The 72089-nt window shown below is 39.1% G+C and overlaps 3 protein-coding genes across 6 annotated transcripts in view; all 3 read left to right on the plus strand.

Annotated features, from left to right (window-relative positions):
• The first annotated feature begins 19425 nt into the window (after positions 1–19425).
• LOC128609295 (zinc finger protein 345-like) lies at positions 19426–31813 on the plus strand. Of its 2 annotated transcripts, none has more exons than XM_053627819.1 (7): positions 19426–19594; positions 20077–20155; positions 20297–20465; positions 20691–20962; positions 23408–23475; positions 23652–23842; positions 28995–31813. In XM_053627819.1, exons 2-7 carry the CDS (start codon positions 20087–20089, stop codon positions 30584–30586), a joined length of 2361 nt encoding a protein of 786 aa, XP_053483794.1. In that variant the 5' UTR covers positions 19426–19594; positions 20077–20086; the 3' UTR covers positions 30587–31813. The 2 variants fall into 2 exon arrangements, with proteins under 2 accessions (XP_053483794.1, XP_053483793.1); XM_053627818.1 differs by having other exon boundaries at positions 20079–20155; positions 20288–20465.
• Positions 31814–43135: 11322 nt separating this feature from the next.
• On the plus strand, positions 43136–56434 carry LOC128609297 (zinc finger protein 883-like). Of its 2 annotated transcripts, none has more exons than XM_053627822.1 (7): positions 43136–43394; positions 43864–43942; positions 44075–44252; positions 44478–44749; positions 52339–52406; positions 52519–52706; positions 54690–56434. In XM_053627822.1, the coding sequence occupies exons 2-7, from the start codon at positions 43874–43876 to the stop codon at positions 56126–56128; spliced, it is 2214 nt and encodes a 737-aa protein (XP_053483797.1). In that variant the 5' UTR covers positions 43136–43394; positions 43864–43873; the 3' UTR covers positions 56129–56434. The 2 variants fall into 2 exon arrangements, with proteins under 2 accessions (XP_053483797.1, XP_053483798.1); XM_053627823.1 differs by having other exon boundaries at positions 44084–44252.
• A 10988-nt stretch (positions 56435–67422) lies between these two features.
• Positions 67423–72089, plus strand: part of LOC128609300 (histone-lysine N-methyltransferase PRDM9-like) — a 23552-nt gene continuing 18885 nt past the window's right edge. The window contains exons 1-5 of one of the 2 annotated variants that reach the window (XM_053627826.1): positions 67423–67673; positions 68138–68216; positions 68423–68528; positions 69396–69515; positions 69725–70011. In XM_053627826.1, the coding sequence (XP_053483801.1) occupies positions 68148–68216; positions 68423–68528; positions 69396–69515; positions 69725–70011 (582 nt within the window). In that variant the 5' untranslated portion in view covers positions 67423–67673; positions 68138–68147. The remainder of the gene's footprint in view (positions 67674–68137; positions 68217–68422; positions 68529–69395; positions 69516–69724; positions 70012–72089) is intronic. The other variant, XM_053627828.1, reaches the window with a different exon arrangement.

Genomic DNA, 72089 nt, shown 5'->3' on the forward strand with positions numbered 1-72089 from the left:
TGCACACACACTAACCCAGTAAAACTCAGTACCACTGCACACACACAAACCCAGTAAAACTCAGTACCACTGCACACACACTAACCCAGTAAAACTCAGTACCACTGCACACACACTAACCCAGTAAAACTCAGTACCACTGCACACACACTAACCCAGTAAGACTCAGTACCACTGCACACACTAACCCAGTAAAACTCAGTACCACTGCACACACACTAACCCAGTAAAACTCAGTACCACTGCACACACACTAACCCAGTAAAACTCAGTACCACTACACACACACTAACCCAGTAAGACTCAGTACCACCGGCACACACACTAACCCAGTAAAACTCAGTACCACTACACACACACACTAACCCAGTAAGACTCAGTACCACTGCACACACTAACCCAGTAAAACTCAGTACCACTGCACACACTAACCCAGTAAGACTCAGTACCACTGCACACACTAACCCAGTAAAACTCAGTACCACTGCACATACACTAACCCAGTAAAACTCAGTACCACTGCACACACTAACCCAGTAAAACTCAGTACCACTGCACATACACTAACCCAGTAAGACTCAGTACCACTGCACACACACTAACCCAGTAAGACTCAGTACCACTGCACACACACTAACCCAGTAAAACTCAACTGCACACACACTAACCCAGTAAGACTCAGTACCACTGCACACACACTAACCCAGTAAAACTCAGTACCACTGCACACACACAAACCCAGTAAGACTCAGTACCACTGCACACACACTAACCCAGTAAGACTCAGTACCACTGCACACACTAACCCAGTAAAACTCAGTACCACTGCACATACACTAACCCAGTAAGACTCAGTACCACTGCACACACACTAACCCAGTAAGACTCAGTACCACTGCACACACACTAACCCAGTAAAACTCAGTACCACTGCACACACTAACCCAGTAAAACTCAGTACCACTGCACATACACTAACCCAGTAAGACTCAGTACCACTGCACACACACTAACCCAGTAAGACTCAGTACCACTGCACACACTAACCCAGTAAAACTCAGTACCACTGCACACACTAACCCAGTAAGACTCAACTGCACACACACTAACCCAGTAAGACTCAGTACCACTGCACACACACAAACCCAGTAAGACTCAACCGCACACACACTAACCCAGTAAAACTCAGTACCACTGCACATACACTAACCCAGTAAGACTCAGTACCACTGCACACACACTAACCCAGTAAGACTCAGTACCACTGCACACACACTAACCCAGTAAAACTCAGTACCACTGCACACACACTAACCCAGTAAAACTCAGTACCACTGCACATACACTAACCCAGTAAGACTCAGTACCACTGCACACACTAACCCAGTAAGACTCAGTACCACTGCACACACACTAACCCAGTAAGACTCAGTACCACTGCACACACACTAACCCAGTAAAACTCAGTACCACTGCACACACACTAACCCAGTAAGACTTAGTACCACTGCACACACACAAACCCAGTAAGACTCAGTACCACTGCACACACACTAACCCAGTAAAACTCAGTACCACTACACACACACTAACCCAGTAAGACTCAGTACCACTGCACACACACTAACCCAGTAAAACTCAGTACCACTGCACACACTAACCCAGTAAAACTCAGTACCACTGCACACACACTAACCCAGTAAAACTCAGTACCACTACACACACACTAACCCAGTAAGACTCAGTACCACTGCACACACACTAACCCAGTAAGACTCAGTACCACTACACACACACTAACCCAGTAAGACTCAGTACCACTGCACACACACTAACCCAGTAAGACTCAGTACCACTGCACACACTAACACAGTAAGACTCAGTACCACTGCATCAGTCACTTTATACTATGGAACTTGTTTTTGCTGTCAGTATTGTGCTACATTACACAATAGCTTATAGTTTACAGCCCATGTTCTGTGTATTTATTGTTTTGTGCTCATCTCATACTGTTGTGTATTTGCACTTTATGTAGTCTTGTGTACTGTTCTGTATTCAGAAATGTGACCCTGATCCTCAGCAGACCAGAGAGAGTATCCTGGCACTGGGGAAACTGGCTTTCCAACAGCTGGAGAAAGGAAACCTGATCTTTTATGAGGAAGACCTGAGGGAGTGTGGCATTGATGTGAGAGAAGCGTCAGTGTACTCAGGAGTGTGTACCCAAATCTTCAGAGAGGAGTTTGGGCTTCACCTGGAGAAGGTGTTCAGCTTTGTACATCTGAGTGTTCAGGAGTTTCTGGCTGCTTTATACACATTTCTCTCCTTCATCAGCAGAAATGTAACAGAACAACAAACCACTGATCTGTCTGATCTTTTCAACAAATCAAACATGTCTGATCTCCTCAGGAGTGCAGTGGACAAGGCCTTACAGAGTGAGAACGGACACCTGGACCTGTTCCTCTGCTTCCTTCTGGGTCTCTCACTGGAGTCCAATCAGACTCTCTTACGAGACCTGCTACCCCAGACAGGAAGCAGCTCTCACAGCAAACAGGAAACAGTCGAGTACATCAAGGAGAAGATCAGGGAGAATCCATCTCCAGAGAAATCCATCAATCTGTTCCACTGTCTGAATGAACTGAATGATCATTCTCTAGTGCAGGAAGTCCATCATTACCTGAAAAGAGGAGATGACCATTGCCTCTATGGAGCCTGACTCTCTCCTGCTTGGCGGTCAGCTCTGGTGTTTGTGTTACTGAACTCACAAGAGGAGCTGGAGGAGTTTGATTTGAGTAAATATGATCCATCAGATGAATGTCTTACAAGGCTGCTGCCAGTGGTCAAAGCCTCCAGAAAAGCAGTGTACGTACTTTCATCTGTATATGTAGTACTAAATGTAGTAAATGTTTGCTATTTGATGGTAGTATACACTGCATATAAAAAGTTTGCACACCCCTGTTAAAATTGCTGGATTTTGTGATGTAAAAAATGTTTCAAATAATATTTTTCTTTTTTCTCCCTAAAACATTTCTATGTGTTTTTAACTTGAATGTTGTTGATTGCTCTTTCACATTAACGGTGGGGAAAGATCTGACATTTATCTTGGTTTCATTTTTTACGTGACAAAATTTTTTTATTTTAACAGGGGTGTGTAAACTTTTTATATCTACTGTAAGTGTTTAGAAAGCTACTGTACATTATACTGTACATTTTTTAGTCATGCAGAACCGATATCGTAAAAGACAGGAAAATTAGTATTTCCAACGACGGAGGTTTAAGGAGAGTACAGGAGGATGTAATAATATTGCTGTGCAGTCAGGTTCTGCTTCATAGGAATAAACAAAGGGAATAATAGTAATTAAATCTGCATACATTACACTTCATGTTGTATTCTGATTTATCATCATTACTCTACCAAACACTCGGTGTGTGTGTGTGAGAGAGAGAGTGTGTGTGAGTGTGTGTGTGAGAGTGTGTGTGTGGGTGTGTGAGAGTATGGGTGTGAGTGTGGGTGTGAGTGTGTGTGTGAGAGTGTGTGAGTGTGTGTGAGTGTGTTTGTGTGTGAGTGTGTGCATAAGAGTGTGTGTGTGTGTGCATAAGAGTGTGTGTGTGTCGTCCACTAATCGTAGGGTTGGCGGTTCGATTCCCGGCCCGCGTGACTCCACATGCCGAAGTGTCCTTGGTCAAGACACTGAACCCCAAGTTGCTCCCGATGGCAAGTTAGCGCCTTGCATGGCAGCTCTGCTACCACTGGTGTGTGTGTGTGAATGGGTGAATGAGACACAGTGTAAAGCGCTTTGGAACCGGTAAGGTTAAAAAATCATTATATATGTGCAGACCATTTACCATTTAAAGATTGTATTGTTATTCGAGGTACCAACAAATAGCCTGCACATTTTGATCGAAGCAGGGATGACAGATCATAAAAGACTAAAAGTTCACTCAGGTACTGCAGCATGAGTCCACTCAGTGCTTTATAGGCCAATAGTAGTATTTTATAATCAATGCAAAATTTTTCTAGGCCAATGTAGGAGACAGCCAATGCAGTGTGTATTGCAGTGTGGTGATGTGGTCATATCTTCTGGTTCTCTGGCTGCTGCATTCTGGACTAACTGGAGCTTGTTTATCCACCTTCTGGAACATCCAGACAGTAAGGCATTACAGTAATCCAACTATCAGGTAATTCAATTCAATTCAATTCAATTTTATTTGTATAGCGCTTTTTACAATAGACATTGTCTCAAAGCAGCTTTACAGAAATATCAACACGATATTCTCCTCTGACACTTAAGTGTCAGCACTTAACTTAACTTAACATTGCCATGTGTGGGTTTTGTTGCTGTCCTCTCTCCGCCCCTGTACTGTTAATGGTTGTTTCCCTCACGTCGTGCTTGTTCTCACCTGTTCATAGTTTCCCCCTTGATTAGTTTGTGTATTTAAACCTTGTCTTTGTTCCCTGCACAGTATTGTTAGTTTTTCTCTACAGAGCCTTTTGTTTCGCCGTTCTCTACGGTGGTTCTTGATCTCGTTATGTTACCTGGTTTATGCTTTTGGATTATCCTTTATGTTATCCGTGTACATTGCCTGACCCTTGCCTGTTTTTAAATTACGTTTTGAACACTGTTTTTGGATTTGTCTGCCTGCATCTCTTTGATAAAAGCTTTTACCTCATTTGTATGCGTCTGCATTCACCTTACATGATGCCAACCTAGAGGTGACGAAAGCATGAACTAGTTTTTCTGCATCGTGTAGTGACTTTATCTTTCTTATCTTAGAAATATTTCTGAGATGAAAGAAGACTATCCTAGTAATATTATCTACATGAGCATCAAATGATAGACTGGAGTCAATAATCACACCAAGGTCTTTTACTGCTGTACATGATGAAACGGAAAGTCCATCCAGAGTTACTGAGGTTATGTAATCCTAGGCTATCCTCCTATTGGTGGATTTTGGACGAGTTTCATTGCAGCAGTCACACTCTGAGATTTTATTCACAATTTTCTGACAATGCCAGAACTTTTTCTTCAGTTGTCTTTGGTTGCAATTGTACTAAATCATCTACTAGTGAACAAGTCACAGTATGTGTGAGATGACTGATCTCAACTCCTGACCAGAGATTTTACTTTAAAGTATGAGACTGAGCCTGTGACAGCAAAATCAGACTGTAAATCATACAGTGTAAAGTCAGCTTTAGAAATATATCCAGGGGTAACACTCTCCCCAGAAATGAGGAATCAGAGGCAGGCTTGGAAAAACTCAAAAGGCGCTTTTCAACCCATAAAGTACATTTTATTTTACAGAATTCAAGTAGAAAGCTGGAGGTGGTGCAGATAATAACAATATAGTTCAACTTTGTTATATAGTTTCTATAGTTTCTCCTTATCAGATCTTTGGAAAATAGGTGAAGGGAGGCACATAAAGTCTGAAAATATGTAGATGGGTTTTGGCTTGATTGAGACTTCATGCATACAGATGTTATCACTTTAGACTCCCACTCTCCACCCACCTGTAACTGTATAAACTCTCCTTGTATTAAACTGTACCTGGCTGACCAAGTTCACATATAGTCTAAAAGAGATAACTTCCCTAGCAACACATAGCATTCATTTCTCAACATAGCACCCAAAATAAGTCGACTCACAGGGGCCCTTCAAGATATAAACCAAAGACTTACAGTATTTTTTTAAATGAAGTTTTAAATGAAAATGAAAAACCCTAATGTCATTTATACACTTTTACTACGATTACGCACAATCAGTTATTTAAATATGACAACACAGAGCTTAATGATGCTGTTATGAAGTATATGAAGAGTTGATTGAATATTATTTTGAGTGTAACATATATAAAGTATGTGTGTGTGTGTGTGTGTGTGTGTGTGTGTGTGTGTTTGTGTTTGTGTGCATGTGTGTGTGTGTGTGACTTCCATTATATGATGAATATTAAATTTAAAAAGAAAACAGACACTATTTGCACACTAGCTAGTACATGTCAGAAGTATACAATTTGAGTCATAGCTAAAGTATTATCTTAGTCTGATCTATACAATATATGCTATTTATCATTTTGTAGAATTATGTTTATGATGTTATTTGGCCTTTTGAAACACCACTCCATCTGGTTGTTTTCGCCATTTTATTGAGATGATCTCTGCCATCCCATGAGCCTTTAGTTTCTGACTGATCTGTAGAACATAAAGAACTTTCATTACTATATATCATGTGATAAGGATCCTAATCAGTTGTGAGGTTCATGTCAATCATACAAAAACTGAATAAAAAATTAATTATCTTCAATTCAAAATTCTGTCATATTATGATTATAATATAGTGTGTGCTGTGTCACAGCTTCAAGAAGACTCAGGTTCTGGGTATAGTAAAGAGAAACAGACTGTACATTAAAAGTGTGGAGGATGAGACCTACCATCTCCAAGGTGGCTGACTTAATTTCAGGATCATTCACATCCTGAGTAGACTGGACCTTCACGCTAATGATTTGCTTTTTGCCAGTTATCACTGGAGACAGAAGAACATATTAATATAGAAACATTAAAAGACAGAAAACACAGACACAAAAGTTCCATTACCTTTTAAGGAGTTATTTAAAGTAGTCCAACACTGCGCTCAGCTTAACATGGACGTGAGAATTGCATCACCTTTAACCTATGTGTGTTCAAGCCACAAAGTGGGAAAAAACATGGACAACTCCATCTTTGGCTTTTGTTAGCAGCAATTTAGCCATTAAACTGATGATGAGTGATATAGAGTCAGGTCCATGAACAGTGACACAATTTTGGTAAATTGTGAGTCTCTCAATTTTCACAGGTTCAAAAGTAATTGGAAAATTGACAGATAAGCAGTTTCATGGCCAGGTGTGGCCATCTTGCTTCATTTCCAATCCGTTGGGGTAGTGTTCTGAGGCAAAGTTACAAAAATTGTGTCACTGTCCAAATACTTATGGATCTGACTGTATATATATATATATATTTACCTCCGTAGTAAACTGTATAATAAGTGTTATAGATTTAACACCCTAATACAACTATGTTGATTGATATAAAGCAAATACTAGCATATACAGGGTAACTCCTAACTCATTTGAAAGTGCTACTTTGTTAATAATAATAATAGTAACTTTACTTTGTCTAGCACCTCAAAGCACTTTAAAATGGACTTTTAGTCAAATACAGAATATATTCAAGAGTAAATAAAACTTTATCTCACCTGAGTAACAGAAGAAAGGCATAACATCTGCACACTGTGAATCAGCAACCTGACCATTATTTATAGAAGCACAGTTTTCATTCTTCAGGGCATTATCAGGTTGTCCAGACATCCAGCTAATAGTTGAGACGTTGGTATGGTCTGACCACTTCCAGGTGTCTCTGAACAAGCCAAACCATGCAGGCACAGTGATCTTTCCCTGTATAATTGAGTTATCTGTTGCATCCCTTGCAGTGGCCAGGTCTGTGTGATACTGTCTGCAGTAGCTCTGAGCTTCATACCAAGTCTTAGAAATAGCCACATAAATGTACCTGGCAGTGCCAGTGTTCCTGGCTGTTAGAATTTAAAAAAATATTAGTAACACTTCCTGATGTAAATATTCAAATTGCATGCTTATACAATAAAGTGAAATTGCAGGTTCAAGAGGTTTCTCAGTAAAGTTTTATGTTAGAGATAATACAAGAAAAATAATCTGGTGGTCTGTGAATAAACAGAAATGTGATCACTTAGGACTTGGTTTAAATTTTTGTAAATCTGCCGAAAATCAGCATTACTGGTAGAACATGTGGAGACACTGCTGAACATGTTTGGCACTATAGAGCACACAGTTCAGAGATTATTCATAAGACAACCTTTTCTAATGAAATATGTTAAGTGCTGTTCCTCACCATCAAAGCACACAAAGCTGTATCGTGATGTACAACCTGCATCAAACCAAATGAGTGGGGTTGTCGCACCACACGATTCACGTCCAGCGTGGTTGTTGGGTTCTCCTGGTTGCCAGTCTGTTATACTTCCTAATGGCTCATTTCCAAGAGACCAGCGCCAACTGTGGACGTCATCGTACAGTCCAATCCAAGCGCTGGAACTGAAATGTTGTCTATTTGCTTCATTCTGAAGTCGGACCATGTCATCATTAGTTTCGATAGTACCCAGGTCATCGTGTGTGGCTCGGCAGTAAACCTGAGCATCATTCCAATTTCCCCCCTGCTGTATCAGATAGAACTTACGAAGGACAGACAGGACAAAGGGGACTCCTGTGAATGAAATATGAAATTGTAGGTATGTGTCAGCAACTCCACAACTCCATTTTTTGCTTTTCAGTGTAAAAGGATTTCTCCTTTTTTGGTTCCCTGTAATTCCCTCAGGAGGAATTTTTGCTTGGAACTGATTTTGGATAAAAGCATTTGCTAAATGAATAAATGTAAATGTAAATGTGCTATTGTGGCTAAGCCATCATTTCTTGTATGGAGAGCCTCTAACAACACACTTTAAATATTCTATAGAGTATCTATTATCATCTTTGATGCACAAGTGAGACTGAATAAATTTGATAAGTATTACAGTTGTATTACTAATGTACTTGTAAGCACTGTATATTAGAAATATAAAGGGGGAGAGCTAGTATGGAGAGCACAGAGAATTTGAGCACTTTAATGGAAAGTTGGATATATCACACAGGAGCGTTTTAAAACACATAGAAATAATGTTTTTTGAACATCTACACAAAAATGAAAAGAACAATGAATGTTCAGCAAGCCTTGGAGCTTTCATTCCAGCTTGAAGATGATGAGCTTGGCAATTTATAGTCAGATCCAGAAAGTGAGCTGTTGGACTATAATGAAGATCTATGTTTTGTAGATGACATAATGTAACAAAAAAAATTGTATGGTATTGTTTTGATGCACATGCAAATGAAAAGAGAGAGAGGGAGGGGTCGTCAAACCTAGTCAAGATCTCAGTCCAACCAGCACAGCCAAACCACAGCTGTAAACCATGGGATCAGAAATTGAGACTGACCCTGCCCCACCCCGCAGAACACCAGAGGCCTGATTAATAAAATAAAAAAAGTGTGTATGCTTAATAATATATTTTATTAGTAGTAGTAGTAGTAGTAGTAGTAGAACTAGAAGTAGTAGTTGTATTATTATTATTATTATTATTATCATTAATAATAATAATAATAATAATAATCTAATAAATACATAATAATAAGTATATTTAGAATAAATAGACTAGATTTGATGTATTATCTATAGCCAAATTTTCACCGATATTACCCGGTGCAATTAGTCAGTTAGTCCCAGGAACTTTTATCAAGGGACCATTTGGTTCCTCCAGACCTTTGTTGTCTGCGTTTCCATCATGGTCTAAAGTACTGTGAAGATTAGGCAAATTAGTCTTGTTGGTCTGCCGGTCAGAACCACGCCTATTATTGTGATCCTTAATTATCTTGTAGTCCTGTTTTAATTTCCTGAGCTTATCTTTGCACTGTTTTCCTGTGGGAACAATGCCCAGCTTGCATAACCGACTTGACATTTTTGGCACAATTGCGTTTAGTTAAAAGACCATGTCAGCTAAACAGTAAGGCGTGAACATGTTTTTAGATACCACAAACATTTCCTTGCTGTGATGACTGGCTAATGATTTAAATTAGCAAGAGTCGTTCACCAAGGCCAACATCAAAGTACAATTTGCAACAGATCCCATGCAATGTTCGGTTTTCTACTAGTTGGTGAACCTGGTTGTCAAAATGATGAAGTACCACTCCTTGTGTGTGTGTGTACATACATCAAGAACTGATACAATATTTTGATGGAAAAGGTTGTATTTTTTTTTACACACACACATCGGAGCTTCAATACCAAGGGTACAGTATCACTACACATCACTGTTTTGGAATTGTTGTAATTGATTCATTAAACCTGCAGCAGAGCCTAAACCTTCTCCCGAGTCCCTCTCCTTATGAATATACAGTAGAATATATGTTAATTACATACTCATCATTTATCTTTATAATAATACTGTATTAGCTCATTTTTACAGTACAAAATAAAACTATACAGGTCACTAGGATTAAATGATAATAAGGTTCATCGAGATTATACATTAGCTTATCAACATTATCAGAAAGTTTCGTGAAATTATGACTTATTACTACATTAAAGTTGGCTTCAGATTAGATATTCACAACAGCATTTAAATAGAGCCAGAGAAAAAGTTTTCATTCACACATACCCTGAAAAGGACATACATTATTATTGAGCCTTCATAGTGTAATATACTTATTATTATTATTGTTATTGTTATTATTATTATTATTATTATTATTATTATTAGGTGTTTGTTTGTTTTTTACATATTTCACCACCCTTCAAAAGCATTATTGTGGAAACTGTATTAAGCATGTGTTTTACTTTACTTTTATGGAAAACACGAGAATAAAACACAAACTGAAACCTAATGTGCATACATATTGTTGAGTCTCCTAATTTCCATGACATGGTTTCAGCAATTATTCTTTATAAATCACCGGTAACACGGCCATTAACTACATATGCTATTTATCCATGTTGAAATTTTTTAAATCTTTTGTCTAAGCAGCTTTTTCCTGTAGGCGACTCTAATTTTTCATAAAATATAGGCAACTGTGTTTGGTTGCATACATCAAAAGAAAGGTCAGGTGCGACATCATTATACTGTATATACCTGTATAGCATAATGGTAATGGTATAATTTTTTCACATTTGACTATTTCAACTTACCATCCTTCCTATATATTATCACTCTGATAGTTATAATGAATCAAAACCTATTAGTATATTGTATTATAATTTTATTATTTTATTGAAATTCCCAGTAGACCAGGTCAAAATGAATACATTATATTGATTATATGAATTTGATTTCTTTCCTGATTTGAAAGATAATCATTTCGTTCATCAACAGAAAGCTACTCTATGAGTACACTCACCACTTAGACACAGGAGACAGAAAAATATTGGCTTCATGACTGATGAGAACCTGTGAAGTATAAAAAAAAAGTTTAACTAAATTCGAATTTGTATTCATACATTGACAAAAACAGCGAAAGTTAATCTCATTATCTCTCATCTCATCTCATTATCAGAATCTCATTATTACACGAATTGTACTGGGAAGAACTTTGTCAAACTTTTTGCTATGATTATTGTATGATCTTCGCCAGAATAGCAAAACATATCACAACTTATCACACCTTCACCATAGATAGTGCTGTTAAACATCTCATATACAGTTGCTCTATAATTAAGACAATAGATATTCATTCACATTTATTCATTAATTCCAGGGCAGTTTTTTTTTTCATGCACCAAACCTGCTGTTGTTACATAAATTTACACAAAAGTGAATTTAATAAAGCCTTAAGATGTTGTTGATAGCAACAGCGCTTGGTAGATAATAATATGAGCTGAATAAACAGAATTCTTACAACATTGTTATCCATTCAAAATAATTCATAAATATGTACACAACTACACAACAATAAGTTTAAAACACAAGTTTAAAAAATCAGTTTTAAGGGTGAGAAAGAGCTGTTAAACCGTAACCAAACAAGCACTGTGTATAATAATAAAAAGCATGACAGAGTGTACCTGTAGTCTGAAGGGTTGCAATGTCTTTGTCTGGTTAGATTTTGACTGTTTAGAAGCTTTAATGCCTACAGAGTCCTCAGTATGCAAAACATTTTATGCTAAACAGTTTCATTTTCATTTTTCAAAACATTTTATGCAAAATCACTTTGTATTTACGTATATCACGAAGAGTGCTTTCCAACTTCATTTTCTTCAAGACGTGCTTTTGCATCACCAAAATCTTGTTTTGCAAGGAAAAGTAAGAAAACCAGCACAGTCCAGCATACTTATTTTATTATTAGGTAGTGCCAACTTGTGGGGCATTTTGCAGCTCAATCCATATTATCCACTGTACTAAAACATATTATGGCTAAAAGAGAGTGCTCTCTGTATAAGATGCTGTTAGAATCTGATTTTATCCTAGTGTTGTTTTGAAGTAGGATATTGAATAGCCAGGATGTTATCTGTCTGTGTAACCTGTCTCTAATGACTGGTGTAGTATTGCAAATAAACCATATCATATCCATATGTAATTTAATGGAAAGTTCTGGGGAATCACCACAGCAAGAAATCTGTGATCTAACAGATGCTCACCAAGTCAAATATGTCTGCTCATAAGTATGTGAATAGTCTGCACTTATATAACACCTTTTACCCTTAGTGGTTCTACAAAGGTTCTACACTGTTTCTCATTCAGCAATTCACACACACTAAGGTACTAGCCTTAGGTTCAGTGTCTCACCCAAGGACACTTCAGCATGTGGAGGCATGTGGGCCTGGGCTCGAACCACCCACCCTGCGATTAGTGGACAACCTGCTCTACCACCTGAGCCACAGCCGCCCTGTAAATATGTGATACAGGTGAAAGGGTATGACAGATTTACTGTGTGCTAATTGTTCAACACAATATCACCGTTATCAGGTGTCAGGAATGGATGCAATTGCAGGGTAAGGAAGCTTTATTGATAAAGCTAGAACTCAGATCCAAATCGACAGACAAAATCATAATCAGGAAACAGGCAATAGTCAGGACATGCCTGTCTGCCTCTCAATTTTATTTATTTACCTTTATTTTACCAGGAAGTCCCATTCTCTTTTACAAGAAATACCTGGCCAAGGTAGTAGCCATGCAAACTCACAATAAAAGACACAACATGCACAACACGAATTTAAACACCGAAACATTTTACCAAAAACAATTACACATCTCCTTCACCACATTCTTTATCCATCCATCCATCTTCTATACCGCTTTATCCTTTTCAGGGTCACGGGGAAACTTGGAGCTTATCCCAGGGAGCATAGGGCACAAGGCAGGGTACACCCTGGACAGGGTGCCCATCACAGGGGACACTCACATACCCATTCATACACTACGGACACTTTGGACATGCCAGTCAGCCTACCATGCATGTGTTTGGACTGGGGGAGAGTACCCGGAGGAAACCCCCGCAGCACGGGGAGAACATGCAAACTCCACACACACGGCCCCAGTGGGAATCGAACCCCCGACCCTGGAGGTGTGAGGCGAACGTGCTAAACACTAAGCCACATTAAAAAGTAAACACTTGGAGGAAGGCAACTGATAAATAACCGAGGTAAGACAAAGAAGGTTAAACAGGTAGGACCCACTAAATCATAAAGAGTGCAATGATGAGTAAGAGAATTTACATTTGTAATAAAACGCAGAGATGCATGGTACACTGAATCAAGGCTCTGTAAAATAGAGGTGGCTGCATGCATGTACAAAATATCACCGTATTCAATCACAGGCAAAAAAGTAGCTTCCACAAGTTTTTTTCCTGACATTTAAACTTTATTTTGAGCTTCCTAACTAAATTAGCAATATGTAATTAAATGAAAGCTTTTCATCTATCCATATTCCCAAGTACTTGAATGAGGACACACTTTCAATGGATTTACCATCAGACATGAAAATATTAGCATCATTAAGCTTGTGAGTGAGCTTTTGGAAAAAAAAAAAACAAAAAAACCCAGAAACTTTGTTTTCTGTGCATTCAAAATCAATTTTAAACTCGACGGAACAGTTTGCAATGAATTAAATGCAATCTGAAGCTTTTGCACTGCCTGTACTATGGAGGAAGCATATGCATAAATATCAGAGACTTCTGCATACAGGTGTAATTGTAGCTGGATGTCTTTTCCAACATCATTTATTTAAAAAAAAATAGAAAATAAAATGGGCCCCAGAATGGAACCCTGGGGAACACCTGAAATTATCTCAAGAAAATCTGATTTATGGCCATCAACATAGACACACTGAGTTCAATCTGCAAAATTTACAGCCTTAGAACTGAGACCAGCTAAGCTTGTCCAACAACAATTTGTGGTCCACTGAATCAAACGCCTTAGAGATAGAGCCACAAATAAGGTCCAATGCACTAATAAGGTCATTGTCACAACCCTTGCAGCAGTGATGGTACTGTGACCAGTTCTAAAATCAGACTGAAAATCACTTAAAATATTATAATCATGTAAAAACTGTTTTAACTGTAAATTTACCTGAGACACAAGAATCTTAGCCGGTATTGAAAGTTTGGAAGTCGGACGATAATTGTTCAACTCAGAAGTTGCTCCAGTTTTTAATTAGGGAAGAAGATAAGTAGCTTTCCAAATTTTCGGTCCAAAGTTAGACATAAGACTCAAATTAAAAATATAAGTAATGGGCTAAGCAATAATGTCTGCTGCTAGCTTTAGGAGAGAAGGATCCAAATTGTCTGGACCTACAGACTTTTTGAGGTCAATATTTTCCAGAGCTTTATAAACTTTAGCAACTGAAATAGGTTTAAAATCATACAAATCCAGATTTCCATCACTTCCTGTAGGTACAGAACATGGTACAGATATAACTACATTTGAGCTATCAAACACAGACCCAGCACAGATCAAATGTTTGTTAAACTGATCGATCAGTAAAGCCTTTTACTGCATTTGCATCTGTCTGCAGTGTATTTGACAATCTAATAAACTTTACATAGCCAAATGTACAGCAGGTATTTAAAAAAAATTGCTAGAAAAGTGAAGATGCCTTCAAAAATAATGAAATTAAAAGTTTTCTACATAAAATCTGCTATAAAGTGCAGTTAAAAGTAATAAAATAAAGAAAGTCAATATGTGGCATGACAAGCCTTTGTTTTTAAATATACATCAGTAGTAATATTTACTGAGCATCTTGGAGAATTTGCCGTTCTTCTGCACTCTGAATGTCGTACTTTCTTCTGCTTCTCCATCAGTGTTGTATGCGTACTTGAGAAGGCAACCATGGAAGCGCTTTCACAACATCAGTGATGGCATTATTTGTTAAGAAAAAGTATGCAAATAGTCATGAATATCGTGTGCCATTAAAGGGGTCTTTAGATATGCAACAGTTTGTTATTAATTACATTACGTATTGATGTAATGATCTGATCTTTGTCTCCTTTTCTCTCTTCATAATTCATGCACTTCAAAAAATTGTCTCTGAGGAAGTGGAGATGGAAATCAGTCCATGTGACTATCAAGACGGACTATTTTGCATAAGACGTCCAGCAGATAAAGTGTTTGACGTGTACAATCTTACCTTGCTGAAACCTTGGTCCAGCCACACATATCACATCTTAACAGAGTTTCCAACAGCTATTGGCAGGAGAAAAAGCAACAGCACACTTTTATTTTGACTCATTTAAGTTATCAGTCATTGTTTTCGTAGGTGGATTTACATGTCCAGCATTTTTTTGTTTTGTTTTCAGAGAGACAATAACTAGTTAATGGTTAATAATTAATGAAATAAGCCTACTTCAAGAGCTACCAGATTCCCCCACTGACATCCACACCCCCCTCTAACTGAGCAAACTTCCATTTATTAATTGCTGTCACCTGTAGCTACACAGTGCTCAATTAATGCTAATGTAATTATCAAATTTATTGACTAAGAAGGGAAGTCTTTATGTTTCATTGTCTGGAGGGCTCCACAATCACATTTTTGTGTCTATATTGGCACCAATGGAAATTCAATTCAATTCAATTCACTTTTATTTGCATAGCACTTTAACAACGGACATTGTTGTTTTACAGAAACTTTAGCTTTACAGAAACATATAAACACAGGATAGAGATTTTAAGTGTGTGAATTTATCCCTATTGAGCGAGCCGGTGGTGATGGTGGTGAGGAAAACTCCCTAAGATGATATGAGGAAACCTTGAGAGGAACCAGACTCAGAAGGGAACCCGTCCTCATCTGGGTAACAGCAGATAGTGTGAAAGTAAAATAAAATTCATTATGGTTTTTATATGAAGTCTGTTTTTTGAACTAGTTCACTGTTCACTAAAGGAGACCTGAATGTAAAACTGTATGTGGTAATTCCAGTCCTAAAGCCATCGCAGCAACCATAGACCCAGCAACCACAGTGAGAATGTCCATGTGAAATTGAGGTCCAATTCCATTTCCATGGTACTTTAAGTGGCACCATCCTTAGCAATCTCCAGGCTGCACCGCTTGGAGTCATACTCGGTGGCAGAATGTAGCCTCCAGTTGATGAGAGCACAGCCCCTGATTGGTGTGAAAACAATTCAGTAGCACCCAATGTCCATGGGTGAGATCGAAGCCAGGCATTCAGATTGCAGGGTTCTCCACAGTTGCTGAACGCTAGTATTCCCCATTGCAGGGTCATGTCAAATATTTGTGGGTATTGGCAACCATTGGAGTTTACACCGCACCTGATATTATACAGATTGTTTAATTCTATTTTGCTTTAAGTGAGTGTGACTGAAAATATTATTGGGCCTCCTCACTATGGTGTGCCTTTGGCTTAGAAAAAGAAAACATAGTAACCCTACGCCAAACTGAAATTATCCATTTGTTATCTTTAATTGATTGATTTGCCCTGTGACCACACAGAAATCTATCAAGTAGCTAAACATTTTGCTATACATTAAAGAATGCTTTCAGATTTAAGAAGAATATCAGGTTAAACAAAAAGCCTTATTTGAACCACACATTCATTAGTTTATTAATTTTCAGTAACCACTTTATCCTGGTCTGGACATGGAGGATCCAGAACCTTTGCAAGGAACCATGAATACAAATTAGGGCAAACACCTTGGAGGAGTCTGTCTTAAACCATACAGTTTTACCAATTAAATACCTCATTATAAATTGTCTTTACACATCATAGTAAGGAATAGCTTATTTTGTATACATTTTTGCTTACATCAAGGCTTTATTTTTGGGCTGAATTTTTCCATGTATACTTCCTTTGGGTACAGTTGTTCTAAAATACCATTGTTTTGCAGACAATACACAGCCAGGTATGATCAAAAACCTTTTTGACTATGTCAAAATTTAGTAATTTCTTGTGGTCTCATCTGAACAAAATGATGCCACTAGACCCCTTATGGTCAACACGTAGTGAAACAGGGTCTCACATCATGGTGTATCATGGTGCATGTTGGCAACTTTCTAAAATGTGTAACACCATTTTTCAAAGCAGACAAGAACACTTCCAAACAAGAACACTTAAAAATACAATCTCAACAGAAGAGTCTGGTTTAACTCTCTCTGACTTAACTTTTTGCATACTAGCAAATTGAGCCCCACAACAAAGTGTATCCATTATAGACTTCAGCAATTACTGCTTGTACAATTGTTAAGATGATAGGTGAAGCCAATAAACAGTGTGTACTCACAGTGTGTCCCTCCTACAACCACATCTCAATGTTGTTTTGGGCGGGGGGGCGGGGGGGGGGGGTGACTCAGCATGCTCAGTTGCCCCAGAGTTCACAAGTTTGCTTGCATAGTGAAGGCACGTGTGACCGCAAAATTACCTGATCTCAACAGACCACCATCCACTCATCAGGGGAGCAGTCACAGTATGTTACTCTTAACAGCACTGCAGGAGCCTGAGAAGTCTGACCCAGAAAATGTAGGAGATTAGGCAGTGTCCTGGTTGACCCAGAGGCTGTGTGGTACAAGGCCACTACAAACCGCCATTAAAAAAACATCAATCTGGACGTGATCCTTGGCAAGATAACATAATGACATCTTGCTCCACTCACACCATCTTGTCACTCGTTTCCAACAAGTACAAACCCTGAACCATCCATATCCTTCTTTCGCATCACATAACTCACATAAGTAGGAGTTTCTCTAGAGGTTATGAGGTGGTCACAAGTAGTAAAATACTATTCAAATACTTGATTCTAAAACAAAACGAGGCTGATGACTTTTGTCAAAAGTGCTAGCCACTAAGCCACCATGTCCCTGGCACTTGTACTCATGACCTTATTCTTTCTGTAACTACCCACAGCTTGTAACCATAGGATAGGTTAGGGACATAAATTGACTGCTAAACAGAGAGTGTGTTAGCAGGGCTGAGGTTGAACACAAAAAATACGGCTGCCACCAGAGTCTGCAGGGTTCTACAGAGTGTCACCATTGACCCGATTCATAAATCTCAACCTCTCTTTTTTCATCACTTGTGAATAAGATACATTACTTAAGTTTCTTCACCAGGGGCAAGGTCTCTCCTCTCACCTCACATTGGAGGTGAGCACTTCATATGTGCCAAGTAAACAACTTCATCTGCACATAACATAATAAGGATGTTAGATTTAGACCCACAGCATTCTGTCTTTGTGTCACAGTAAAAAATGCAGCTTCAAATGAGAGACATATTGTTTGTTGACAATTTGAGACTATGGGTGGAGCTACAAGTAACCTGTTCTCCAAAGCTGGTGATGGACTCTGATCATCTCTTCACAGCTGCTAACATCATATAATTAAAAAAAAATAAAAAATCTGAATGTCCCACTCCTCCATCAGAACTGTCTTTACTTCAGCTAAGTTCTCAAGAGTATGAGTCTCTGGGAATTTTATCACTCATAACACAGCTGGAAGCTCATCCTTTTCATTTATAAAAGTGTGAGACTCCTTTAGCTTTCTTCACCTCTTCTTTTGCCTTCTCTTTTTCTTCTTTGCATTTAGCTTCCATCATCCCTTTTAACACTTTTCTGGATGAGAGAAAACCCAGTGAACTCTTAAAATGAATATTGAAAAATTGAAAATATTGAAATATACAGTATTGGGTTGAAAACCACACATCTGTATTTATTTATTTTGAATTAACCTTATGGAAGTTTTTTCAGTGTTCAGAGATTCACATTTTCAAAAAAAAAAAAAAATTATATATATATATATATATATATATATATATATATATATATATATATATATATATATTGGTCTCCACAAATTCAGATTGCACGATTTAGTTTTCAAATATTTAAAAACCTATGTTCATTATAGCATGTCACACCTGATACCTGAGAAACCAGAGTTCCCAGATGCTGCTTTGTGTGCACTAAATGATTATCCCATTTGCAAGCTCCTATCTGTGTGAAGCAGGATTCAGCACTCTTTCCTGCATTAAAACCAAATATAGTTAGAAGCTGTATGAGATATTGGAAATGAGACATCCTTTCAAACACCTCCTGAATATCTGTGTCAAGAAATACAAGCACATCCTTCTGACTAGTCTGGCAAATCATTGGACAGGACATATATTTATATTTATATTTAGTTTTCACTTATTTTCACATGTTGTTGACATATGATCAAATGTTCAAATGTTACACTAGTCACAAATTATAAATCTGGAATCAGAATGTAGCGAGGTCGAGGCCTAGAGTCATTATGTCTATTTGGGGTTGACATTTTTAGAGAAATCCTACACTCCTCCAGTCCAGGTGATGGCGGTAAAGCGCACAATCGCAGCTTCTCCAACCGCTTGGAAATGCCGAAGAAGAGAAAACCCCTACGGTTTTCTCGCCTGAACATTTTTATCCGAGCTAATCATCACATTAAAATATTTCTGACAGAGTTTTGTATTTACCGATAGATGTGATGTAGTTAAAAATAAAAGCACGTTATTGTGTCTATTTCTGAGGATTTAAAACCTCATTCTGCTTTAAAACCCTGAGGTAAGTTAAACTGAGGCTGTGTGGCCGAATCCCAAATAGAGCTCCACTTCACTGTTTAAGTGCACTACATTCAGTATGAAATAATGCCGTGTACACCCTATGTAGTGCACTATTTATCTAATAAGGAGAGATTTGTAGTTCGGCCTTAGCGAGGTGTTTTAGTGGGAGATGTTTATTTGTGTTTAAAGTATTATAAATAATCTTAACTTGTTCCAAGTCACTCTTTACAGCCAGTTTACACTAATCAGGATAAAAGCAATTCCTATACATTTACCACGTTACCAGGCAGCTAAAACACGGACTGATGTTTTCAAATGTTTATTAAAAACATTAACAGAAAATTAATTACTGTTTAAAGGGTTAAAGTCTATAAAATATTCATCTCATGTCCTCTTATTGTTACAGGATAAAATATATTATTATTATTATTATTATTATGATGATGATGATGATGATGATAATGAAGAATAATGTTTGTTTAGAGGTGTTATAATGAGATCAGCAGGAAACAGACCGCGCTCCTCCAGGAAGTCTCGGGCTCCTGATCCTGCTCCTTCACAGGTAAAGCTTAATAATGAGTTGTGTTACAGAAAAAACAATAACATGTTCAGATTAGAAAACCTTATAAACAGATGTATAAACAGTGTTGATGTTTTGTTTGCTGAATAAGTGTTATTGCTGTTTGATCTTTAGCTGTGTGAGGACGTGAAAACGGAGACTTCAGATGGAGGAACATCCGAAGTGTCAGAAGTCTGTGTGAAGAAAGAGGAGACGCTGGAGCTGAACATCTACAACCATGGAGACGATTTCAACACCACACCTGAAGTTATCTCCATTAAAGAGGAAGATCCTGACAATAAAGACTCCCTCTGTAAGACATCAGGCCTCTCAGGAGCTCAGTAACACACTCACTGATTATTCTTATTTTAAATTATTATTATGTAAAAACAAATATTTAAAATCATATGCTATACATGGCTGCACACATTAAAAATGTAAAAATGCACTTTAAAAGCTTTAATTGTGTTCATTGCAGTTTATTAAGAATTATTTTGAGCATTATTTCTTCACATTATTATATTTTCTTTCCCTCCAGACTGTGAGGTTTGTAAATCCTTCTTCTTCAACAAGTGTGAGGTTCACGGACCACCCCTCTTCATCCCTGATACTCCTGTTCCCATGGGAGTCCCTGACCGAGCCAGACAAACTCTTCCTCCTGGACTAGAGATTCGGAAGTCCGGTATTCCTGATGCAGGTCTGGGGGTGTTTAATAAGGGGGAGACTGTTCCAGTAGGTGCACACTTCGGACCCTACCAGGGAGAGCTGGTAGACAGAGAGGAAGCCATGAGCAGTGGATACTCCTGGGTGGTGAGATTTTACACATTTATTATAAATATTACGTATTTTTTAGAAGCAAAATGTCACCATTGGATGAAGGTAATTCCAATTTCCTCATGCCAATGATGTGTGGAGACACTTTAAACACACTTTCAGGTCCATCAAAACTGCTTATAACTTACTGGTACTTGTACAGTTCATGCAAAACAATTTGCATAAATGACCTTCAGGAAACCAAATGTTTGGGTTTAATGTGAGGACTGTTGCCTAAATGATTTCAGGTAAATTAATAATTTTTGTTGTTTGTTTGTCTACAAAACTCTGTAAAAGGCTAAGCTTACAGAGAGCTGAAAATTAAAAAATTAATAAATAAACAATGAGCTTCTTTTATATGGCACCATTAGTTTTGTCCTAATTGAACAGTTAGCCTCTTATTATCATTAATTTAATGTTATTCCTTTATATATTTGGTGAGACAATTATATCTATATTCTAATTATAAATATATGATTTTTCACCATTTCTGAGATGTTTTCAAAGTACTGTAAATATGGTAAATATCTGCCATAAATACGTAGAAATAATACTATTGCGCTGGATAATACTTAATCTTACAATAATAATATAATTTTTTATTTGGGGTACAAATAGTAATATAAAAATAGTAATATATTTCTGACTTAATTCACTTTTATGCATTATATCAATCTGTTACCATGGAAATTGTGGTATAACCAGTACTAGTAATATTACAAAATAAAGTTTTTTTATATATATTTTCTTTAAATAAAAAAAAAATTATGTATATTTATAACACCAGAACCACAACCAGAACCTGCACGCAAACCTGGGGTGTCACGTGCATCGGTACTGTCCAAAGAGCTGATGAAGAAAGGACAAGGAGCTTTTGATTACCGGTCTGCTGAAGGAGTAATCACAGTAAAATGGTTTGATAACAAATTTGTCAACTTCTGAGCAATTTCTGTGGGATCCTATAACTGTCAAACATTGGCGCAAAGAGGTCCACATAAAGATTGCCATCCCATGCCCATCAATTATTCCTGCCTACAATCAGCATATGGGAGGCATTGATCTTTCTGACATGCTGGTACACATGTACAAGACCCCAGCCAAGTCAAGCTGATGGTACTTTCCCCTGTCTGCATACATCCTTGACCTGTGCATCTCAAATTACTGGCTGGTCTACAAGAGGGACTGTGGCCTACTGAACGAGAAACCAGTGTCTCACAGAGGGTTCCACCTGGCAGTTGCCCACCATTTGAAGCGTGTCAACAAGCCAGCATCCAAAGTTGGCCAGCCATCATCCTCCAGTCCACCACAGATGTTGTCTCAGAAGAAACACTACACCCCAAGACCCTCACAACCACAACCAGATGTTCACTACGATAACTGTGGACATCTGCCACTTCCCTGTGATAAGCGGGCGCCAAAGTTTTCCTGTGTTTGAATGCAAACCAGCAATGCTTCGTAGCCTACTACCAGAAATAAACTGGATTTAATGCCAAAACAACATTTGTGCTGATGCATCACTACACACATGAGCAAGTCTGATTTAAAAGTTAGCATTTTTGTTTTATTTTTCTAAATATTTTTGGTATTTATACTTTTACCATGAAGTGACTTCTCACTTCGTTTGGTAGATGCCTAAAAAAAATTTAAAAACTGAAGTCTGTTTTAAAAAAACAACAACCATTGATTGTTGTTATTATTGCCCCAAGGAAATAAAAAATGCAAAGAAAACAATTTTACATTCCTTTTTCTCTTACTGAGAATGTTAAAGGGTTCATTTGCTTTGAAGTCATTCATATGAAACCACTGACTTTCCAAATTTTCATTTGTGTGTAATTAAATAAATATTTGATTTAAACTTGATAGCCTACTCCATATTTAAACTACAGTAACTCAGGGCAGTTGTATGTTTTGAAGCCCATCAATTAATGTTAAATTTACAAACATTTTTACAAATTAAGTGAATTTTCATGAATACCAAATTTCTTGTGCCCAGAATGATAACTGAGGCCTGCTGACCTCTTTATTTAAGACAAATGTTCGATTCTGGATCAGTCGTATATCCAGGACCAGCGCTATACTGAATTAACCAACATTAGCTCACAAACACTTATGGTAAATAAATATTACTTTTGAGAGGCCAGAACCCAAGGGACAGATATTTCTCAGAGAGCTTTGCCGTATCAAAAACACAAAACCTTTGATGAGTAAAAACTTCCTTCACCAAAATTCTGCCGAAAAGCCTTGCTTGCATTTTCCTAAGGTTACTAAATTCATCTTCGAGCTTGTCGGATGTTCTGTGAAACTAAAGATACAGTCTAAAACCTTTAATTCTTAATATAACAATATTGTCATGAGCCATCATTCTCATTCTGTGTACCTCATTTAATTTGAAGGCATATATTGATTTAATGAAGAAAATGTAAATGTGTAATTTTTCTACAGATATGCAGGAGCGGGCAGTGTGAAGAATATGTAGATGCCAAAAGAGAAATGCATGCGAATTGGATGAGGTGAGGAATATGCCAGTTGTTGGGGGTTTTTTTTTATAGTAATTGATTTTGCAGCTCCAAATTTGTTGGAGGAACTTTATCTTCCTCCTGTCACTGATATCTGTCTCATGCTTTCTCTCGTTCTGTAACTCTGGTCTGATTTTAACCTTTTCTGCCACTTTGCCTCATTCTTTTAGGTATGTGAATTGTGCCCGTAATGATGAAGAGCAGAATCTTGTCGCGTTTCAGAATCGAGGAGGGATTCTGTACCGTTGCTGTCGACCCATTAACCCAGGACAGGAGCTCTTGCTGTGGTATGAAGAGGAGTACGCTAAAGAACTCAGTCCTGCATTTGACTACCTCTGGAACAAAAAGTGCTCTATGAAGGGTAAAATCCATCCACACAGACTACAAGTCATTTCCCTTCTATTAAATTATATTTGTATAGAGTAAGAGAACTGACAGACTGTTTGTCCAGATCACGCACTGGCATCCCATTAGGCAGGAAGACTAACATGTACAGCTCGACCATAGCTTTCATGAAGTCATGAACGCCCAAAGATCCGCACCTTTACTCTAGAGAAATGCTTTTTAACAAACTGTGTGAATAAACCAATAGGTTTTAAAGCAAGACTTAAAGATTGAGACTATATCTCAGTCTGAAAACATTAATTGGAAAATCATCATATAGTTGGTGAGCAATGTATGAAAAGGCTCTACCCCCCTGCCTTAGTCTTCTTTATTCTAGGTGCTAATAAATAACCTGCACCTTTTAGTCTTTTATGATCCATTACACCAGCTTTAATCTAAAGCTTTCTCAGGTACTGTAGGGCGAGAACATTCAGTGCTTTTTACGTTATTACTAGTATAATAAATGTATAATTTTACTTTAGGGCAATGCAGTGTGCATAAGGTAGGGGGGATTTTATAACGATTTCTGGTTCTTGTCAGGACTCTGGAACAACTGGAGCTTGTTTATGCACCTACAGGAACAAATAAACATTTTACTGGTCACATACACAGTACGACGTGCAGTGAAATACTTTTTTCTGAGTTTACGTAAACAAGAATTTACTTCTATACAGGTGGGAAAGGAAACATAAAAACAACCAAACAGCAAGGTGTTGCTATAGTCTAAGATGTTATAGAGGTTTTTCTGCAGCATCTAGTGAGTGACATTATATTTCTTAGCTTAACAATGTTTTTGGGATGAAAGCATGTTGTACAATAAAAGAGTCTATTATAACCAGAGGACTAGTTTTAGCCAGTTCCCAGTCTACACTGTCATATGACATTTACCAACCAGAGTGGGTGAAGGCTATCATGTGCTTCCTCTGAGACTTGTGAAGTCGGCCCATTGCATCTCTTGCTATTGCTAGTCCTCTGTGAAGTCTGGATCTTCTCTGTCAAAGTGCTAACTAATCTACATTTCTCACAAGTAAAACTACTACTGGTGATGGAAGAAACATCTTCCACTCAATATATTAAATAAACTCAAAGCTGGATATTCCAAAATACTGTGGAGCATACTTGAATGTCTCGTCACTTCCTGATGAGTACTATAAAGAAAATTGTGTTCTTTTTTTTAACCAGAAATGTTGTTTGAGGTGAAAAAGGAAAGAAAAGTAATGATTTATAACCAATAAATGCATTGTGTCTTTTTGAAATGAGTTTGAGATCAAGAAACACTTGTGGATGAGATGAAGGACAGTTTTTTTTTTTCCTCCTGTACAGTCTGTTGTCATTGGGCCTCATTTGTTAATCATTTTGTAAAGTAGTGTGTAAATGTTTGCATGTTTGTCAACATGAACTGAAAAATTCCACAGGACTACTGGACTTAGTTTTTATAAAAATACCTGATTTACTGAAGGCTGATTTGCTTTATATTCACGTGCATGTTGATGAATGCAAATCACTGATTTTGCATTCGGTGAAGTCCGCAAAGCTCATGGAGCTGAAATGACAAAATAGACACAAATAAGACTGGCAATAAGACAGGGGTGAGAATCATCTCACATTACCTGCAGGTTTGCCTCCTCTGTGTCCACAGCTGATGCTTGACCATGCCCCCACTGCCGCATACCCCCATCTCCCGCCTCAGGCCAGGTAACTTGTCTGGCCTACAGCTGGCAAGAGAGGTGATCCGCCACCACCATCTGCGCTCCCAGTCTGTGGACCACCTTGAATTTGAATGGCTGAAGTGCCAGATACCAATGAGTGATCCACACATTGGCATCCTTCATGCTGTGGAACCATTGGGGCAGAGGGTAAAAGGGTGACCCAGTAGGTAGTGTCAGAGGGTGAGGACCGCCCACTTTATGGCCAGACACCACTTCTCGATCGTGCTGTACTTGGTCTCCCTTACTGAGCATTTCCAGCTGATCTATAGCACGGGGTGCTCCTCCCCTTCCACCACCTGGGACAAAATGGCCCAAAATGTCTGATGCGTAAGTCTGAGAATAAAAGAGAAAAAATAGTCAGGAGTATGCGACAGCTTTTACCTGGCAGAAAGCCCGCTCACATGGCTCTGTCCACTGGACTGGATCTGGTGCTCCCTTTTTAGTGAGGTCAGTCAGCGGGCCAGTAATGTCCAAAAAATTAGGTATAAGCCTCTGATCCTTGTTGGTCTTGGGTCAGGTAGGCTCCAATTGCTGCTGTCTTATCAATTTTACCAGCCCATGGCCCAAGTGGAAGCCTGGACACCGTACTTCCACCCAACCAATTGCACACTTGTTTGTGTTTCTAGGATCTCAGGATAGCCCTCAGATGTTGTAAATGCTGCTGCCAAACATTACAAATAAGCAGTTGCATATGCATTGTGTGGACAGAGGATTCTGTCCACGAGACACTGAAACGTTGCTGTGGCTCCAAACAACACAAATGGATAGGTAACAATTTAGTGTAACCCAAACGGAGTGGAAAAGGCTGTTTTTTCATGAGATATTGGAGTCAAGGGAAGTTGCCAATACCCCTTGGTTAAATCCAGTGTCAGACAGAGTATGTGAGCAGAGTGGGAGTGGAGCGGAGTGATTTTGCCTGGAGCGAGGAGCGGATTTTTTGAAAGTTGGAGCATTGTGGTTTTCTCTCGCTCCAAGAGCACTCCACTACCGCTCCATCACGAGCACAACTCATGTTAACTGCCCATAATGCAACTGCATTATAGCATGAATGAATTCATGTGTTAAGCCTAGTTAAACACCACCTCATCCAGCATTTTTTTTTCTTTTCAAAAGTGAGCTGAACAATAATTTATTTTCTTGGGCTAATATTACTGTTCCAATTAACCACATTGATGTTTTTCTCCTAGTATTGTGTATTTATTTTACACTGAATGCATCTTCTGCACAGAGGTTTGTGATATTTAAAAAAATGTATGAAATTTTACAATGGAGTGGTAATTAGGCACAAATTTTGCCATGGAGTGAACACAGAATGAGGCGTGAGTGAGGCATGAGTGAGGAGGGAGTGGGGAAGGAGCAAGGAGCGGGAAATGTTAAACCCGGAGCGGCGCTGGAGTGGAGTGATTATGAAATGCTTTGAGTGTGGACTGGAAAGTCTTGCCGCTTCACTCCACTCACATACAAATAACAGGGGCTCGAGCCACTAATCCCAATTTTGCACATCATTGTGAACAAATTTACAAATCATGTTTTTTAGCATCTGAATAAACCACTCCACCAGGCCATCTGTTTGTGGATGGTAAACACCACTGCAAATCGATTCAATCCCTAGTAATTCATAAAGCTTGCGTAGTGTCCATGATATAAACATAGTGCCCTGTTCAGTCAGGATCTCTTTTGGGACTCCGACTTGGGAGATAACCCTGAAGAGTGCATCCACAACATTGTGTGCTGAGATGCTGCGCAGAGACATTGCTTCCAAATATCGCGCTGAATAATCCACCACGACTAACTCAAATACCCTCAAATGCACCTTTCTAATGACCCCATGAGATCCATACCAAGTCTTGCAATGGTGCTTTTGGGGTGGCTGGCAGATTCACCAGCTAACATTCACAGCCTGCTGCACACCACCTGCGACTATCGTTGTGAATGCCTGGCCAATTGAAATGGGCCATGAGAAGGTTTAGTGTATTATCCGGGCTCAAGTGCCCTGAGTTAGGATTATCATGAGACGCTTTGAACAGAAGTCCCCTACGACTCTTTGGTACCAACAACTTGGTCGTCTCTTTCTTAGACCGAGTGTCCTGCTTCACTCCATATCCTTAATAATAGAAAAGTACGGGTGAGGATGCAAAACATTAGGCTGGCTTTGCTGTCCATCAATTACTCTCACTTGGTCACTCTCACTCACACTGAAGTGTACTTCAGGGTCTCCTCATACGACTGCTCCAAGGGGAATCCCTTCCAAGGGTGGAGGGGCCGAACCCTCCCCACAAACCGTGTCTCCCTGACATGGAGCTGACATCAACTTCCCTAGCCGACGCTACACACACACCACACCGTGCCTCGCTATTGCAGGACCCACCCACAAACATTTCCTTTACTAATGCCTGAAATCCTGTCCAGTTTGTCCCAAGAATTAGTGGATGGGTGAGGCAAGGACTAACCATTTTTTGCCCCAGAATTCAATAATGAATGGCACCAAAGGATACTGGTGAACATCCTCGTGAACAGACCTCACCTTCCCAATGCCCTACGTTGAATCAGGCTTTAATGGACAGTGGTCTGGTTAAACCCCGAGTCCATCAAGGCCTGATTTGTACCGGCTCTTGGCCTGCTCCTGCGCAAGGGTTCTGCCAAGCGGTATCATATTTGCTCTCTCTTGCCGATTGATTGCCGACTGAAACACAAAGAGACACAAATAAGTAGGCTGGTGGTAATAAGACAGGTGAAAATCATCACTTGTTACCTGCAGGTTTGACCCACCTCCTCTCCCCCCACAGCTGATACAGTGGTCTACACACCCCTGCTGCCACAACCCGGGATTCACAAAATCCCACAAAATGTAATTTCATTAAATTTGTGTATAATTCAAATTAATGAGCGATGTAAACTTGACTGCGTAAATCATATATAAAATCCATATGTAATAATACAACATTTCTTATATAAATGCTACTACAAACCATTTGCAAATAAATCTATTAATATCCAGCTTGATAAATAAGGCCCATTGTTGTATCTTTCGGAACCTTGAATGCTGGGGCTCAGTTCTCCTTATGAGTAAATGCTGTTACTCCTGGCAAGCTGTAATTAGTCTAACCTTTCCATTGCCTAAGCTTGACATTAGCTCAAACAGAAGCCAACCACACACCCTTGGTTGCTTAAACCCATGGGGCTATGGTTACTGCTGCCCATAGCAGAGCTATTCCCAGATCCAAAAATGTTCCAGATCAAGATTGTTCTCTTTCGTTGGTTTCTTGAGTTACAGATTATTAAGACTTCATTCATGTAGAATCTCGAATGTTTTTACTTAACCTCAAACACTCCTTTACATTGGACTAGTGTTGTTACATTTTATATTCTTGTTGCATTTCATGTTCACTTTCTGATATGTTTGTCCTTTCACTTCTCCAGAAGTAAACAACACTCTGTTGGAAGTCTTTTCCTGCTCAACGTGTCCTCTTACCTATGCATCTCAAATTTACTTAGACAAACACATCCAGAGATGCCACTACGAAGAGTATACAAGACCGCAAGAATCAGGAGAGATAAAACAGGAGATTGAGATTCCATCCAAAGGCTCCAGTAGTCAGTCAACATCATCTGATTCTCTGAGTTCTGATACTTCTCACAATGATGTACAGAAGGAAATTCACCACTGCTCAGACTGTGGAAAGAGTTTTGGTCATCATAATGCCCTTAAAACACACCAGTGCAGTCACAGAGGAGAGAAGCCGTATCACTGCTTACAGTGTGGAAAGAGTTTCTATCAGTGGAGCAATTTCCAGCGACACCAGCACATTCACACAGGAGAGAAACTATATCAGTGCTTACAGTGTGGAAAGAGTTTTTCTCATCAGAGTGCTTTCCAACGACACCTGTACATTCACACAGGAGAGAAGCCGTATCACTGCTCACATTGTGGTAAGAAATTTACTCAACAGAGTCATCTCCAAAGACACCAGCATATTCATACAGGAGAGAAGCCGTATCACTGCTCACAGTGTGGAAAGAGTTTTAATCAGCAGGGTGATCTCCAGCGACACCAGCGCATTCACACAGGAGATAAACCATATCAGTGCTCACGATGTGAGAAGAGTTTTAATCGACAGGATCGTCTTCAACAACACCAGAGCATTCACACAGGAGAGAAGCCATATCACTGCCCACAGTGTGGGAAGAGTTTTAATCGACAGGATCGTCTCCAAAGACATCAGCATGTTCACACAGGAGAGAAACCATATCACCGTTCACAAGGTGGACAGACATTCACTCTACAGCAGCACCAGACCATTCACCCAGGAGGGAAGCCTTATCATTGCTCACAGTGTGAGAAGAGTTTTACTAACCAGAGTAATCTCCGAAAACACCAGCGTCTTCACACAGGAGAGAAGCCATATCTTTGCTCACAGTGTGGGAAGAGCTTTACTACTCCGTGTAATCTCCAAAAGCATCAGCACATTCACACAGGAGAGAAGCCATATCAGTGCTCACAGTGTAAGAAGAGTTTTAATCGACAGAGTAATCTCCAACAACACCAACGCCTTCACACCGGAGAGAAACCATATCACTGCTCACAATGTGGCAAGAGTTTTGCAGCCAAGGGTAATCTCCAAACACATCAGCGCAATCATACAGGAGAGAAGCCTTATCACTGTTCACTGTGTGGGAAATGTTTTACTTATCAGAGTCATCTCCAAATACACCAGCGCTTTCACACAGGAGAGAAGCCATATCACTGCTCACAGTGTGGGAAGAGTTTCCATCAGCAGAGTACGCTCCAAGTCCACCAGCGCATTCACACAGGAGAGAAGCCGTATCACTGCTCTCAGTGTGGAAAGAGTTTTAATCGACAGAACCATCTTCAAATACACCAGCGCATTCACACAGGAGAGAAGCCTTATCTTTGCTCACAGTGCGGAAAGACGTTTACTTATTCAGTTACATTTAAGACCCACAAGTGCACTAACTCGGAGACATTGCATGATTTAAAGCTGTCAAATTAAACATGTTTATCATTACTGTTTTGGCTGAAAATTATATCTATTTTGAACTGTGTTTTTCATTTTATTTATCTTGACTTTCTGTGGAAACTTTAATCTTATAGCAATGTTTAAAATAAGATTATTAGTGTTTTCTTTTAGCCTTATGTAGTTGTGACAAATTATCAACACACAAGTCATGAATTAACTAAAACACTATTGTACTATTAGTACTGCAGCATTACACTGAAACAGAGCCAGTGCGATATCAGCAAGTTTCAGTACCAACATTTCAGTCCATCAGAGGTCTTTTTGGCCATGGTTTACTTCCTCTACCCATAAGTCAACTGTAACTGTTTCTCAAATATTGGTAGAAAGGCTGTTGGATTTTATTGATTCATACAACAGAACATCTGACTAAAAAGTCATCATAATAACTTAAAGGTTATAATTGCATAAATTCTTTTGAGGGGGCTTCATCCAGCGAGGTAGGTATCCTTGGTGAACATCTCAGTCCGATGGGGAACTGCTCCTTAGTGTACGCATTTCGTAACATACCATCCTGGTCCTGCTTGGTCGAACACCAAGAGAGATGCATAGCATGTAGCTTTAGCTTGGGGGCTGAATGCAGCATGGTCCATTGGAATCATTAGCCACTGGTCCATGAGGGCATGTACTCCGGCCCTTTGAGTGCCAAAAGCACCATAGTGCAGCAGGTTCCAGTCTGCTAGTGTTAAACACTGATGTAAATCTTTCCTGGATAATTAAAATGCTTCACCAGAAGTAAGATGCTTGAAGAATCAGGAGACCAAGAGCCAAGGTATAGTCAAAGAGATGGTTTATTATGCACGAAAGACACCCTGGCCACTGCAGCGTTTCATAGTCTTAATCTTAGTCTAAACATAAGTTGGACACAGTTGGCTTTTATGTTGCTTGTACCTGCAAGCAACATACCCAAGGCTAGTTAGGGAAAACATAAGAGAAAAACAATCAAGGACAGAAACCCAAAAACCTCATGAGACCATGAGTAAGCAAAAATCCCACTGAACTGGTCTTAAATGATTGAATCATTATCATGGAAAATAAGGAAAAATATTTCAGAGTTACCACAGCAGCTGCTCTAAGGAGACTGGAGGAGATGCAGTTAGAAGCACAAGGCTAATGGAGGCATGCGCACATCCCTGTTCTGTCATTCAGAGCGAGTCACTGAATAACACACTAAGCTATTTCTGACACAACGAAGTTGAAGCTAACAAGCCAGTCTCTTCCAAATTTGGAGGAAAGAAAAACTGTAGCTTTGACCGTACACAAGGTGAGTTAGATAAAAGTAAATAAGTGACATGGTGTGAAGTTATTTGTATAACGTACTACATCACGCTCTAGAGGATATCCAGGTGTTAGACACCATCCTTGGTGGTTAGAAGGGGTGAAATGGAACCTCTATTTTAGCAATCAAAAAATCCTAGCCATTGAGTCTTTGGTATCCTTATATACAGTTTGTTAACATAGAGATCTAGGTTAATTCCTCAGGTCTTCCAGATACACCGATCGGCCATAACTTTAAAACCATCTGCCTAATACTGTGTAGGTCCCCCTTGTTCTGCCAAAACAGCTCTGACCCGTGGAGGCATGGACTCCACAAGACCTCTGAAGGTGTGCTGTGGTATCTGGCACAAAGACGTTAGCAGCAGATCCTTTAAGTGCTGTAAGTTGTGAGGTGGGGCCTCAATGCATAGGACTTGTTTGACCAGCGCATCCAACAGACGCTTGATCAGATTGAGATCTGGGGAATTTGGAGGCCGAGTCAACATCTTGAACTCTGTCATGATCCTCAATCCATTCCTGAACCACTTTTGCAGTGTGTCAGAGCGCATTATCCTGCTGAAAGAGGCCACTGATATTAGGGAATACCGTTACCATGAAGGAGTGTACTTGGTCTGCAGCAGTGTTTAGGTAGGTGGTACGTGTCAAAGTAAAATCCACATGAATGCCAGGACCCAAGGTTTCCCAGCAGAACATTGCCCAGATCATCACACTGTCTCTGCCGGCTCACCTTCTTCCAAAAGTGTATCCTGGTGCCATCTCTCCCCCAGATAAGTGACGCACATGCACCCGGCCTCCACATGATGTAAAAGAAAACCTGATTCATCAGACCAGGCCATCTTCTTCCATTGCTCCATGGTCCAGTTCTGATGCTCATGTGCCCATTGTAGGTGCTGAGCTGTGATGCTCTGTGTGTTCTGACTCTTTTCTATCAGAGCCAGCATTAACTTTTTCAGTAGTTTGTGCTACAGTAGCTCTTCTGTGGGATCGGACCAGATGGGCTAGCCTTCGCTCCCCACATGCATCAGTGAGCCTTGAGCACCCATGACCCTGTCACGGGTCACCGGTTGTCCTTCCTTCTATCACTTTTGGTGGGTACTAGCCACTGTATACAGAGAACACCCCACAAGACCTGCTATTTTGAAGATGCTCTGACCCAGTCGTCTAGCCATCACAATTTGGCCCTTGTCAAAGTCACTCAGATCCTTACATTTACCTGTTCTTCCTGCTTCCAACACATCAACTTCCAGAACTGACTGTTCATTTGCTGCCTAATAAATATATCCCACCCCTTACAGGGGTTACACACTAATTAATAAATGGTATAGAACTTAAAAACATAAGGCTAAATACACAATTAAATAGACAGATGTGCTTTATTGGTCCCGAAGGGGAAATATGAGAAAAATATAACCAGTTCTACACAGTCACCCAAGCTTAGACTCTAACCCATGACCTCAGAGCATTAAGGCCATTACTCTACCACTGTACCAACTAGTTTCTGTTAAGGCATTCCCTGATTAAATTAAAAACAGATGAGCTCATCCAAGATATATAGCATGTATGCCTAAATAATAAATTTCAACATATAAAAAAAGAAGTTGTGATCTTGATAAACAACTTTTGAGATCACAAGAAAAAGCAAGTATTCTTTACTTAATGCCAGTAATATAAAATGGCTTGTTTGTACTTTTAGTTCCTGACTGAGTGAACTATCACGAGGCTGTGTTTTTGATCGAGCCTCCAAAGCTCTTCTATAAGTCACTCTAAACTCTGTAAATGTAATAAAAATAAATAGTTTAAACTCCACAGTATATTCCAGATATAAAAGTGCAGTAATCCATGCAGATTATATGATTTGAAGTCGATCAAGTTGAAGTTTACATTAGTTAGGCGTAAATTCACACACACTCAGGAGTATGAGTAGGATATGAAAGATTTTCTGAAATTACAGGATTTTCATGAAAACCAAATGTCTTGTTTAAAACACTCGAAAAAACTCGTATGGATAAATCCATTCATATCCAGCTTGATAAATGAGGCCTTTCTAAATTTTCATGAACAGAATTTGATGAACGGTAGTTCCTCATCATGTAGGCTACATTAAATTACATTAATGTTAAATTACATTTGAATTCTTTCTGCACTGTTTTTTTTTTGCATGCAGGAGACACTTCACAGGCTAAATGAGTTTAATTTTGAAGACGACGTTACTGTGTTTCTTCAGTCACTTTTTTTTAAAAATGATTACTTCCTGTAAAGAAATCCATTTTCCTGGATATATTTTCTGCCTGCTTTTGAACAGAAGTCACAGTGCATTGTCTTCATCATGTAAATAGTTCAAATATTAAATAGTGTGTTTTTGCTTTTTATTTTAATATCATTTGTTAATGTGTATGTTTGGATATACATGATATTGTTACTTGTGTAACAGATATAAGAAAAATAGGAAATAAAATTAATTTATTTTTATGTGTTTTTTCATGGCATGTGTTTCTCTGTAAAATGTATTAATTTCGCCAAAATCCTTCACGGTTATTTAATATTTTACTGTTCTTGGTGTTGGGAGTACTTTATTTGTGTTATAGCGCTCATTGCTGATTGTTAGCAGACATATCACGTCATATCACATTTCTCGGCGTTGGGTTTGACTGAGAGAGGTATGTACTTAAGCCAGCACGATTATAAAGTTTGAATTCTAAACTTTAAAAGTCGTTATAAGTGCACAAACCAGTTTAATCATTTATAGTATTATTAGGATAGACGGACTGTGTCGTTTCTGCTGTGTATCTTACTTGTACAATGAGTTTTTGAAAAATTAGCAAATTAGAACGTTTTTCTCGTGTGTGTGTGCTCGTTGTCGCCATTTTATCTTCTTCTCGAGGTACACACTTATGTTATTTTCTCATATTAGGTGTGTTGTGAAGATAAATCCTGTATGACGACATTTTTCTCTCTTTGAACTCTGAATAGGTATGTGTATGTGTTTTGTACTCCCATTACCATGTTTAGTAAGTGTATTATTTTAGTCAAGTTCACTGTATTAGGCGATTGTGCTACAGCACATTCTTCATGATTGCTGTGGGCGCTTGGGTATTCCTTTTTTTATGGAATGTACAGTATCTCACGAAAGTGAGTACACCCCTCACATTTTTGTAAATATTTGATTATATCTTTTCATGTGACAACACTGAAGAAATGACATTTTGCTACAATGTAAAGTAGTGAGTGTACAGCTTGTGTAACAGTGTAAATTTGCTGTCCCCTCAAAATAACTCAACACACAGCCATTAATGTCTAAACCTCTGGCAACAAAAGTGAGTACACCCCTAAGTGAAAATGTCCGAATTGGGCCCAATTAGCCATTTTCCCTCCCCGGTGTCATGTGACTTGTTAGTGTTACAAGGTCTCAGGTGTGAATGGGGAGCAGGTGTGTTAAATTTGGTGTCATCACTCTCACACTCCCTCATACTGGTCACTGGAAGTTCATAGATACTGTATATATGTGAGATACTGTGTGTATATATATATATATATATATATATATATATATATATATATATATATATATATATATTTTTTTTTTTTTTGTTATGTGCCAGTTGATAAATGTGCATCAGTATGATCAATATTTCATGTTAATATGTACAAAGTTAAAAAGCTAATTGTTATTAATAATATAATTGAATGTAATAGGATACAAAGTAATAACATTTGTTATTTATATCTTTTGTGTTTTATTAACATGAATGGTGAGTCGGCGTTGAGTTTGACTGAGACAGGTGTGTCGTGAAGATAAATCCTGTATGACGACGTTTTCCTCTCTTTGAACTCTAAATAGACATTGAGCTTGTCTGCGGGACGAATAAACCTGAGTTCAACAAGATATGCCGATGTCCAGTGTATATTGTGCACCAGAACACAACACAGGGCAGCCAGGCTAGGCAGGACGGACCGGTTACGGTTGCAGTGTATTTGTTTGTTAGTATAAACAATCTAGTTTTTTTTTTAAAAAAAAAGAGCAAACATGACTCAAGTCAAATTATTAATTTTTTAAAACTTTTTTTTATTATTTTCCATCCATCCATCCATCTTCTATACCGCTTATGCTTTTCAGAGTCACGGGGAAACCTGGAGCCTATCACAGGGAGCATCGGGCACAAGGCGGGGTACACCCTGGACAGGGTGACAATCCTTCGCAGGGCACACAATCACATACACACTCACACACCCATTCATACACTACGGACTAGGGCTGCACAATAAATCGAATATCGATCGTGATTACGATTTTGACTGCCCACGATTAAATGAACATGATCGACTTCGATATTAACGTTTAAAGTTCGTCCTCCGCTCATAGAAAACTCCGCTGTTTTCTCCACTCAGATCAAGCACTTCCTAACTACAGCCAATCACATAGCGCGGCGCAGGGATTACGTCATTTTGTAGTACAAAAAGCCCGTAACGGAGTTAGGATTTTAGCCGTCTAGCGGCCAGCTTTGCTTTGAGCTCCAGCGATTGTGCAAGGGGAAATCATGACACTAGCATGATGCTAAATGGCACTACAGAGGTTGTCGAGGACATTAAACGTCACCATGCAGAAATGGAAGAAACTTCGCAGATAAACTGAGGGCTCTACAGTGCGACCATTTCACTCGCATTTGCGACTGAAAAGTACTTTGTGTGACTGTGAATAAATATTTATTTGCACCGGTGTGAGTGACCTGTTCGGAGTTGTAGAACACAATCGGAATAAAAACTACAGGAAGTCCAAAATGCATCTACACCGAGTTACTTTCACACCTCCTTAGTCAACCGAACAAGTGTGGAAATACTGCAAAGAAGCCATTATGATAAAGAGAGTAACTCTACATCATCGGGTTCTCTCAACTGTCCGATCTCACAAACCGCCATCTTTTATTGATTCCGCAAAATGACCTGAACTTTCACCTGCTCGTGTAGAGACAGCGGCTTCACACGGAGTAAATTAATAATAATGCTAACGCTACAAGGTGGGTTTAATTCAAACTGTTCAGTCTGTAAATATACAGTACACTGCCGCTCTCCTTCACTAACTCTAATTCACGCCATTTAATCTCATGGTTGCCAGATATCACTAGAAAAGTCAACATCAGTTTCCATGTTTTAATGTAACCCCCCCCAAAACACACTATTATCAGCAGACATGGACACTGTACTGGGGGAACCGATCTAAAACTGATAAACAAAAATAAAACTACTAAAATGTAAAGACAGAAAATGTGCTTAGTTATAAATAAATCATTTAATATAAAAAATAGATATTATAATAACTTCATAAAATATAAATAAAATGAGAAATGAAAATGTTTAATTACTATGGGTTGCATTTAATATCAATTTGACATTAAGCTTAGTTCGCTATTTCCATAGAAGGCTATTAGCATTTTTCCTAATATGCATCATTTTTGTGTTAGTCTAGTTTTAATTAGGACTCTCTATTGTTTTTAAGATATTGAAAAAATAAATATTTTATGCTTGTTTATTTATCAATTAACCAACAGTATTTCTCATTGCTATTATTTTAACTCCATTAACAGTGACCATGAGCAGAGAGCTTACATTTAACTGTTTATGATAAACCTCCTGATTAAAGTTTAAATAAAAAAAAGATTGGTATCTGGATTGGTATCAGCTGTAAAAATCCTGATCGGGTCATCAGTAATGAGCACCATTAAACTAAAGCACTTTGCATCTGACGGGTAAATGAACTCAATCACATCCTATATGAGATTATTCAGATATATACACAATATACACAGAGCGGTTCGAGAACTGACTCCAGCCCAGAACCATGACAGTGGAAAATGTCTAATAGTGTAGCTTTAAATATATTTAAGAGGAGCAGACTTCAAACACTGAACATTGAGGTTTATTGTATTTGTTCACAAGGTAAACAGGTTAACGGTTGTTTTTTGCATACAGTCTGTAAAATTAACTGAAATATTACATTCAGTTTATCAGAAGGTAAATTAATTTTTCATGGCTCACACTGTGTTCCTAAATTCTGTCATAATTGACTAGCTCAAGCTTTTTCATGCCTACTTGTGTGTTTTATTGTAGCATGAGAAAACTTAATAAATGTGAAATTGCAATAAAAAAATATGTTGTCACTAAAATCAATTAATAATCATGATAAATAATCGAGATCACAATATTGATTAAAATAATCAAGATTACCATTTTGGCCATAATTGTGCAGCCCTACTACGGACACTTTAGACATGCCAATCAGCCTACCATGCATGTCTTTGGACTGGGGGAGGAAACCCCCGCAGCACGGGGAGAACATGCAAACTCCGCACATACAGGGCCACGGTGGGAATTGAACCCCCGACCGTGGAGGTGTGAGGAGAACAGGCTAACCACCAAGCCACCGTGCACCCATGTATGACATACAGTTCATTAATACATTTTTTATATATGAATCATTCACAAATTATAGGAATAAAACACAACATGACGTGGTTTTATAGGAAAATAAAAGTTTGGGGTAGTAACAGTACCTCCACTTCATGTCTGATTTACATCTCTGACGTTTATTACTTTTCTATAATAACATCCCCCCACCGTGATTTATTCCTTAGTTACTTTAAGAAATATATGTGGCCATGAGGAAAGCAGAGGATTGAGCCATTGATACGCACTGAATGGAGAGTGAGAGAGAGATCAATATCAATAATTATTTATTTATTTAGTAGTTATATTTTCTACAGTAATAGAAAAATTTAAAACCCCATGCCTATCAATATCTGTTTATTTATTCTATTTTTATATTATCAGCATGAAACAGAAAAAACTGTGAACTCTTACAAATGTCTTGAAATAAAACATCTGAACAATGTCTTGAGGTGTGGTAAGTGTGGTATAAGCGGAATAATTGACTCCGGTCCGTTGAATTATTATAAATTAATGCACACCCAATTAGTAATGGCCCGTTGTCAATTATTCCTTACTTACAGCTTCCTCTCTGTCTACCAGCTCTCTCTGATATAGTCTGAAGTGTGCACCAACTGGAGCAGTCTCTCCGTTATTAAACACTCCCAGGCCTGCCTCAGGAATACTGTACTTCTGAATCTCTAGTCCAGGACAGTGCTGTGAAAAAGTATTTTTGATTTCTTCTGTGTTTGTTTATCGCTCATAATAAATTGTTTCAAAAATTGAAACAAAATCCAAGATAAAACAAAGGCGATCTGAGTAAACAAAATACAGTTTTTAAATGATAATGTTATTTATTGAAGCAAAAAAGTTATCCATTACCAACTGGACCTCTGTGAAAATGTATTTGCTCCCATAGTTACTAGTTCCCCAAATCTATGAAACCGCATTGATAATGTGGTTCAGCTGGTCTAGACACAACCAGACCTGATTACTGCAAACCCTGTTCAATCACATCAACACTTACATAGAACTTTTTCAACAGCAGGAAGTTGGTTAAAGGTCTTACCCAGTAACACACTACACCAAAGTAGAAAGAAATTCCAGAAATGATGATGAAGAAGGTGATTGAAGTACATCAGTCTGGGAAGGGTTACAAAGCTATTTCAAAGACTCTGGGACTCCAAAGAACCACAGTGAGAACCGTTATCTCCAAATGGAAAACTCGGCACAGTAGTGAACCTTCCCAGATGTGACAGATCTTCCAAAATACCTCCAAGAGCACAGCGACGACTCATCCAGGAAGTCACAAAAGAGCCAAGGACAACATAAAAGGACCCACAGGCCTCTCCTGCATCAATAAAGGTCACTGTTCATGACTCCATTCTCAGAAAGACACTGGGCAAAAATGGCATCCATGGAAGAGTGGCGAGGTGAAAACCACTGCTAACCCAGAAGAACATTAAGGCTCATCTGAATTCTCCTCAAACTTTTTGGGAGAATGTTCTGTGGACTGATGAGTCAAAAGTGGAACTGTTTGGAAGACAGGGGTCCCGTTACATCTGGCATAAACCAAACACAGAATTCCACAAAAAGAACATCATACCTACTATCAAGCATGGAGGTGGCACTTTGATGTTGTGGGGATGCTCTGCTGCTTCAGGGCCTGGACAATAATCAAGGAAAACATGAATTCTGCTCTCTATCAGAAAATCCTAAAGGAGAATCTCCAGTCTTCAATCCCTAAGTTGAAATACAAGTGCAACTGGATGATGCAGCAAGACAATGATCCAAAGCACACGAGTAAGTCCACCTCTGAAATTAAAGTTTTGGAGTGGTCTAGACAAAGTCCTGACTTGAACCAACTGAGATGCTGAGGCAGGACCTTAAACAGGCAGTTCATGCTCCAAAACCCTCCAATGTGTCTGAACCAAAGCACTTTTGCAAAGGAGAGTGGGCCAAAATTCCACCCGCTCCATATCTGATAACCTATTCATAAGAATTAAAAGCCATTATCTTAATGGTGTTTTCATTTAAAAAAATTAATGTCAGAAGAGGGATTTGAATTCACGCTTCCATTTAGAGACCAGAATCCTCCTTTTACCAGGGAAAAGGTCTAAACCTTGAGTGTGGAGCCTTAGACCGCTTGGCCATCCTGACACTACAGACATGTTTTTTGCCCTTATACCCACCTGTTTACAAACACAATAAATAAACACGCAGACCTGAAACACAGGTAAATACATCACCGTGCACAGTGCTCTGATCTTTGGAGGAAAGGATCCTGTCTCAGTTTACTCTGGGGGACCCCAGGTATTTTCAGACACTCTGATGATTTTGGCACGCTCTGATATTGTTGTCAATTTGAACAAATGTAAGCACTATTTTCAAAGTCACATGACTTTTTAGTCTTCAGCACAAGTTCCCCTACAAAAATATCTAAGTAGTATGTGTTTCATGATGTACATTAAATATAAATACGGTGATTTATGTGACGAACCACTTCGGTCATTTGAGGTGATTCTGTTAAGTCTTGAGTATACATCAACCACAAACACTTTCATGTGCTCCGTTGATATGGACGATTAAATAGACATCTAAAAGTGCATGTGCCTATTGTTTTGGATCAAGAGTGGGCAGTGGGAGGGCTAATGGCTTTCTACACTGAATATGCAAAAGAAGTTGTTCACAGGTCAGCCCAGGTAATCCCCCCCCCAACACACACACACACACACACACACACACACACACTCAGTATGCTAAAATTCCTAGCATTGTGGCAAAGAATGCATACAAATCTCTCTTGGAGATATCTGGGTCAAAACACAGTAGGGGTGTCTTTTAAACCACTGGCCATAGCAAATCAACCAGTTATCCAGGTGCATCTGCTTCTCATATGGTCAATATAAGACCTGTGGATGATCGCAACAGACATAAACACTTTGTGTGTCAGGATCAATCGGTCTAAGATGCTGCGTTCAGGTTGCAGCCTCCCCTTGAGGTGTGGGTTGATTTTACATCACTGACGTTAGATGGTTGCACAGTGAACCAACTACACTGCCTTGTTGGTCTGATGACCATTCAAGAATGCTCCCTATGGACTAGGCAATGCATTGTGCAAAAATTGTAGGCACCCTATTTTTTTTAGTGCAAACTTTTGTTATAGATTTTTATTTCATGACTTCTACATTATGGAGTCAGTACAAAAAAAACATTTTAGATTCCGAAACATTAGTTTTCCAGCACAAAAGTAAATGTTACAGAAAACATTGACAAAAATATCTCAGTAAAGAAAGCAACATATTACGTAAGAGACACTTTTCAAACAAAAAAATACACAACGAATGCTACTGGGATTTGCTGCAAAAATAAGAAGTGAGAGCGACAGTCAACGTCTCCAGAAGAACCGTGACTGGTTCTGCAAGATGCTCAATAACACTTGCAGCTAGTTTCCTTATAAAACTGCACAAAATGTTCCAGAGACTAATTTTATTTTTTGTCACACCAAATATTGACTTTGTTTCATTTACTACTGTTTACTCCTCTTTACAGTGTTTTTCTTAATGTAGAAACATTCAATTTCATTATTTTGAAGGCATCTTTGCTCTACAGCATTTCTTTGCATGTGCTTAAAACTTTTGCACAGAGCTGTACTTCAAACAGGAAGAAGCTACTGAAGAAAAACTCACTGTGACCTCGATGCTGTTTGGATCAATTCCAAAATCTAATCAGTTCATCTGATGGTTACTGTGATACGAGATATTCAAATGTTCTCCAGACACTAACGAGAATCTTGTACGTACTGTTAGGTAATGTTATGTTGCAATGATCAAATGTTTGTTTGTCTAAATACGTCAAAAAAGCCAACAATTTCCTTTGGGTGCATACATTTTTTCACATGACTGTATAAATAAATCCATTTTATTATTATAAATAAATCACAATAAGGACGTTATTTTTCTTAACAAAAATGCAGGTGAATCAGATCCTAACAAATATAAATATAGAACTGATTACAAAGATGTCATATATTTAATATTCCCTAAATGCATATGCAAACAAAACTTAACAGATGCTTGTAATTATTTCATTAATAACTGAACAATACACAATGGGTTTGCAAATTATTTACTTAGAATATCTTTATTATTATTGTTTTTATAACAACCAAAATGTGTATAAAATACTGTACACTTAAAATAGTTTAGGAGAAAACCATATCTGGGGCCAGAACACAGATTTATGGATCCTTTACACATCTCTCTTCCTCCGACTCAGTAGGATCCAGATCCAGAGCAGATAAAATAGCTGTTTATCAGGAAAATAGACAGATACAATATAAAATAGAACACAGAGAGATACAATAGATAATAGAAAATAGACAGATACAATAGATAATAGAAAATAGACAGATACAATAGAATGCACATTTGGCATCAACATGAAGTGAAAACTGTCTAATATTTCACAGTATTACGGTAGTATTTTAAGATTAGCGCACAGACTCTCTTTAACTGATAAACTTGGAGAACCAGTAGAAAGCAGACCCACGCACAGCCCTATCCATTACCATCAGCACAGTTTATATGGTGAGGACACATTTTAATGGGATTGGACTTATGATAATTATGAGCCATTATGACACAATTGTAAAGCAGGAGTATTCAAACTCATTACTGAAATGGACCGAGAGGTATTTTAGAAATAAAATTAAAGTTGGTCCACTATTAAAAAAGTATTTAAAAGCGAGGTTCCTAGTTTGAGCACTGGGTTTCGTTATCACATAAAAACTCAACTCTTCCCCCAGCATTAGATTGGCAGCCTGTTATCTCAACAAAACCATTTTTTACCATGAAACTCCATTCCAGTCCAGGTGGTGGCGGTAACGCGCCCAGTAGCTGCTTCTCCAACCGCCAGAAAACAGCCACTGTTCGCTTGTACATGTTTATCCGAGCTAATCATCACAATAACATCTTTCGGACAGTCGCTGTTTGTATTTACCGATAGATGTGATGTAGTTAAAAATAAAAGCACGTTATTGTGTCTATTTCTGAGGATATAAAACCTCGTTCTGCTTTAAAACCCTGAGGTAAGTTAAACTGAGGCTGTGTGGCCGAATCCCAAATAGATCTCCACTTCACTGTTTAAGTGCACTACATTCAGTATGAAATAATGCGGTGTACACCCTATGTAGTGCACTATTTATCTAATAAGGAGAGATTTGTAGTTCGGCCTTAGCGAGGTGTTTTAGTGGGAGACGTTTATTTGTGTGTTTAAAGTATTATAAATAATCTTAACTTGTTCTAAGTCACTCTTTACAGCCAGTTTACACTAATCAGGATTAAAAAAATTCCTTTACATTTACCACGTTACCAGGCAGCTAAAACACGGACTGATGTTTTCAAATGTTTATTAAAAACATTAACAGAAAATTAATTACTGTTTAAAGGGTTAAAGTCTATAAAATATTCCTCTCATGTCTTCTTATTGTTACAGGATAAAATATATTATTATTATTATGATGATGATGATGATGATGAAGAATAATGTTTGTTTAGAGGTGTTATAATGAGATCAGCAGGAAACAGACTGCGCTCCTCCAGGAAGTCTCGGGCTCCTGATCCTGCTCCTTCACAGGTAAAGCTTAATGATGAGTTGTGTTACAGAAAAAACAATAACATGTTCAGATTAGAAAACCTTATAAACAGATGTATAAACAGTGTTGATGTTTTGTTTGCTGAATAATGATTATTGCTGTTTGATCTTTAGCTGTGTGAGGACGTGAAAACGGAGACTTCAGATGGAGGAACATCCGAAGTGTCAGAAGTCTGTGTGAAGAAAGAGGAGACGCTGGAGCTGAACATCTACAACCATGGAGACGATTTCAACACCACACCTGAAGTTATTTCCATTAAAGAGGAAGATCCTGACAATAATGACTCCCTCTGTAAGACATCAGGCCTCTCAGGAGCTCAGTAACACACTCACTGATTATTCTTATTTTAAATTATTATTATGTAAAAACAAATATTTAAAATCATATGCTATACATGGCTGCACACATTAAAAATGTAAAAATGCACTTTAAAAGCTTTAATTGTGTTCATTGCAGTTTATTAAGAATTATTTTGAGCAATATTTCTTCACATTATTATATTTTCTTTCCGTCCAGACTGTGAGGTTTGTAAATCCTTCTTCTTCAACAAGTGTGAGGTTCACGGACCACCCCTCTTCATCCCTGATACTCCTGTTCCCATGGGAGTCCCTGACCGAGCCAGACAAACTCTTCCTCCAGGACTAGAGATTCGGAAGTCCGGTATTCCTGATGCAGGTCTGGGGGTGTTTAATAAGGGGGAGACTGTTCCGGTAGGTGCATACTTCGGACCCTACCAGGGAGAGCTGGTAGACAGAGAGGAAGCCATGAGCAGTGGATACTCCTGGGTGGTGAGATTTTACACATTTATTATAAATATTAAGGAGCATGTCTTCTGTTTCTGGGTAAACACACAAACTCTCTCTCAATCTAATAACTGTCTGCTCTCTCAAACTACTTTAAATGAAATGACTGCTACTGGAATAAATACAACACAAACATTTAAACTCTTTGTGTAACTCGTAACAAGTCCTTATACCTTGATGGTATTCTTAGACTCTGATGTAATTTGATGAGAGTCTCCCAAATGCTGGAACTGTAAATTTATCCAGAGGAAGGAGCTAAAAACTTTAATGTAGACATAAAGGAATGTTGGAAACAAAGTGGGTGAGCTTGGTGTAAGAACTATTTCCTAAAAGATGAGGTATTATACAATCCATCCAGGATTTTGCGATTGCAGAAGTTAATGCAAAAAATAAAGCAAACTCCACAATATTCACATTCAGTCAAAGCCCACTTCTATTCCCGTGTGTCTAACATGAGTACAGCTAAAAGGTCTCATTTAACAACAAACATCACTATGAAAGACTTTGATGCAATTGTGCAAATTCAAGCCATTTTCTGCAAAAAAGCACAAAAACCCTAAGTTGTATTATTCAATTCAATTCAATTTTATTTGTATAGCGCTTTTTACAATAGACATTGTCTCAAAGCAGCTTTACAGAAATATCAACATGGTATACAGATATTAAAGGTGCGAATTTATCCCAACTGAGCAAGCCACTGAGTGGCGACGGTGGCAAGGAAAAACTCCCTAAGATGTTTTAAGAGGAAGAAACCTTGAGAGGAACCCGACTCAGAAGGGAACCCATCCTCATCTGGGTAACAACAGATAGTGTGAAAAAGTTCATTATGGATTTATATGAAGTCTGTATGGCCTTAGGAGCAGCCGTAGTCCCAGCAGTCTGGAATTAGAGAAGATTTGAGCTCCAGCCAGAGGCAGAAAGGATCTGGATCTCTAGTATCTCCATAAATTCATGTGGGGCTCGGCGAAAGGAGAGAGGGAGAAAAAAGATAATTATGACTGCGAAGTAGTAGAACAGAATCTAGTCAGGGTAGGCTTGAGTAAACAAATACGTTTTAAGCCTAGACTTAAACACTGAGACTGTGTCGGAGTCCCGAACACTAATAGGAAGACTGTTCCATAACTGTGGGGCTCTATAAGAGAAAGCTCTTCCCCCTGCTGTAGCCTTCACTATTCGAGGTACCGTCAAATAGCCTGCATCTTTTGATCTAAGTAGGTGTGGCGGATTATATAAAACCAAAAGGTCGCTTAGATATTGTGGTGCGAGACCATTTAGTGCTTTATAGGTTAATAAAAGTATTTTATAGTTAATGCGAGATTTTACTGGGAGCCAATGCAGTATTGATAATATCGGTGTGATATGGTCATACCTTCTAGTTCTAGTTAGGACTCTAGCAGCTGCATTCTGGACTAACTGGAGCTTATTTATATTCCTACTGGAACATCCAGACAGTAAGGCATTACAGTAATCTAATCTAGAGGTGACGAATGCATGAACTAGTATTTACGCATCATGTAGTGACAATATGTTTCTTATTTTATAAATATTTCTGAGATGAAAGAAGGCTATCCTAGTAATATTATCTACATGAGCATCAAATGATAGGCTGGAGTCAATAATCACTCCAAGGTCTTTAACTGCTGCACATGATGAAACAGAAAGACCATCCAGAGTAACCATGTGATCAGAAAGATTACTTCTAGCTACACGTGGGCCTAATAAAAGTATTTCTGTTTTATCAGAATTAAGTAGAAGGAAGTTAGTTAACATCCAATGTCTAATGTCCTTTACACAATCCTGAACTTTACTAAGCTTCTGTCTGTCCTCTGGCTTCGCTGAAACATACAACTGTGTATCATCAGCATAACAGTGGAAGCTAATTCCATGTTTACGAATAATTTGACCTAGGGGTAGCATATATAAAGTAAAGAGCAGTGGGCCTAAAACAGAACCCTGTGGAACTCCAAAAGTAACCTCAGTACGCATGGAGAATTCACCATTTACATCTACGAACTGATAACGATCGGTCAGATAAGACCTGAGCCAGGAGAGGACTGTTCCCTTAATACCAACAACATTTTCTAATCTATCAAGGAGAATAGTGTGATCTATAGTATCAAAAGCTGCACTAAGGTCGAGTAACACAAGCAGAGAGACACAACCCTGATCGTAGGTCAGTAGAAGGTCATTTACTACTTTAACTAATGCTGTCTCTGTGCTATGATGAGGTCTAAACCCTGACTGATACATTTCATGAATGTTATTCCTATCTAAGTACGAGCATAGCTGCTTTGCTACAACCTTTTCTAAAATCTTAGAGATGAAGGGGAGATTTGATATTGGTCTATAGCTGGACAATTGAGACGGGTCAAGATCAGGTTTTTTAATCAAGGGTTTAATAACTGCTAATTTAAGTGATTTAGGTACATAGCCAGTGCTTAGGGAAGAATTGGTTATATTTAAAAGTGGTTCAATTACTCCTGGACAGATCTGTTTAAACAAACATGTAGGTACGGGATCTAGTATGCAAGTTGATGAATTGGCTGAAGAGATTAATGTAGCTAGTTCGGTCTCTCTAAGCGAAGCAAAATACTCTAAACATTGATCTGATATTGCTACATTGTCATGTAATGGGTTTGTTACAGTACTGTCCGGTTTTAATTTAATGGCCTGTATTTCACGTCTAATATTTTCAACCTTATCGATGAAAAATTTCATGAAATCTTCACTGCTATGTAATGATTGAGTGTTTCTCTCTGTAGTGGTTTTATTCCTAGTTAATTTAGCTACTGTGTTGAAAAGGAATCTAGAATTGTTTTTGTTGTCTCCTATTAAGGTGGAGAAATAGATTTTTCTAGCATCGCCAAGAGATTTCCTATATTTCAGTAGGCTCTCCTTCCATGCTGTTTGAAATATCACCAGTTTGGTTTGACGCCATTTACGTTCTAATTGTCGAGTTGTCTGTTTTAAGGTTCGCGTTTGATCGTTATACCAGGGTGCTAATTTTTTTTCTCTAATTATTTTCCTTTTGAGTGGAGCCACTCTATCTAGCGTGTAGCGGAGTGTTGACTCCAAGCTTTCAGTCGCCTGATCGAGTTCTATGTGATCTGACAGTGATCCAAATCTAATTGATGTTTCTGCGAGGTTATTTATGAAGCTCGGTGCAGTAGCTGATGTGTAGGTACGTTTTACGCGGTAGCGAGGCGAGGTGGAAATATTATGATCAATTCGTATTATGAACTAGATAAGATAATGGTCTGAGACAACTTCAGACTGCGGAAGAATGATAATATTTTCTATACTTAGTCCGTATGTTAGTATGAGGTCAAGAGTGTGACCACCATTATGAGTAGGCCCGATTACGTTCTGATTAATCCCTACTGAATCTAAGATGGACACAACCGCTAATCTTAGAGGGTCTTCCAGGTTATCAAAATGAATATTAAAGTCTCCGACGATTAATGCTTTATCTACAGACACAACCAGGTTTGAGACAAAGTCTGCAAATTCACTAAGAAATTCAGTATATGGCCCTGGGGGTCTGTAAATAATAATTAGAGGAATTGACTTATTTTTTGTGGCTACATAACTTATACTGGTATAAAGAATTTCAAAAGAATTAAATTTATGCTTAGGTTTTTGTGTGACGACTAGATTTTTTACTATGGATGAGACCAACACCTCCTCCTCTACCAGTTGAACGAGGCTGATGTACATAACTGTATCCAGGAGGACTGGCTTCATTTAATGCTATGTACTCGTTTGGTTTAATCCAAGTTTCTGTTAAACACATTAAATTACATTCCTGATCAGTAATGATGTCGTTAACAATAAGAGCCTTAGACGCAAGAGATCTAATGTTTAATAGTCCTAGCTTCAGATCAAAAGTGCTGGCTGTGCATTCAATATGATTTAATTTTATGTTAATTAGGTTACGAAGATAGACTTTCCAAGATTTTCTATATATTTGTATAGCTCGGGGAACAGACACAGTCTCTATAGTATGTACTACCGGTGCCGGATTTTTAATTGAACATTGATTATACTGAATGTTGTTATTATTGGAAGATGTACTTACGGTAGGCAGTCACTTGGAGTGTAGCGCCTTGGAAATGTTGTCTGATAGCAGTTCCGCTCCAAGGCTGCTGGGGTGCAGGCCATCAGGACGAAACAACCTAGGACGCTCCCAGAACAGATTCCAGTTATTGACAAACACCAGATTCTGCTCATTACACCAAGAGACTAACCAATCATTTAATGCTAGAAGTCTACTGAACTTTTCTGCTCCACGTCTGTATGTGGGAAGAGGTCCAGAGACGATGATCTTCGCGGTGGGTGATCTGCCTCGTACCGTCTCGATCAGGCTGGAGAAGTCCCTCTTCAGAACCTCCGTCTGCCGCAGCCTGGTATCGTTCGTCCCCGCGTGCAGCACAACCGCTCCAATGCGCTCGTCCTTCTTCAGGATCCCGGATACCTGCGCAGCGACATCAAGGACACAAGCACCAGAAAAACAGTGTGTGCGCACCTTACCTTTAGATGAGGCTACACGGACGTTCCGCACAATGGAGTCCCCGACGATCACAGCGTTGGGTCTGGTCTGGCGGAGAGGGGCGAAGCGGTTCCTGGTTGGAATCTCGAACACCGGAGGTGGAGAGGGTCCAGCCCGCGCCTTCCGCCGCTGGTTCACCCAAGGCCCAAGGTGTGTTGGCGCCGGCGTGACGGAGACCACGGCTGGGAAAGTCCTAGGTGCACGGTCCCTGCACAGAGAAACACACGGCGTAGAGGGGCTGGGAGTGGAAATACCACGCTGTGTGCTTACCTTGGATATGTGGGCAGAGGCACAAGATGTTTCCAGCGCAGTTTGTCGCTCCAGCAGCTGGGCCTGCTTGTCAAGTTATACGTTTTATTGTATATATTATATAATATAAATATTATACATTTTGAAAAAAGCAAGATCAAGCATCACAACAAAATAATCCTTTGTGGACTGTTGTAGATTAATACATGTCGTTTTTACACTGGTGCTTGAAAGTTTGTGTATTTTCTATATTTCTGTATAAATATGATCTAAAACATCATCAGATTTTCACACATGTCCTAAATGTAGATAAAGAGAACCCATTAACCCCATAAACAAATGAGACAAAAATATTGGTCATTTATTTATTGAGGAAAGGATCCAATATTACATATCTGTGGGGGGTAAAAGTATGTGAACCTTACGATTTCACGCAGAATCACATGCATGCTGTGGGCACCGGAAATACAAGACCACGAGGGGGCAGTCACGTTTCATTTGAATAAAAACAGCCAGGACATATACTGTAAACATATATATTCTTTTACCAACCACACTGTGCTGTTTGTTTTGGCTTCTGGTTGGAGCGTGTGGTGATGGTCTTGGAGATGGTGACGTCATCAGTGCACTTGCTGATGTAGCTGGTCACTGACGCCGTGTATTCCTCCAAGTTGGTGGAGATGCTGTCAGTTGCAGCCTCTCTGAACATGACACACAGTCAGCGTGCTCAAAACAGTCCTGAAGAGCAGAGATGGCTCCTGCTAGCCAGGTTTCACCTGCTTCAAAACCGGTTTGGAGCGTCTGACGAGCGGTCTGTATGCTGGAATTAGCAAAACAGAGATGTGGTCTGAGTAGCTAAGTAGGGGGCGGGGCTCCGCCTGGTATGCGTCAGAGATGTTTGTGTAAACAAGATCCAGCGTATTCGCCCCTGTCGTTGCAAAGTCCATATGTTGATGGAATTTAGGGAGCGCTGATTGAGATTTGCATGGTTTAAATCCCCTGTGATTATACACAGTCTGTCAGGGTGTGCATTCTGTAGTTCACTAATAGCCCCATACAGTTCACAGAGCACCTCCTTAGCATTAGCGCTGGGGGGAATGTATACTCTGATTATAAGAACACTGGTGAATTCCCGCATTAAATAAAATGATCTGCATTTAAAAGTCACAAACTCCACCAGCGATGAGCAGTAACTACAAACTATCAACGAGTTTTTGAACCATTTAGTGTTGATGTGAACACACAAGCCACTGCTGCGAACCTTACTGCACAGAGCTGCATTTCTGTCGGCATGAAACGAGGTGAAACAAAAACATTTGCTAAGACAAATTGTGCAATTGTGAACATACTTTGTCTAACGTCTGCTTCATGTTAAAAAAAATTTAGTGGACATTGTGTCTGACAATTTTTTATTTTATCGGACATTTAGAATTTTTAACGGTTAATAAAAAGTCTATTTACTGGCTAATGGAAACTCCTGTGCCCATGACTCTTGATTATGATTGGTGAGGAATTATTTAATAAAGAATTTTGAATTAAACCCACCTTGTAGCGTTATTATTAATTTACTCCGCGTGCAGCCTCTGTCTCTACACGAGCAAGTGAAAGTTCGGGTCATTTTGCGGGATCAATAAAAGATGGCGGTTTGTGAGATCAGGAAGTTGAAGCAGATGTTCAGTGTTACTCTTCATCATAATGGCTTCTCTGCAGTATTACACACTTGTTCGGTTGACTGAGGAGATGAAAAGCAGTGTGAAAGTAACTGCTGCGCGGTGTAGATGTATTTTGGATTTCCTGTAGTTTTTATTCCTATTGTATTATACAACTCCGAACAGGTCACTCGCACTGGTGTGAATAAATATTTATTCACAGTCGCATAAAGTACTTTTCAGTCACAAATGCAAGTGAAGTGGTTGCACTGTAGAGCCCTGAGTTTATCGGCAAAGTTTTTTCCCATTCGATGTGATGAGGTTTAATGTCCCCGACAACCTCTGAAGTGCTATTTAGCATCGTGCTAATTTCATGATGTCTCCTCGCGCAAGCGCTGGAGCTCGAAGCAAAGCTAGCAGCTCGAGAGATAAAATGCTAATTCCGTTGCGGGGTTTTGGCACTACAAAATGACGTCATCCCTGCGCCGCTCTGTGTGATTGGCTTTAGTGTAGGAAGCGCTTGATTTGATGTGCAGCGGAGTTTTCTATGAGTGGAGTACGAACTTTAAACGTCAATATCGCAGTCGATCATGTTCATTTAATCGTGGGCAGTCAAAATCGTAATTGCGATCTATATTTGATTAATTGTGCAGCCCTAGTGTCACCTTTCACTTTTGTGCCCATGATATTTTTTTGATGATTCTTTGTCAGAGACGCCCAATTCAGCAGTACAGCTATGCAAAATGGTAAACTGTGTAAAAGACATAAAAGCTTGGATGAATAAAAACTTCCTTGAATTCTGATAAAACAGTAAACTGATTTTACCAAAGAGCTGTTCTGTAAAATCTAAAGATACAGTCTAAAGAACCGTGTTGTAACAGGTGATGCTAGTTTATTTCCATGTAACTTCTCTAAAGCATTTCTATGATTGTAAAACCTCTAAATTAGACTATTCCACATTGAAAATGAGATCCTGCACATTTTTAATGCACACATGAAAATGACTGATTTCTGCTGCAGCATCAAGTGCTTTGACTGAACATAGAAAAATTTCCTGCCTAAATTACAACTGCCTATATTATAGTTTAATTTGATGGATAAAATGTAAATGTGTCATTTATTTGCAGATGTACAGAAGCAGGCAGTGCAAAGAACACATTGATGCCAAGAGAGAGATGGATGATAACTGGATGGGGTGAGGTTTTCATAGTTCCTCATTTGTTGGAAGAACTTTCTCTTGTCACTGATATCTCCCCCCATATTTTTTTTATTTTTACCTTATCTGCTGCTTTGCCTTATTCTTTTAGGTTTGTGAATTGTGCTCATAATGCAGAAGAGCAAAATCTTGTGGCATTTCCATATCAAGGGGGGATTCTGTACCGTTGCTGTCAACCCATTAACCCAGGACAGGAGCTCTTCATGTGGTACAAAGAAGAGAACACCAAAGATCTCAATCCTACTTTTGACTACCTCTGGAACCAAAAATCCTCAAATGGTAAATTTACAACCATAAAATAGTGATTTTTATGATTTATTGGATTTTAAAACTAATTTTATGAATTAAAGTCTCAGTATGTGGTTGCTGCCCTTGTGAACTGAGCTGTGGATGAGATAAAGGAATCTGTGTACTTCAAGATTTTCCTTAACAGGAACACAGAACCACTGAGCTAGAACACTGGTCATTTTTCATTCCTACTGACTACAAGAGCGAAGTAAAGCACACCGGATGCTTCTCCTGCTTCTCTCTAGTCAAATTACTCATTTACATTGATCAGCCATAACATTAAAACCACCTGCCTAAGTTTGTGTAAGCCCTCCTGTTCTGCCAAAACAGCTCTGACCCGTCGAGGCATGGCCTCCACAAGACCTCCTGAAGGTGTGCTGTGGTATCTGGCATCAACACTTTAGTAGCAGATCCTTTAAGTCCTGTAAGTTGTGAGGTGGGGCTTCCATGGATCAGACTTGTTTGTCCAGCACATCTCACAGATGCTTGATCGGACTGAGATCTGGAACTATGGCTAGTTCTGTCCATAGCTGCTCCTGCTCCAGTATCTGAAGTTACTATGTATTATTTCTCAGTTCAGAAGCTGTTCTTTGTATTTTGGAAAATTTGAATTAAATCAGATAGCTTGACTAACATTAGACCCATCAACCATGCCTAGCAACAGTGTTGCAAACAAGTTTTAACCAACCTTAAAATGACACGTTGTTGTTGTTGTTGTTGTTGTTTTTTTTTTTTTTTAAATGTTACTGAGTTTTCAGTCACTTAAAATCTAGAAGTAGATTACCAGAGAGTGATATGAATGTCTTGATCCGTGTTTGTGCAACGCTATATATATATATATATATATATATATATATATATATATATAAAAAATGTTTTATTGTCCCAAAATTTGAGCACTGCATGGCACTTACAGTAGTAGAAGAAAAAAGAAAAAATCTGCACAAAAATCAAGTCTTTTTGTACCTGCATCAGCAAATAATTTTTTTATTAGCTTTATTAGCACAGCAACAACAATCTATATAAACCTGTGCTTAGATGGTTTCACTCGAGGGACAGCCGGTAGTAGAATCTTCACCGGACGTGACGGATTGAAGAGTTTACGTTACTATATACACTCAACAGCTGAAAATGGACTGCAGCAATTCTGAACTTTTTAGAGTTTTTAAAAAGAATTCCACCTGACAAACATTGGTCTGCAGTTTCAGTCCATCACTGCACTGGCTTTTGGTTCACATTACGCCATGCTGTGAAGCACAGGCGGTCTGCAATCACAAGACCTGCATTTGAAAATGGTCTTGTTCTTTTTTTTTTTCCTTCTGTGCCAAGCAGTGTACACAGTATCTTCTCCTCTGGTACACAGCAAAGTCATGTGTGGCCTAGTTCATTGGCTTATCCTTCATGTATTGCTTCACCCCTGGCAGTTTACTTGGGGGATCAATAAAAGTACATCTCACTGTCTTCAACACATGTCTTTGGACTGGGGAGGAAACCCCCGAAGCACGGGGAGAACATGCAGGCTCTGTGCACACAGGGTGGAGGCGGGAATTGAACCACCAGCCCTGGAGGTGTGAGGCAAGCATCTACAATACGACTTTACCAACAGATATTTAAATAATCTGACTTAATCGCCATCACAAGAGTTGGTATCTATCAACAATTTCCATTACCATTGTTCATCGCCAATCATCCTAGGCTTAAGGGTGCTATGCCTGTCGATCACACTAGCTGTGAGTCATTGAAAAAGTCCTGGAAAATGTCTTTAAAAGAGTGGGAACCCTCTTAATGCTACAGCATACAAAGCCATTCTAGACAATTTTGTGCTTCCAACTTTGTGGCAACATCTTGGGGAAGAACCACATATAGGTGTGATTGTCAGGTGTCCACATTCTTTTGGCCATAGTGGTATTCCTAGCAATAGTTTTATCATTTTGTTTCATTTCATACTGACTTTCTAATATTCTATTTCTCCAGAAGTAACACTCCAGAACACTCCAGAAGTGTTGGAAGTCTTTTCCTGCTCCGCATGTCCTCTTACCTATACATCACAAATTGACCTCCACAAACACATCCAGAGATGCCATGACCAAGAATATATGAAACCACGAGAATCAGGAGAGATTAAACATGAGATTCAGATTCCCTCCAAAGGCTCCAGTAGTCAATCAACATCATATGATTCTCTGAGTTCTGATACTTCTCACAATGATGTACAGAAGGAAATTCAGCACTGCTCAGACTGTGGAAAGAGTTTTGGTCATCAGAACGCCCTCAAAACCCACCAGCGCAGTCACAGAGGAGAAAAGCCATATCACTGCTCACTGTGTGGAAAAGGTTTTACTCAACAGAGTACTCTACAGCGACACCAGCGCACTCACACAGGAGAGAGGCCGTATCACTGCTTACAGTGCGAGAAGAGTTTTACTCAACAGAGTACTCTCCGAAAACATCAGCGCATTCATACAGGAGAGAAGCCGTATCACTGCTCACAGTGTGGCATGAGTTTTACTCAACAGAGCCATCTCCAAAGACACCAGCATATTCATACCGGAGAGAAGCCATATCACTGCTCACTGTGTGGAAAGAGTTTTATACAGAAGGGTGATCTTCAACTGCACCAGCGGGTTCACACAGGAGAAAAGCCGTATCACTGCTCACAGTGTGGAAAGAATTTTACTCATCAGAATACTCTCCTAAAACATCAGCGTATTCACACAGGAGAGAAGCTGTATCACTGCTCCCAGTGTGGAAAGAGTTTTACTCATCAGAGTCATCTCCAAAGACACCAGCACGTTCACACAGGCGAGAAGCCTTATTACTGCTCACATTGTGGTAATAGATTTACTCAACAGAGTCATCTTCAAAGACATCAGCATATTCACACAGGAGAGAAGCCGTATCACTGCTCACAGTGTGGAAAGAGTTTTAATCGACAGGGTACTCTCCTAGTCCACCAACGCATTCACACAGGAGAGAAGCCGTATCACTGCTCACAGTGTGGAAAGCGTTTTCCTGACCAGAGTAATCTCCGAAAACACCAGCGTGTTCACACAGGAGAAAAACCGTGTCACTGCTCACTGTGTGGAAAGAGGTTTACTCAACAGAGTGATCTCCATCGACATGAACGCGTTCACACAGGAGAAAAGCCGTATTTCTGCTCTCAGTGTGGCAAGAGTTTCACTCAACAGAGTAATCTCCATTTACACCAGCGCATTCACATAGGAGAGAAGCCCTATAACTGTTCACAGTGTGGGAAGAGTTTTACTCAACAGAGTACTCTAAGAAAACATCAGCACGTTCACACAGGACAGGAGATGTATCACTGCTCCCAGTGTGGAAAGAGTTTTACTTATTCTGTTTCATTTAAGGCCCACAAGTGCACTAACTTTGAGCCACTGAATTTATCAAATTAATCATTATTTTAGTTTACTTTATGTGAATGTAAACTATTCACATAAATGTTACTTTGTGTGATGTAATTTATTCTGAATTTCTGTGCAATGCAAAGCACTTAAAGCAATTGTGCTGAGCAGTCTATTCCCATGTGTGTGTCTAAATCTTTTTTTATTTGTCTCATTAAATCTTCTCATGATGATAATGATTATTTTTATCAAATCATTGGTAGTGATTCACAAATATGTGAGTATTGCAGCATTATGACTTTACAAAATAAGGTATAGCATATGCCTCCACTCAAAAAATTGCATTACACAACAATGCAGAATAATGGCACCATTAAGTCTTGTATGCATCTATAATCAAAGCACAGAAACAGTATTGGATATAAAAACAAAAGGGTATTTGTGCAAAATGCTATGAACCGAGTGTAACTTTGGAAATATAATGGGGTATTAAGGATGTGTATTGTCTGTTCCATGTTCATTCATTTTACTTCCACTTTTGATGGTATGGGTTGTGGATGCAACCATCTCCCCTGAGGTCTCTATCCAGTAGGACATGCCTGCTACAACTCTAGCAGGAGCTGACCAGTCGGCATTCATCGAATAAAACCACCTCAACAGGCTTGTTGAATTTCTTACCCTATCAAAGAGTAACCCCACCAACTCTGCTGTTGAACCTTATTCTTTCAGTCACTACCCACAGCTCATGACCATAGGTGAGGATAGTGACATAGATAGGCCAGTAAACAGAGAGTGTCATCCATATACTGAGCTCCTACTTCACCACCACAAATCAGTACCATGACTGACACTGCTGCTGCTATCACAATCCGTGAATCTCCTTCTTTCTTTTTCCACTGAGCATCCATTGTGGTCTCCCCATACAAGTTCAAATCCTGCCACCTATGTCTGAAATTTGGTTTGCCCAAGAGGAGCTGAAACCTGGTTTGGGGTGTCTGCTACCCAAGCTTGTATGGCAAACAATGGTGCCGTTCCAAATCCAGGTGTGTTTCCAGGTGGAGATATTTAGGTCAAAACACTGCAACAGCTTCTTTTAAATCACTGCCCATAGCTATTTGAACCATGAACGAAGTGCATAGGCTTCTCATGCGGGCAACAAAAGACTTGTGCGCGGTCCACAACAGGCGTTATAGCCTGTGTATCAGGTTGGCCAAGCAGTCTAAGGCACTGTGTTCAGGTCACAGTCACCTCTGGAGGTGTGGGTTCAAATCCTACTTCTGACATTCCATCCCTTTGGTGATGTGGTATTAAGTCATTCATAATGAAGTCCATTGTTACATGATAAGATTTTGAAAGAAATCCATTGCAATCTCCCTGCATAGTCCAGAATGCTTACAAACAGGTTTGAGCTTGTTTTCCAGACAATGGGGGAAAACTGGTCATTGCAGTCCATTCTAGGGTTTATTTTACATTACTGGCTTGATTTTACAGTACTGTCTGTAGATGGTTGCACAGTGAACCAACTACACTTCTTTGTTGTGTTGTAGATGAAAAACCTGAGCATGGTCCCTAATTTAAGCCTATAAATTCTGAAACAAAGCGCAGTGTAGAATGTTCCAACATTGGTCCATGCCGAAACAAGCATTTTCTATAGTCATAGCCTAGTGGTTAAGGCGATTGACTCCAAATCCATTGGGGTTTCCCCACAAAGGTCCAGATCCCGCCGACTATGTCTGGAATTTGGTTTGCTCAAGGTCAGTTGAAACCTGGTTTGTTGTGGCTGTTACCCAAGTTTGTATGAGAAACAATAGAGTAGTTCCAAATCCAGGTGTGTTTCCTTATAAACTGCTCCTCTCTCCTGGCGATATTTGAGTCAAAACATTGTAGGAGTTTCTTTTAAATCACTGCCCATAGCTATTTGAACAGAGAACCAAGTGCATAGGCTACTCATGTGGTCAACATAAGACCTGCGCATGGTCCATGATGCAACAGGCATTACAGTCTGAGTGTCAAGATGGCCGAGCGATGTCCCCTGGAGATGTGGGTTCAAACCTCACTTCTAACATTCCATCCCTTTGCTGCACTTTGGTGATGGTGTATTAAACCACAGCCCATAGATATTCAACCACGGAACCAAGTGAATCTCCTACACATATAGTCCAAATAAGACCTGGGCATGGTCCATGATGCAACAGGGGTGATGGTCTGCATGTCAGGATTGCAGAGTGATCTAATGCACTGTGTTAAGGTTGCAGTCTCCCCTTGGAGGTGTGGGTTTGAATCCAACTTCTGACATTTGACATTCCATCCCTTTGGTGATGGTGTATTAAAATTGTTCATAATGAAGTCCATTGTTGCATGATAAGATATTGAAAGTAATCCAATGAAATCTCCCTGTGTAGTTTAGAATGGTTATGAAAATATTTGAGCTTCTGTTTGACAGACGATGGGTGAAATCATTGCAATCCTTTATAAGGTTCATTTAAACACTGGCTTGATTTTACAGTACTGACCATAGATGGTTGCACAGTTAACCAACTGGTGCTGGAGATGCTGTTACCGATCTGGACTGACTGAGGTCTCCTAGTCAGGAAGTCTGGGATCCAGTTGCAGAGGGAGGTGTTCAAACCCAGCAGGTTCAGCTTTTCAATCAGGTGCTAAGAAATGTTGAATGCGATGAACAGCATTCGAACAAAGGTGTCCTTGTTGTCTAGGTGGGTGAGGGCCAGATGTCAGGTGGTGGTGATGGCATGACCTGTTGAGTGGTTGGGATGATAAGCGAATTGCAAGGGGTCCTGTAAGGGGGCGGGGGGCAGCAGGGTCTTGATGTACCTCGAGACGAGCCTCTCAAAGTACTTCATGATGATGGGTGAGAGTAAAATGGGACCGTAGTCATTGAGGCAGGTGTTGTATCAAAATTTGCCTATTACCCAAAGACAAATAATATTTAACATAGAAACAGATACTCACATACATTAACCAGTTGAAGGACAAAAGTAAGACACCGGGCCTGTGAGTGAGGAGAGGCAAGGGTCCAAGTTTATTGTTGCATGAGATCACACAGTTGAGATGTCCCAAGGGTGATCTAAAAAACCCAGAGCTGAAGCTCTTCTATTTATACAGTTTTCTTAGGGTCAGGATGACCCAGACATCAATATGTTTAGAGTTAGCTGTCCCGGAACACCATTACGTACATCAATTGGCACTGTTGAGCGACCCTTATCACGCAGGTGCAGTTCCGGCTCCAAAATATATTTTGTCTTGTTTTACTCTTTAAAAATAACCTGACCTTGTCTGTGTCGCTTCCTGACTGGATTATCGTCGAGAAACGACACTTTCAAACACATCTCTACATTATGAGTAAATTTTATGTTTGTTCTATATTTCTTTTTTATAGTGCTTGCATGTACATTACCCTATAATAGTTTTTTCATGAAACAGAATAATTTCTGTTTTCTGCATACACACCAGGCCTCTGTATGTGTGTGTGTGTCTCTTAGTTGACCTTCTGCCTGCGTGCAGACGTACCCCACCTACGCTCTGAGGCCTGCCGCACTAATCAAATACATGTATTGTTATCCCCCTGTGCATTGCTTATCTGTGTGTTATGTCTTAGGTGAGCATCCGTTCTTACAGTCCACCAGCCCAGTGAATTCTCAATAAGATTAAATATTACTCATTCTAGGTCTCCCTCGTGTTTATTTCATGTATATTTTATATACAACACAGGACACTGAAGACTTTTTCAGCATGGGGAGGATGGTGGTGGCCTTGAAGCATGTTGGAACAACAGCGCTGCTCAGGAAGATGTTAAACGTGTCAGTGCGAACATATGCCAGCTGGTCTGCACATCCTCTGAGCACTCTGCCAGAAATGTTGTCTGGTTTTCTGGAATGCTTGCCATGGATTAACTCTGTATAGAGTGTAGCAAGCTTAGACAGTGATGAGCTGAGCACAGACACACAGGAGGCCGTTTAAGTGCAGAACATGGAGAGTTTTATTCAATACTGTGAGCATGTGGGTGGGAAAGAGTTGCAGTGGGGTGAAGTGCTCAGGTGTTGGTGTCGTCCTCAGGGCTGCAGAGGGTGTGCTGGGGTCTTCCAGTGCAGCTGAGATCCCGTTTGGCAGTCAGGGAGCTCTGTGGATGCAGCCAGGGAGCGAGGTCTTCTGTTGTGTATGAATACTCTAGAAAAAGAACAAAACAGAATGTTAGCATCCTTTCTGGGACTGTTTCTCTCTTTGTTGGAGGAGGTGGGCCCTTTTATACGTTCCCGCTGGCTGCTAGACTGTGGAGAGAGGTCGTGCTGATAATTAGTCACCAGGAGTGTGTGTGTCTGCGGCCCCGCCTCGCAGCCACGCGCTCTCCAGCTGTCCAAAACATTGGTGGTGCTGAAGCGGAGGTGTCCTTTCAGCACCCTCGCGGCAGTCGCGAGAGGAGCATCTTTTGTCCTTTGTGTGCTGGCTGCTGGCCTGTCTCCACAAGAGGCTTCCTCACATCAGCTGTGGTTAGACACAGCACCTGGTCATTGGTAGGCAGGGTGGTCTTCCTCGCCATCACATCATTCTGCACCTCAAACCAAGCATAGATGTTGTTCAGCGCATCGGAAAGGGAAGCATCACTGTCACAGGCGGGTGATGATGTCCTGTAGTTGCTGTGGCTTACATTTCCATTTCCATTTATTCATTTAGCAGATGCTTTTATCCAAAGCAACTTACAAATGAGGAAATACAAGCAATGCCATGTGCCCTGCCACGTGACACGTGTCGTCGCTTTCCATGAAGTGACTGTGGATTTTCTGGACTTGTGCACGATTTTCCCTCTCTGATGGACCGGGACAGTTTGGCCCTCGCTGTTCATAAGGCCCCTGAGGGCAGTCTTGGGTCCTCAGCAGCACTTCCACAATCATGCACAGCTTCTGGTTGGAGCATGTTTTGATGGTCTTGGAGACAGTGACATCATCAATGCACTGTCATACATCATGCTGATGTAGCTGGTCACTGATGCTGTGTATTCCTCCAAGTTGGTGAAGTCGCTGTCGGTGCCTCCCTGAACATGTTCCAGTCAGTGTGCTCAATAAAGAGCAGAGATGGCTCCTGCTAGCCAGGATTTCACTTGCTTCAAAACAGATTTGGAGACTGACGAGCTGTCTGTATGCAGGAATTAGCATAACGGAAATGTGGTCTAAGTACCCGAGGTAGGGGTGGGGCTCTGCGCCTGGGATATTTGTGTAAACAAGATCCAGCACGTTCGACCCACTCGTTGCAATGTTCCATGTTGATTAAATTTAGCACTGATTTTAGATTCGCATTGTTGAAATCTCTGACGATGATAAACAGTCCATCAGAGTGTGTTCTGCAGTTCGCTAATACCACCCGTAATGAGCAGTAACTAGAAACTAGCATTGAATTGTTGCACCATTCAGTGTTGATGTAAACACAAGCCACCACTGCCAGCCACCAGAGCTGCATTTCTGTCGGCACGAAACGAGGTGAGCCGGTCTAGCTCAATGGCAATGTCCCAAACTCTGTTGCTGAGCCACAGCTTTATGGAAAAAAAAACACAGCAGTCTTAAACTCACGCTGTTTTGCCTGCTGGAGTCCAATTTATTGTCCAGGGAGCAGACGTTGGAGAGCAGGATGGACAGGAGAGCCGGCTGGCAAGGGTTTGTTTTTAACCTACCATGAACCCTCGCACTTTTAGTGCACTTCCACTTCCTCGCACACTGCTTACGACGTCCCTGGCCGCTGGCATCAGGCAACGCTGAGGACTGGAGATCTGGTCCCCTCAACAATATCACATAGCTTTTCCAGCAAGTCATCATGCAGGTTGGTTGTTGTATGATTTCTGTATTTTAGCAGTCTTTGGTGATGGTAGACCTGAACACCAGATGCTCCGATATCCATGTGCTGTAAAAATCGAGCTAAGAAACAAAAATAGCACCAATTTGGATCCATTTTTTTTCTACACACATTCAGACACCTCTGAGGACTCCTCTGAACACACACACACACACACACACGGTTACATGAACAGAACAGAACAAGTAGAACTCAACAGCAATGCCTCTGCCACCAACAAGTCTATTTCTACAAATTAAAATATACAGGTGCATCTAAAAAAATTAGAATATTGTGGAAATGTTCATTTTTTACTAGTAGCTGGTTTGCTGACCGTGGTATTACTGTGCTTGATTGGCCAGCCGACTCGCGTGACCTGAACCCCATACAGAATCTATGAGAGACACCAGACCCAACAATGCAGATGAGCTGAAGGCTGTTATCAAAGCAACCTGGGTTAATTTGTGCAAAAGGAGCTGGACCCGGTAGCAAATGAATAAATTAGCATACTTTTCAGAAGGTCGACATTTCTGTATTATAAATTCTTTATTTTAATATTTTGAGAGACTGGATTTTTCATCAAGATTAAAACAAAAAAAGGCTTGAAATATTTCACTTTATGTGTAATGAATCTAGAATATATGAAAGTTCCACTTTTTGAATTAAATTACGGAAAAAAATTACTTTTCCACAATATTCAAATTTTTTTGAGATGCATGTGTACAGTACTGTGGAAAAGTTTTAGGCACCCTATTTTTTTTTTAGTACAAACTTTGTTATAGATTTTTATTTCATGACTTCTACATTATGGAGTCAGTAAAAAAAAAAAAAAAAAAAACATTTTGGATTCCCAAACATTACTTTTTCAGCACAAAATTAAATGTTACAGAAAACATTGACAAAAATATCTCAGTAAAGAAATCAACGTATTACATAAGAGACACTTTTCAGAAAAAAAACACAACAACTGCTACTGGGATTTGCCGCAAAAATAAGAAGCGAGAGCGACAGTCAACGTCTCCAGAAGAACCGTGACTGGTTCTGCAAGATGCTCAATAACACTTGCAGCTAGTTTCCTTATAAAACTTCCAGAGACTAATTTTATTTTTTGTCACACCAAATATTGACTTTGTTTCATTTACTACTGTTTACTCCTCTTTACAGTGTTTTTCTTAATGTAGAAACATTTAATTTCATTATTTTGAAGGCACCTTTGCTCTACAGCATTTCTTTGCATGTGCTTAAAACTTTTGCACAGAGCTGTACTTCAAACAGGAAGAAGCTACTGAAGAAAAACTCACTGTGACCTCGATGCTGTTTGGATCAATTCCAAAATCTAATCAGTTCATCTGATGGTTACTGTGATACGAGATATTCAAATGTTCTCCAGACACTAACGAGAATCTTGGACGTACTGTTAGGTAATGTTATGTTGCAATGATCAAATGTTTGTTTGTCTAAATACGTCAAAAAAGCCAACAATTTCCTCTGGGTGCATACATTTTTTCACATGACTGTATAAATAAATCCATTTTATTATTATAAATAAATCACAATAAGGACGTTATTTTTCTTAACAAAAATGCAGGTGAATCAGATCCTAACAAATATAAATATAGAACTGATTACAAAGATGTCATATATTTAATATTCCCTAAATGCATATGCAAACAAAACTTAACAGATGCTTGTAATTATTTCATTAATAACTGAACAATACACAATGGGTTTGTAAATTATTTACTTAGAATATCTTTATTATTATTGTTTTTATAACAACCAAAATGTGTATAAAATACTGTACACTTAAAATAGTTTAGGAGAAAACCATATCTGGGGCCAGAACACAGATTTATGGATCCTTTACACATCTCTCTTCCTCCGACTCAGTAGGATCCAGATCCAGAGCAGATAAAATAGCTGTTTATCAGGAAAATAGACAGATACAATATAAAATAGAACACAGAGAGATACAATAGATAATAGAAAATAGACAGATACAATAGAATGCACATTTGGCATCAACATGAAGTGAAAACTGTCTAATATTTCACAGTATTACGGCAGTATTTTAAGATTAGCACATAGATTTTCTTTAACTGATAAACTTGGAGAACCAGTAGAAAGCAGGCCCACGCATGGCGCCTGCATGAAGTTACCCCCCACCCAACGTAAAACGTCGACAAAATAGTCTTAATCGTTTGTGTTGGTTTGTGTCGTAAAAATTTGAGTAGTGGAGACCTGAGAAATGGAGGGACAGGAGTGTCAGGAAAAAAACTAAATATTCCCACATGCTGTGTTATACACAAAAGTGTGATTGCATTGTTTAAATTCAATTTCACAAGTTCAAGTATTTTTGTTGTAGGCCACACACCCTTGTTTTCCTACTCCTGCTGGGAGAAGAAGTCTCTGCTTTTCTGGAAGTCAGGCTTGATGGTGTTTGCACTTAAGTCTTGGTTTGAAGACAGATAGTGGCTTGTCAGTATTAAGTGTTTTTAAGTTTTTAAAGGTCCATTATTTGTGTTAATGGACGTTTGATAGTACACAGTAATTCAGTTTCGCACATAAAAACTTTTTGTCTTAATTCATTGAGTCATGAGTTTCCACATACATATAAATGCATACATACAAACACACACACACACATATATGTATATATATATACACACACACATGGCCTATGTATGTATAAACACAGAGCTACAGCAAACAGATTATGGTGTGTGTATTTATTTATGACAATGTTAATATTACTACTGTTATTCAAATAACAACATATACAGTAACAAGTAAAAACACTTACCTTGGAGTTTGTGTTAGATTTCACACATCCTGTGTCGGTTAACAGTTGAAAATGCACAGTGGATAGGTAACAATTAAGTGAATGCGGCTATTTAATGTGATTTGTTTTCCTGTTTGGATTTTACCTTATTACTTCTACTGTATTGTTAAGAAAAAAAGACTAAACTTAAGAGAAAAACTAAGCTTTTAGCGGCACAAACAAACGAGACTATTTGGGGTGAATTTGGAGCATGTGGCGGGGGACGGGGGGCTGAGTGACCTCAGAAAGACCTATAAATATTCTTTTGATATTTCAACAACCGAAGCAGCACAAACGAAAAATTTTACGGCACAAACCAGCACAAACGATTGAGACTATTTTGCCAATGTTTCACGCTGGGTGCGGGGACCAACTTCACAGCCCTATCCATTACCATCAGCACAGTTTATATGGTGAGGACACATTTTAATGGGATTGGACTTATGATAATTATGAGCCATTATGACACAATTGTAAAGCAGGAGTATTCAAACTCATTACTGAAATGGACCAAGAGGTATTTTAGAAATAAAATTAAAGTTGGTCCACTATTAAAAAAGTTTAAAAAGCGAGGTTCCTAGTTTGAGCACTGGGTTTCGTTATCACATAAAAACTCAACTCTTCCCCCAGCATTAGATTGGCAGCCTGTTATCTCAACAAAACCATTAAAAAATATCATTATTAATTTCTTTCTTTCATACAACAATGTGAGGTTGTGAGTTTTTTCAATGAAGACCAGAAGGAAAGTGAAGTTGTAGATGAAGTAGCAGAAGAAGAAGATGATGTTGGTGTGAAAGTTATGAGATATAAAAGTGTATTCAATGTGTGTAACTACAAAGTTGACTAAAAAGCTGACTCCACAAGAGAGTGGTTTCAGGATTTGGTCGTTGATAGGCTGACGTGATCATTCATTGATCACTAGTTAGGTTTAAAGAAGGTGACTGGATTGTGAGATTACTCTCTTGAGTTATGTGGGACTTATTAAATCCCAGAGGCGGTAATATATGGGATATAAAAGTGTATTCAATGTGTGTAACTACAAAGTTTACTAATGTTTGGATATGTAAATCAGGTATAATCTGGTATGTATACCCAACAGTTAAGAATTACTTGTGGGAAGCATTATCTAGATTCATAGTACACTTGTTGATCAAGTTATAAGTATGTATTGAGTTAGAAGAACTCTGTGTCTTACTAAACCGTAGGTCTAATTGTTTTCTGTGTCAATCCATACCTCTGCACAGCAAGCATAATCTAAAACCATAAAACACTTCTAACAGGTAGGATTAGAAATGTGTACATTAAGTGCTTTGTGTTTGTCTAAAGCAGCTTCACTCTACTGCAGTAAATTAAGAACTTTGTGTTTGTCTAAAGCAGCTCACTTTGTGGCAATAAAAAAGCAATTAGACAAATTCCAGAACTGGGTTTCTAAACAAAGCCCTCTAAGCTTGCAAATCAGTGTCAAAAGAAGAGATAAGAATTCCAGGAGGAAAATACCAAGATGAGGTGATAGGGTGAATTATGTGACAAAGTAAAAAACCCAGGTCTGGTAAAACTTTTAAAGAACCTACAATTGACTATGCATGCGCCACAAATAAAAGGTGTCATATGGATGTGAATAATTAGTCAAGGCAATGGAGATTGGTCTGTTCTAGAAGAAAAGGTGAATGCCCCGCCTAGGGATAATTTTACTGCTTCAGAGAGGTATATAAAGACATGTATGTGTATGTATAATTCGGACCCTCTGCAGACTATCTCACTTTATTGTTTCAATAAAGTTAAGAATTGTATTGTATTGTATTGAATTGAATTAATTTACTTTTTGACATCTACAAACCCTCTGTCTCTGAAGGTTTTTTGACTTAGGCTGGAAAGATTGATTTTCCTCGACAAGGTCCATGTCAGATCTGCTCAGAGATGCAGACATACCTTAATGAAATGGCACAATTTATGTATTTTGAGATATGATGTAAAATATATGTAAAATTTATTTATTCCTGTTAATTGTAGATACTTTCATGTCTTTTGTTGTTTTACCACAAGAACTTCAGACCAGACCAAGTTCATTTATAGGATTTATATTTGTCTTTATTTACAAAATCCTAGTGTACATTATCTGCTTCAAATCATTCCCTGCTGTAACTGTTACTTCAGCTAGTTTGGTGTGCATGGTGACAGTACAGTGCACAGTGCCCTCCATTAATATTGGCACCCTTGCTGAATATGAGCAAAGAAGGCTGTGAAAAATTGTCTTTATTGTTTAACCTTTTTATATTTTGTTCATGAAATTCACAAAAATACTCTGCACTCATGGATATCAAAAAATTACAAACACAACACAGGTTTATCAAAAAAATATAGGTGTGCAACAATTATTGGCACCCCTATGAATTTATATGAGAAAAATATATTTGAAGTATATTCCAGTGATATTTTTAGAGAAAGTATATGAATGAATGAGAATGTCTTGCTTTCAGTTCAATATCTTGTTAAGATACAGATGTAGACTGAAAACTACCATCATAATTGTTTTAGGTGAAAACTGTTTGCATTTTATGACCTCTAGCATCAAAATCCAGCACAGACATTGGTTCAGAACTAAATGCGTTCAAGCATGTAATATTTCACATTTTTTCACATTTAACTGTAATCAGTAGAAGTTTTTTAAGATAGGCCCCCTCCACCATGAAACTCCACTCCAGTCCAGGTGGGGGCGGTAACGCTCCCAGTAGCAGCTTCTCCAACCGCCAGAAATCGTTGGAGAAGAAAAAGCCAATGTTCGCGTGTACATTTTTATCCGAGCGAATCATCACAATAACATCTTTCGGACAGTCGCTGTTTGTATTTACCGATAGATGTGATGTAGTTAAAAATAAAAGCACGTTATTGTGTCTATTTCTGAGGATTTAAAACCTCGTTCTGCTTTAGAACCCTGAGGTAAGTTAAACTGAAGCTGTGTGGCCGAATCCCAAAATAGATGTCCACTTCACTGTTTAAGTGCACTACATTCAGTATGAAATAATGCGGTGTACACCCTATGTAGTGCACTATTTATCTAATAAGGAGAGATTTGTAGTTCGGCCTTAGCGAGGTGTTTTAGTGGGAGATGTTTGTGGTTAAAGTATTATAAATAATCTTAACTTGTTCTAAGTCACTCTTTACAGCCAGTTTACACTAATCAGGATAAAAAAAATTCCTTTACATTTACCACGTTACCAGGCAGCTAAAACACGGACTGATGTTTTCAAATGTTTATTAAAAACATTAACAGAAAAATAATTACTGTTTAAAGGGTTAAAGTCTATAAAATATTCATCTCATGTCCTCTTATTGTTACAGGATAAAATATATTATTATTATTATTATGATGATGATGATGATGATGATTAATGTTTGTTTAGAGGTGTTATAATGAGATCAGCAGGAAACAGACCACGCTCCTCCAGGAAGTCTCGGGCTCCTGATCCTGCTCCTTCACAGGTAAAGCTTAATGATGAGTTGTGTTACAGAAAAAACAGTAACATGATGTTAAGGTTTGGTCAGTCTTCTGTCTTTTACTGCCATCTTCACTGATAATCACCCACAACTTCAAAACATTTAATGAGTCTACAAACTTATAATTAGATTTCTAAACCGTGTTTATGCTCTTTGTTGAATAATGATTATTGTTGTTTTGCTGTCATTAGCTGTATGAGGACATAAAAACAGAGACTTCAGGTGGAGGGAGATCAGATCCAGAGAACCCCCCTGTGGACCAGCAGAATGGAGGAGTCCATACGGAGATCAGACCTCGTCAGTCCGGTTACTACACACAGATATATAAACATTGACTACGTTTACATGGACAGCAGTAATCCAATTATTGATCTTATTCTGAATAAGACAATATTCTTATTAAGGTGTTTACATGAGTTGCTTTTAGAATATTCCTTTCATGTTCCCGTTTTACATGTTATAGGACATAGATCGATTAACGGCACACGTCATTACGTGCCCACGCCACGCCGTCCGACGTTCCCTCCAGAATTTCACGTATCGACATACAGTTCGTCTTCGTTATGGGACCTTATACAGTTTTGGGTGTTTCATGTTTAATTTTACGGACTCTTCAAGTGCAGTTAATTATTTGTCATGCTGTATGTGCAAGTAGATGACTGCTTGAAGCCACGGGCTGCGTCCCAAACCGCGTACTTACCGTTTATATAGTAGCTGAAATACATGTATCTCGCCTACTATATAGTAGGTAAGTACGTGGTTTTGGACGCAGCCGTGCTCTCTTGTTTGTCGTCAAATGGTTAAGCACTGCCGTGTGTCTACGTGTCCTGTCACAAAATGCGGTGAAAACTCCCACATGACGTTAATAGTGTGATTAAGGTGTGTACATGTCTGTAATGCACGTCAATAATGCGACTAAAACAGGAATACTCCACATGTCTTAATTCCATTTGTGTTTACTTCGAGTATGACTTTAGTCAGATTAAGGTAAAAAAAAATAATTGCTGTTTAAAAAATGCTAGTTTCTTAATCAGAGTATTGTCTTAATTGGGTTAACATTGGATTACTGTTGTCCATGTAAATGTGTAAACTGACTGTAAATGTTAATTAATGTGGAGTTCTGTCAGTATGTGTAAGACTGTGTGTGTGTCCGTATATTATAAGTCTGTGTGAAGAAAGAGGAGACGCTGGAGCTGAACATCTACAACCATGGAGACGATTTCAACACCACACCTGAAGTTATTTCCATTAAAGAGGAAGATCCTGACAATAAAGACTCCCTCTGTAAGACATCAGGCCTCTCAGGAGCTCAGTAACACACTCACTGATTATTCTTATTTTAAATTATTATTATGTAAAAACAAATATTTAAAATCATATGCTATACATGGCTGCACACTTAAAAATGTAAAAATGCACTTTAAAAGCTATAATTGTGTTAATTGCAGTTTATTAAGAATTATTTTGAGCATTATTTCTTCACATTATTATAGTTTCTTTCCCTCCAGACTGTGAGGTTTGCAAATCCTTCTTCTTCAACAAGTGTGAGGTTCACGGACCACCCCTCTTCATCCCTGATACTCCTGTTCCCATGGGAGTCCCTGACCGAGCCAGACAAACTCTTCCTCCTGGACTAGAGATTCGGAAGTCCGGTATTCCTGATGCAGGTCTGGGGGTGTTTAATAAGGGGGAGACTGTTCCGGTAGGTGCACACTTCGGACCCTACCAGGGAGAGCTGGTAGACAGAGAGGAAACTATGAGCAGTGGATACTCCTGGGTGGTGAGATTTTACACATTTATTATAAATATTAAGGAGCATGTCTTCTGTTTCTGGGTAAACACACAAACTCTCTCTCAATCTAATAACTGTCTGCTCTCTCAAACTACTATAAATGAAATGACTGCTACTGGAATAAATACAACACAAACATTTAAACTCTTTGTGTAACTCGTACCAAGTCCTTATAACTTGATGGTATTCTTAGACTCTGATGTAATTTGATGAGAGTCTCCCAAATGCTGCAAATGTAAATTTATCCAGCGGAAGGAGATAAGAACTTTAATGTAGACATAAAGGAATGTTGGAAACAAAGTGGGTGAGCTTGATGTAAGAACTATTTCCTAAAAGATTAGCTGTTGTAGATTATCAGCAGTATTTTATTCCTGCAATAGAGCCAATAGATTTCTACAAGTAACATGTTTATATTTTCACCCCTTCACCTTTTCCACATACAGTCAGGATTATAAGTATTTGGACAGTGACAGAATTTTGGTAATGTTACCTCTGTACACCACCACAATGGATTTGAAACGAAGCAGTCAAGACGACTGATTGAATTGTAGTGATTGAACAAATGAATGAAAGCTGGAAGTCTTCAAAGATTGTGTACGGGCCCTGCCTGTAGGCCAGAAACTTGGTTTGTGCTGGGCAGTAGGAGGAGCACACTGTCACCTGGCTGGAACTTGCAGGGTTGGGCTGGCCGGTTGTAGGTCTGTTTCTGTTCTGCTTGTGCTTCCTCCATGTGTTGGTTCATGATGGGAACTACCCAGTCTGTTCCTGCATACTCTGGATGTATTCGATTGAGAATGGAACGGGGATGGCTGCTTCTCCCATGCTTCCTTGGCCATGTCTAGTAGTCCTCTGGGTCTCCTGCCAAAGAAGAGCTCGAATGGGATGAAGCCTGTGAACACCTGTGGGGTTTGACGGACCACAAACAGGACATAGGGCAGGAGGAGATTACAGTTTCATACCTTGCTCATCTACCTACAGCAACCAACAGAGATCATATATTAATTTGTAGACAAAGGCGGTACCTTGGTCAGTTAAGAGGTCCTTGGCGATCCCTATTCATATGAAGAGGAGGATGAGTTCCATAGTGATGGTTCCATGGTGATGTATCAGTTCCTGCGTTGGCTTTCCAGAGTGGGACTCCCTCAGGGTACTGGGTGACATAGTCTACAATGACTGGTATGTACTCATGTACATGTACATGCTCTCATGTAATGAAAGGGGCTCTACGAGATCCATGCCCACTAGGGATGCACCAAATGTTCGGCAGCCGAAATTATTCGGCTGAAAATAGCAAGAAAAAGCACTTTTGGTGTTTGGCTGAATAAGCAAAAAGACCGAATAACGTTTACCGAACAATGACGTTTTTGATGACGCGATCAAATATCACCAAGTGTAGAGTGAGAGGCGCGCATGCTTTATAAATTCAGTAAACATGTCGGCAGTGTGGAAGAATTATAAAGTGTCAGAGAAAGACGCAAAAATGTCAGTTTGTAGACACTGTTCTGCTGAATTGTCTAGAGGGGGTGCAATTGCAAAAACTTACAGCACTACAAGTTTATCATTTAAATTAAAGACATCCCAAGCAGCATGCAGAGTACAGGAAAGACATGGCGGCGGAAAAGGAAAGTTCCTCCTTCCTAGGTACTTATCTGCTCCATGCACCGACAGCGAGAGCCCGTTTAGCGCTGCATCTCCTGTCTTCAGTGAGAAGAGGAACTGACTTTCATGTGAGAAAGCAGAGAAGATACTTTTCATAAAGAAGAACCTGACACTTTTCCTGAAGAAGTAGGCTTATGTCTACTACGATTATTAATTTTTTGTGGGTTCATTTACTTTTTTGCACTCTTTTCAATGCACTTTTTAATAGACTTTTTTGTTGTAGGCGTACAGAGTATGTTACATTCTTTCATCAGTCAGTTATAGGCCTAATATTGGCTATTCAAGAAGTGGGGCTCAAATATGGTTAAATAAAAATATTTTTATTTTACAAATTTATTTATTTTAAGTTATATTGTGCTTTGTTGGTATAATGTCTGCTGAAATGTTAAATATTTTTAAATTGTAGT

Source organism: Ictalurus furcatus, chromosome 6, assembly GCF_023375685.1.
Source record: "Ictalurus furcatus strain D&B chromosome 6, Billie_1.0, whole genome shotgun sequence".
NCBI classification, from domain to species: Eukaryota; Metazoa; Chordata; class Actinopteri; order Siluriformes; family Ictaluridae; genus Ictalurus; species Ictalurus furcatus.

What these genes read in the sequence shown, in the direction of transcription:
- LOC128609295 (XM_053627818.1), top strand. Translation starts at nt 20,087, where the DNA reads ATGAGATCAGCAGGAAACAGACCGCGCTCCTCCAGGAAGTCTCGGGCT. An exon ending in GCAGTGGATACTCCTGGGTG is followed by an intron (nt 20,963 to 23,407) that starts GTGAGATTTTAC and finishes ATTTTTCTACAG; the next exon opens with ATATGCAGGAGCGGGCAGTG. An exon ending in CAAAAAGTGCTCTATGAAGG is followed by an intron (nt 23,843 to 28,994) that starts GTAAAATCCATC and finishes TCACTTCTCCAG; the next exon opens with AAGTAAACAACACTCTGTTG.
- LOC128609297 (XM_053627822.1), top strand. Translation starts at nt 43,874, where the DNA reads ATGAGATCAGCAGGAAACAGACTGCGCTCCTCCAGGAAGTCTCGGGCT. An exon ending in CTGATCCTGCTCCTTCACAG is followed by an intron (nt 43,943 to 44,074) that starts GTAAAGCTTAAT and finishes TTTGATCTTTAG; the next exon opens with CTGTGTGAGGACGTGAAAAC. An exon ending in GAACCAAAAATCCTCAAATG is followed by an intron (nt 52,707 to 54,689) that starts GTAAATTTACAA and finishes CTATTTCTCCAG; the next exon opens with AAGTAACACTCCAGAACACT.